Source organism: Adiantum capillus-veneris, chromosome 7 (assembly GCF_014529385.1).
Source record: "Adiantum capillus-veneris isolate H3 chromosome 7, ASM1452938v2, whole genome shotgun sequence".
NCBI lineage: Eukaryota > Viridiplantae > Streptophyta > Polypodiopsida > Polypodiales > Pteridaceae > Adiantum > Adiantum capillus-veneris.
Genome location: NC_140937.1, coordinates 116,464,055 through 116,536,143, shown reverse-complemented (window position 1 = coordinate 116,536,143; position 72,089 = coordinate 116,464,055). Strand labels below are relative to the sequence as shown.

Here is a 72,089-nt window from a genome sequence, read left to right as displayed (position 1 = left end):
ATTTAGAAGAGAAGGACTAGAGTCAACTTTCTAAATATAGTAGGGCTTATCTAACTTTAGTCCTTTTCTTTTCTCTTTTATTAATTAAAACTATAGATTTACATTTGATTTAACTTGCTCATGTGCAAGAAATTTGCACTATCCTTAGGAGGATTTATGAAGCTAGCTCGGGCTAGAGACTACTTGCTAATTTAGAACTTGCTAAATTAGAAAGGACTTTGATAAATTCAAACTTTTCCTTGGGCTTCAAAGCTTTACCTCCTATGCACAACCTTAACACAATCCTTGTCTCAAAACTTGCTAAATTTAGATTTTCTTTAGTAAGTTTATAATTTATCCTAAGGCTTTCCAAACTTCATACTTGGAGTTTAATGAGTAAATTTGCTTACTTAAAATATACAAAATTAGTTTTTCTTTTTAGACTCCTATAATTGCTTTAATTGACCCCTTTGTTTTGTATCTCTGGTCAAGGTTGCTCAATATAGTTTTATCTTTCCTTGATCTGTACCTTTGACCAGAGATAATTAAATAGCAATTATTCTTGCTCTTTTATAAGCTTCTTTTTTTTTGTCCCAAGCCTTTGACCTAAATAAGTTTATAAGCACTTTAATCAATTCCTCTCGTTCATTTTTATTTTCCCCAAACTTAAGAGGCAATTTACAATGAAAATTACTTAAAAACGGCTAGAAATTAATTTTCATGGCAACTAAATTTCTGACTTGTTCAATATCGTGCATATACATTGCTGGCTGTGCCACCCTAGCCACTCGAGATCGCCAACCTCACCGTGCTTGTCTGCCCCAACATCCGTTCTCTCGCTCACTTCTTGCCACCCTCATCCTCATTTATAACTCCCTTCTTGGAGCCTGCCTTTGAGTGTGCAATGCGTGAGTATGTGGTGCAAGAAGGGGAAGAGGAGAGATGGCATGGTGTGTGCAGTGGACCAATCTCTTAGCAAAAGTGTGGAGGGAGAGGGCTCCCTTATTGTTTGTATATGTACAAGCCAAAAGGATAAAGTGTGGACGGTCGGATCTAGTGTATGGCTCGGGGTAAGGCACACGACCTTTACCCCAACAACCTCTCACTTAAAGGTGAATATGCCGACAAGTAGGTCCTACTAGCTAAAGTACTAGTATGTACAAGAAAATAGGTGAGAGACTCCCTCAAGCTATGCCCATTAGCTCGCTCACTCCATCTACATGCAACCATATCATCTCTAGTAATAGGCGATCATGCGTATCCACTCTAGAGCCTGCATGCAAATCTCGCAAACATCTCTATATGGTCTAGATAGTTTCACGATGCATTATGCTAGTGTCAGTCATTGTATGACTAAAAATTCCTGATGCAAATGCTCCCACTGCATCTGCTAGGTCGGGCCCCGACACTAGTAGGTCATACATGAGACACCTAATTGCCGAAGAAATCTGCACAAACATAATTTTACTAACCTCCTGCGCTCTATCTACATATGCTGCATCATTAGGACTACTCATCACATATGGATGTGTCATTGTCGACACTAGGATGGTTACGTCTCTCTCACCCATAGGTGGAACTATGTGTCCTGGCATCAACTTAGTAGCCTCTAGCATGAGCATATCAAAGAACTCCATGTCCGTCATCTCTGCATGTGTCTCTAGGGAGCATACGTGCTCTACCTCTGTCAGACTCTAACAACACCTGTTGTGTCTCACTAGAGCAATCTTGCTCAAAATTTGCATCTGCAAAGTCCATTGAAATGTCCTTCATGGCTACATGCTCTATCTCATGAGCATGTGGAGCTCACTCATGAAAGAGACACGTCTTGTTTCTCGCTCATAACATGGCAATAACAAAATCAAGACTATGTTGTCTCGTACCTCAGATACATGCATAGGATATACTAAGCCACTCCGTGCTCCCCTAGCAATCATTAATGATGTGCAATGCATCTAGAAATACTGTTATCTAAGCAATATCTGACACTCATTACTTGCTAATTGTCTTACTGAGATCAAACTCTGTTTCAACTCAGGAACATATTGCACATGTCCTAACATACATGATGCACCACCAGTAGTAGATAATGACAAGCAAACATCTAGTAGTGCACCACTAGTAGTAAAGAAAACATCTCTTGCCAAACGCCGAATCATCGGCCAAGTGCAAACGACCAAAGTTCCCACTAGAGAAAGTTCTAAACCACTCACAATGTGGTGTGCACAGCTTAGAAAACTGGAGTCTCATTTAGCAACCAGAGGGGAGAAGTGCCACCTCTCGAAGACATGTAAGCAAGAGGAATGTTAGAGGTAAGCATGACATCACCATCAATGGCATGTGAAGCCAGAGCTCTAGCATGTGTCAAAACCACATCTGAATCTCCCATACATCTCTAATGTTGCCTCATACGTAAAAAGCAAAGACATGTATTATGCCTTGTGTGACCACAATGGCAACAATGCATGTACTGGTCATGTGTGTAGACTCTGAAACGTCACACAAATCTGTTGTATGAATGCCAAGAAACCAAAAAATTTGGCGAGAAATATGGGGGAGTCTCGCTTGAAAGCTAAGAAAAATATCACCATAAACCATGCCAAAATGGCAACAAAATTGGAAATCACTCAACCACTACATCAATCCGATGCTTGCATATGCTCAATGTAGCTCTACCAATGGGATGTACAACAACAATATCCAACCTCTGCTCTAAATCAAGCAAAGTCAGTGCATAAAAAATCTAAAGATAAACAAATCTCAAAACAGTATAAAACGCATAGCCATATGCATAAATGAAGAGAAAACACGATGCTCAATATGCATCCCACAAAATTGCATATAAAATTTGACAACTGCATGTAACCTGTAGAACCAAATGAGCTAGCTACTTGTAACATATAGCCACAAGAGCATATGCAAATCTCACTCCTGCGAGAGTGGGACAAAATATCAATTTGTGTCCAAACTGACAAACATTGTCAAGAGTAAGAGCCAAAAACGCCATCACTATCCAAGTGGGAGTAAACCTTGACCACTAAAGCATCAGAGAGTAAGCCGCAGATACGTAGAATTCATGAAAGGAATCTGGGTAAAAAATGAACAAAGTTTCTCATAAAATTTGAGCAAAATCTCAAAAATCTCCCCAAAACCACATAGACCATAAACAGACAATTGGTATCTCAAAAGCAAATCCACATATGGCATACATAAACTGCCCAAAATTCTTGCAATCTAGCTCACCCTTGATCGAGCGGCTCTATGAATAATTGTACCCATCCAAAATGTTGTTGTGAATCTACCACTTGCGACCTGTAACTAGCTCACTCGGTATCGGCATATGCATACATAGCAAAAATCGTGCTGAAAAACTCTATGAATAACCCACATAGTCATACATGATCACATAATCTGTGCATAATAATCCACATAGGAAAACACGACCTATGAGCACAAAACCTCCATCAAAACTGTGATCCTTGGTCGGAACTCCAATGCTCTCCACTTGTGATGTCGACACCGACTCTTCGGCTCTGAGCAAGGTGCTTAGGAAAACCGTCTCTCAAGAGACGCGAGAAGAGCTATGGATGTGCTCTCCTCAATCACTCCCAGTGCACTCAATGTGGGACAATCTGGAGCTATCAATGATGAATGTGGTCAAAGGTAAGCCTGGATAGGGCAGTCAATTGTGAAGCTACGCCGAGAAATTTGCTCTCTCCCTCGCTCGAGGCCAAAGCAAACCCGATGGTAGACAAGATGCCAAAACTAAGAGCAAGGTTGTGCTAGAGAGCTAGATGTCAGGATGCCTGTAACACTTTGATGCCGATGGCCGGATGTTGAAATTTTGTTGGGTGGGGCCGTCAATGCTAAGGAGGTTGAGGATGGGCTCGCCGATATCAAGAGCTGAGTGGAGAGCCAATGCCGCTCTCTATCTCTCTTTGTCAAATTCAAGAGACTGCCACGTGAGAACATGGCAAAGTTGAGGACATGTTGAAGGAGAGCCAAAATGCTCTCTCTCTCTCTCTCTCTCTCTCTCTCTCTCTCTCTCTCTCTCTCTCTCTCTCTCTCTCTCTCTCTCTCTCTCTCTCTCTCTCTCTCTCATTATATATATATACATACATATAGAAGATGTCGATGTCGTCGTCCATCACCAGACGCAAAGCTCTCCAAGAAGCCAAAAAAATTGACTCTATGTCAGAGCTGCTCTCTTTTGCTCTTTGTCGACTCACTTGTGAATGGGGCCGTGGGTATGTGTATCATGCACACAAACACACCCCTTTTTGCTCTATCTCTGGCTACCTCTGACTATGTGTGTGTGTGTGTGTATCACATACACAACCGGTGCGCAATGTGCACATGTGTGGTGTAGGATGGGGAAGATGAGAGACGAGACAATGTGTGGGGTGGAGCGACCTCTCAATAGAAGTGTGAAGTGAGAGTACTCCCTAATTGTTTATATATGGTAAGGCACACTGCCTTTACCCCAACATTTCCTAGCAACATCTCCAAGTCCTCCCCCCTCTATACCCTCTTGCTTTCCACCAACACTCTATGGCCCCATCCTATCTAATCTCTCCCACCTCCTCTGTGTCGACCTATTCTCTGATGCCACCCTCGCCTACTCAAATTTCTTGTGGTCTCGCATGGCGTTCATCCTCCACTTCCTCAAACTCAGCTAGTAAACCTTCTTCGGCCCCTCTTCTTCTTGAATTTCCTCTCAAACCAAGAATTATGTGGTCCATCTTGTTCTTGATTACCATGACTATGCAGTAGGAAATGGACTATGGAGTAGGCATAAGTGGCTCAATTGTAGGATTACTCAAAAGAAAGAATAGATTTTATCAGGCTAGCAACTCAAGATGGATATGGAGCTTGTGCAAAAGTCAGAGGCCTGATGTTGCAACAACACAAGAAATTAAATTGAGACGAAAATGGAGACAATCATAGTAACGACAATGGGTTGATGAAGCTTTGAGGTGATGAGGATGCCAATCCATACAGCTTGTAGTGGAGAAATTTGTCACGGGAGCAAGGAGCAACCAAAGTGCTATTCGACCCTTGCTCACATCAAGTGCCTTTGTCTATCTATGGTGTACGACCAAGACCATGAATTCACACCCTGTGGGAAGTAGCTACTTTCCACACCAATTGGTGTGGCTATTGCCATCCTCATCAACAGGTTACAGAAAAATCAACATTGTTATCCTTGAAAGAAATAGACCACAAGAAAGAGAACAAATGCATGACGTCGTGCTAATTCAGAGTCCAGGCTCTTAGAGCTAGACAACAATCAATATACACTCACCCAATTAACAAGAAACAAGCAGAGAGTAAATGGGAGCATAGTGGCCATCTAGAACTAGATCAGGATGGCACAAGACTCCCCTTGCAAGCCTCACACATTGAAAATAGTAACTCGATAAGTTTGACAGATTATTAACTTATCCACCTCATCATGGTTGAGAAAGGTATTTTTAATACGGAAAAAAATGTTATGTCATATTTTTCATTAACAATGAAGTTGAATAGACTACAAGAAAGAGAACAAGTGCATGACGTCCTGCTAATTCAGAGTCCAGGCTCTTAGATCTAGACAACAATCAATATACACTCACCCCTTGAACAAGAGACAAGCAGAGAGTAAATGGGAGCATAGTGGCCATCTGGAACAAGACCGGATGACACAAGACTCCCCTTGCAAAGCCTCAAAAATTGAAAATAGTAACTCGATAAGTTTGATAGATTATTAACTTATCCACCTCATCATGGTTGAGAAAGGTATTTTTATACGACTTGTGACATAAAGAAAGGTATAAAAGCAATTATGAAAAGGTAATAGAGTGGAGGTTTAAGAACGATCTTTGTAGCATGCTTTCCTTCATACTAATTTACGCAATGAAGCAACTTTGCTAGTGTTGGCCATTGTGCAACCCATCTGATTCAATGCCTACATTTTGTTAGCCACTTGTCCAAGCCATAACAAGGCTAGAATTAACATGTAGTGCGTTGTTATTTGTAGTTTGCAATGATCTCTCCAAGTAATAGATACTTTGTCAAAATATTTTTGGTATTATGATTAGATGGAGTGTCATTTCTCATTCGACTTGTGTCCACATCAAATACATAAGTACCCCAATAACATTGCTCAATTGGTTGAGCCTTTGTGACGTAACCCAAGGTAGAGGCTCACGGGTTGTATTTGATGGGTGTTACCCACTTCCCCACTGGTGAGGTTGTCCTCGTGGTAGGGCCCCTTGTGGGTGTGATGTACAACAATATGGATATGTAAAAGTTCTCCCAACTTCCTCCCCCCATGCTTATGGTAAGAAAAAAAGAAGTAGCAATATAATCATTCTAAATATACAGCTTGGCTAATCGGTAAATGGTTGCTTATAGTTGGGCCACGAGATGTGTCAAGAAATGACAAGTCTTTGTTCGAAGTTGTGGGGGGGGTGGGGAATTCAAGATATCATAAGAAAAATCGCCATTGGCACAATAGAAGCAATAGGAGAGAGGAACGCCCTTGGTTGTGGTAGTGCTAAGTTTCTACATAGAAGTCATCAAAGCCTCTTCACCACCTTAGCTTCCATCAAGCTTTTGAACCGACCATCAAGCTTTACTTCACCATGTATGAACACAATAACCACCCCCTTGATTAAGCATGTTTAGCATTGGCATTTGTGTTGTGCCTTGCTTAGCACTTGCACCGCATACGTCTCTCTAGTTCATCTAATCAATACATGCCCACTAGACATATATTATCTCATGTCATTTTAATGTAGCATACTCACCCCCCCCCCCCCCCCCCCCCCCCCCCCCCCCCCCCCCCCCCCCTCTCTGTGTGTGTGTGTGTGTGTGTGTGTGTGTGTGTCTCACGCACACACACACACTCACTAGTAGCACTCTTTTGATAGAAGCTTAAGGCAACATAATATATACTCACTATTTGTAACATACAAATTAAGCTTACATGTGTTACCAATGCATTACATAATAGACTTGCCTTCAAAATATGATACGAATGGAAATTTGGTAGAGCTTCAAAGTAAGAAACTCTAATGTTCTACAATAGCCTGTAAATAGGATAGTTTCTAGAGAGCTCTACAACAACACTTTACACGCTGAAGATAAATTTTGAGTGCTCGCCTTCACTCCTTATATGCTCAATCCCCACTGCTATTTCCCCACCTTCAAAGCAAGAACATTACTACTCCATATCCCACACATGCTCAATGATCTCTACATATTTGCAAAGGAAATATGTCTATTCAAAGTTAACCTCCTACTCTTATGTATATAAACCACCTTGGCACATTTACCTACTTTGTGCTTATTACCCCTTGATATAGAAAGCCTTGTTAAAATGCACCCTAATTATTATCTACATGCTAATCAAACAAGCCTCTATTCTAATGCATCTATGTGCCACCTGCATAATCAATAAGTCTACTACCTTTTTGCACGAGCTCTTTCTTAATTTCTGCACTGACTTTTGGCCGATGGTTCTATAAATACTCACAAAAATAGCATTACATCTAATAAGTCTTAACGCAAGAAACTAGTTAAGGAATGTATCAATCTTTGGCTAATTATATACTCTATGTAGACTCATAAATGCTAAAAAAGTGATAAGTTTCCATTACTTATCCAAAGCACCTCAACTACTGCTGTGATAAAATCTAATATCTAGCTTAGCCAAATGATTTTCTCATATTAAACTTATCATTTAATGTGGGAGAATAAACGGGAACAAGAGTTAGAATTGAGACATGCGCTTCTAGACCTATCTCAGTAGGGGACCAAAAGGAGAGATGGTTGCATCTCAATACGGGTCCAAAAGGAGATGGTCTACCAAAGAGCAATGTGCAATAAGTGCTTCTAGATTTGTTTCAGCAGGGGACCAAGAGGAGAGATGGTTATATCTCAATACGGGGTCCAAAAGGAGGTAGTCTATCAAAGAGAAACGTGCATCTAATGGAGCTTAAAAGACCTTAGGGTTAGCTTCATTAAAGACCTCCAATAGTTAGGGTTAAAAGTCCTTTGACCTTAGCAAGCTAGAGCTGAGCTTGAGGTGGTAACCTAACCTAATCTTGAGGTGCTTGTCGTGCTTGCTGATTAAGGTGCTTGAGGGCTTGATGACTAAGGTGCTTGTCGTGCTTGATGACTAAGGTGCTTGAGATGCTTGTCATGCTTGACAACTAAGGTGCTTGAGGTCCTTGTCGTGCTTGATGAGGAAGGTGCTTGAGAAGCTTCCTATGCATGGGGGGTAAGGTGCTTGAGTCAAAAAGAGACCCTACAAATGAGGGAGAAAGCCCCAAAGTTAGGGGAATCTTTGACTTAACGTGCCACTCATCCAAAGGGTACCCCTTTTCCCAAGGGGCACATGGGACACATGTCAGACTCTCCCTATGCTTAACCACATGGTATGCTTGAATGCTATTGGTTGGGCTAAAGAGGGGTCCAATGAGCTTCTAGTTCCATCCAACAAATATCTAGATATTTTCAAGCTCTCTCTCTCTCTCTCTAAGGGGTAGGAGGACACTTGTCCAAAGTCTACCCATGTACTTGAATGCATGTTGCATGTGATTGACCAGGGGGAGAGGGGTCCAATGAGCTTGAAGCATGTCAAAAGGTTAGAACTCGCCCCAAGCAAGCAAGGGGTGTGCTGGGGGGGGTATACACCACACACACACACACACACACACACACACACACACACACTCATTTTGTGGATTCATTCTCACTTGGTGAAAGTTGAGGAACTCCACCTCCTTCTCCAAGCTTGTGAGAAGTGAGAGCCTACACCAACACTCTTGGCTATGGAATGCAAATATAACCAAGAGCCATGCTTTCAATGCTTAAGCTTGCCATCTTCTCCATCTTCATTACTATGCTATTATGTATGATAGCAAGAAGAGTGATGATAAGTTAGGAACTATTTCTTTTTCCTATGGAATGTTTCTTTTTCCTCTTCCCTACCCTCGTTCCCCGTTAGCTCTCTCCACCTTCGAAGGTGTTTGAGGCCTTGAGATTGAGGCTTGGGATAGTTAATGCTTTCTACAAAGTTTATGTTATGTTTGTGATGCATGAAGCTTTCCATCTTCATTGCATCGCCTAGGTCACAAGGAACACAAAGATTGTATTGTACCAAGTCTCTCTTGATGGGAGAAACTATTACAAATTCCTATTGGAGGGGGGACCGGCTCCATATGAATATGGTCCTCAACTATTGTCATGTTCTCTAAACTCTCTCTGTCTTGCAAAACTATTGTTCATGCCAAGTTAACTAAGTACCATGTTTATGTTGCTACCATCAATTAAGTTCACCCGCTATGCTCACAAAGTAATCTCACAAAAGTGCTTCACCTAATTTCCTAATTCCGCTACTGTCAAAGTTCATAGGCCATTTCCATTACAACTGCTACATAAAATGAGTCAATGAGCTAACATTTAGTTTTTAACTGGCTTATAATATGGGTATAGGCAGCAACAAATCGTGCCCGCTACTCACTAACAAAGTGATCCCTTGTCCGAGATATTTAACTTTACGAATCAGACAAAAGGGCGCCCTTTTGCATATTGCAAAGTGCAATTGAAGTATGCTATAGCTCCCATCGTTGCTAATGGCATTGCAAGCATTAATCATAACAAGGGTATGGTCACAAATAGTAATAGTGAACACAACTCACCTCATGTCACAGACTAGCATTGCAAGCTCATGATGATTACTCCACATCGTTGCTAAATGCATTGCATGCATTAATCATAAACTGGTATGGTCACAAATAATAATAGTGAGCACAAATCACCTCATGTCACATATGAGCATTGCAAGCTTGTGATGATTACTCCATATGCTTGCTTGAGGATATAGTCCAATTTGCTACATATGACAATATTAATCATGCCTTAGCTAGTCTTGACCTTGCTGACCATCAACCTCGGCTCCCCGAACCCTAGTATAAAAATTATTCCGGTAGCTACATCAATAATGATCACAATATTATTAATGTTGCTGGCAACATTGTCAATAATTTGATGGCGAATACCAACTCCAGCTCCTTGTTTGATCAACAATGTCACAAAAATTTAGCCTCCTGCATTAATGGATCATTAAGGAGTCCTATCTTCTTATAGCTACCCTCTTTGATTAATGTGGACACCAATGTTTCTCACGAAGGGGAAATATAGAGCCAATGTTGTATGCATCAAAGTCAACAACGAGCTAACTAGTCTCAGTGTATCAAATGCTTTGGGGTAGATTCACCAGCACAAAAGAGTAGAAACTTGCAACACTGGGAAGATTATGTTGATGATCCCGGGGAGATGATGTGCCCATTTGATGATATGGTAAATCCAATGGATTGACTGATATACAAAGGTGTTATATATCAAGGTAACCGGCTAGAGAGGCATCAATATTGGACCCCACTCAGGATCAATGGAGAATCATCACGTGTAGGAAAATTCAAAGAGTCGGGTCATCGACTTTGTAGAAATATTATGCATGAATGTGAGCTTGCCATTTTGTCAGAATTTTGCTCCAGCTTGTGATCAAGCTTCAATAGTATTAAAGCTGATGTAAGGTTGCTTAGAGAAGAAGGCATTAAGCAATTCCCAACTTCAGATGGACACCTCCACACCCCTTTTTGGTGAACCGTTGTCGCCTATGTGCAACATAATCCTCAATTTCCTACCTAAGCACCTGCCACCCAATTCCCTCCTTACCTGCTACCTCCGCCTTGACTGTTTGGCTACCCCAACGTCCTTCACTTCCCTCTGAGCATCTCCATGACCTGTGCCCTTACTTCTCAGCAACCTCTGTAGTCTTTGGACCACACATTGCTCATGCCCTACTTTGACACTTGGAAAACTCACTCGTAGCAAAGTGGGTGGTTGTAAAGAAGGGTAGGTGGCCCATGTTGCAGGAGGGAGCGAGCGATGGTAGATGCATGAGCTCCTTGCACAAAACAAGAGAAACATGAGGAACTAGCTATGTGGATTGGACGACTGGGCCCTGGGAGTGAAAATAACGTCTTCGGTTGGCATTGATGTACAAAGAAAGCTTGCCGATAAGGAAGAAATGTGGTGCTGTTTGTAGCAGGCTTAGCATTGAGAAAAACAAAAAATATTATTCTCTCTTTACACCCTTGTCTCCTCATAAGTGTACAATATCTCATGGAGACAATTACAAATTTTCAAAATCTACTTTTTTAATCCTATGTTTAGCCAAGGAAAAGGAGAAGGTATCTCTATGGCCTTTGCAAACCCTTTGGGCATGCCAAAAACCTATCAAGCAATTTACCCAGAGTTTCGTATCCACACATTAATAACTGCTATAACTTTTGTTTACACATATACACCAATTCTCACATTAAATTCTATTGGATCTTTCTAAAAGAAAATCGATATTGCTGATCTTTTCTCTCTCTCTCTCTCTCTCTCTCCCCCCCCCCCCCCCCCCCCCCCCCCCCAAAAAAAAAAAAAGGAACCCCTTAAAGTCTCGTCTCCCTAAGCTTCATCTACTGCACCCTCTCCACGAGAACCTCCTTTCCATCTCCTACATTGCACATTTTCCACCATCTCTAGGGTCATCCCACACAGAAACTCGCCAGACAAGATTGCATATCGGAGAGAGAGAGAGAGAGAGAGAGAGAGAGAGAGAGAGAGAGAGAGAGAGAGAGAGAGAGAGAGAGAGAGAGAGAGTTTTGTGCTAAGCCTAATTGAGCCCAATTCGGTGCAAGCCAACCGTCGGCCTATTGTGTGCGATTGAGAGATTGTATATTGGATGGGGGGGGGGGGGAGAGAGAGAGAGAGAGAGAGAGAGAGAGAGAGAGAGAGAGAGAGAATCTCAAAAGATTCTTCTTAATTCTGCTTTTCCAAAATCGAGTACCCAGTTGAGAGAGATTGATCCTACGACTTTAAAAGTTTTTCTTCTCTCTCTCTCTCTCTCTCTCTCAGATTCTTCTTAATTCTGCTTTTCCAAAATCGAGTACCCAGTTGAGAGGGATTGATCCTACGACTTTAAAAGTTTTTCTTCTCTCTCTCTCTCTCTCTCTCTCTCTATTCTTTTGGTAGGTTCTCCAATTTATTGGTTAGAATCTGCCTAGATGCCATTTGGTGCAAGCTCTCTCTTCAGAATTATCCATCAAAACTGAGAAGCATAGATTTGAACCCTCAACAGATCGTACAATAACGCTATGGGTTTTGGCCTAAGCCATCCGAATGCATGCCCATGTTGCAACAAACGATTTCATTTACTTTAAAAAATATATATTCCCCTCCTCGTGACCTGACACAGCTCGCTCCGCCTGTGTAGCTCCTGTGGCTTCCCTCCGTGTCCCAAGCCCCCACGCGTTCTACTCCCTCCGCCTTGCTGGTGAGGATGACTCTGTCGCCAATGCATCCCAATTGTTTCCTGAGCGTTCTCAAAAACCTTTCTCTACCGTTTTAATTGTTGAGGGCATCGCCTCATATTCGTGCTATTAACGCTTTTTTTAAAAATCATTGGCACATACTCTCTCTCTATTCTTCTTAATTCTGCTTTTCCAAAATCGAGTACCTAGTTGAGAGGGATTGATCCTACGTTTTTCTTCTCTCTCTCTCTCTCTCTCTCTCACACAGATTCTTCTTAATTCTGCTTTTTCAAAATCGAGTACCCAGTTGAGAGGGATTATTCCTACGACTTTAGAAATTTTCTCTGTCTCTCTCTCTCTCTCTCTCTCTCTCTATCTCTCTCTCTGTGTATGAACTTTGAGGTCTCTTCGCATTGATTTTAAATCTCTCTCTTTCTCTCTCTCACCATTTTGCTTCGTGAGCAAATTTAGGTTGGCCATGGCGGAGTCCGGATCTGCAAGCAACAGCGGCACCCCACCTCCTTCCTTGTCTTCGTCTGCTGCAGTGCCACCTGACTGGGAGGTGCTCACTATGTCCATGTCCGCTTCGGCTGTGGGAAAACCTGGCGACAGCGTGTCTGAGATTTTTAACCCTCAGTTGGAGAATTCTTCCAACCCTAGTCTGGCTGAGGGTGATTTTTCTTCTGGTATGTGGACGGACCCAAGTGCAAGTAGAGACGAGTCTTTCACAGCTGGCTGGAAACCCCACCTTTCTGCTTCTTCAGATCTGTATGGATATGTTGCAGAACAAAAGCACCAAGAAGATCCGTCCTTGCCCAGTGAAGGTGCAGAGACTTATTTTGACAGCAATGCATCCATAAATATGGCAGAGGGCTTGCTTGTGTCAGAGATTGTCGATGGAGATTTGGAAGAGAGAGTTCTTGCTCATGACCTTTCTATGGATGGAGTCAAGACTAGTGATGAAGCCTTGAAAGATAAGGTCAAGCGCAAAGGGCCCAAACGCCCCAATAGGTCTTCTACAGTTGTCTGGTCCGTTGCAGTAATAGCTAGTGTGGTGGGAATTGTTTTCTTAGGAAATCGCTTGCGTCTTGCATATTATCAAAATCAAGAGCTTCAAATCCAGCTTTCAGTAAAGGACGAGGTCAGTTTTACCTTGTATTCTTGAACATTGTTTGCATTTCTAGGGAATTTCGGAGGTTTTGAATGATTCCACGATCTATACTTATGCTATCCATGCAAGATGATCGATCCACTCTATATGCTTACAATGTCCACAAAATTTTGTCCTTGGTACTTGTGGGGAATATTGCATTGACCATACACTTAGTCTTGTAAGATGGAAGAGGAAGCGATGAGGGTGGGAAGGAGAGAGAAACAAGATCTATCTTACATATCTATCTCTTTCTCTTTGTCTTTGCACACACATACACACACGAATAAATATATAAATATGTATATGTATCTCTCTCTCTCTCTTTATATATATAGATGTGTGTATGTTTATCTATCTGTATATGTATGTATATCTTTATATGTATATGTATATGTCTATTGTTTTGTGGGGTGGCATGGATGGCTCTACTGACATTTGACCACGAGTCCATTGGGACACAATTATTTTGCCTAAAGAGGAGGGAGGCTTGGAGATATTGATACAGAGCTGCAGAGCAAGGCATTGTTTATAGTACGCGGATTGTTTCTACCGTACACTCCAAGGACTTGCCAAGCTTTCAAGAAATTTTTTGCCCGAAGTTACATGCCTTCAGACATCTTCCTTCGGATTGTAGCTCCTGGCAGAGTGGAGTATCTTAAAATGCTTGCCATGGAAACCCTAGCAGATTATAACTTTAACTTTCTCGACATCTCTCAGTAGGTGTCTCTTCTCGAGTTGGTAACCTTGGAGGTTCGGTGTGATTGTTATGTCTTGGGATTACCATCGTCGCCAGAGAAACACTGTCTGTCCAAGGGCTGATGGTCCATGCTGTGGTCGGCTACGACGTGATGGAAGGAATCTGACCCTAATTTTTGGTGCAGGTTTCAGGATGGAAAGTAAGTCGACTTTTCGAGCTCAGCTGATGTCGAGATTGCTTTTTAAGTTTGAATTTTGTGTGAGAACTTGTTTGGTGATGCTGTTTGGAATCTATTTGAAATGGATAGTATCTGTTTTGAACCTGTCTAGATGTCAATTTGAAGTGTTTGACTCTGGTTTGAATATTGGTTTCAATGCTTGGTGATTTACTCCCGGGTGAAGTAGTGAGAAATGATGTTTTTTTATATTGCTTGAACCTAGTACAACGTCGGTACTCCAATCCTTGCACCTTCACCCAGAAGCGTGCCAGAGATTGAGTTCTCTACATATATTTAAAGCTCTTGGGCTATGAAAAGCAATTACATGAAAAGCATTTGTCACAAGACAGGTACCACACCACATGCCAATAGAAAAGAACAGGCTTTTAGCATTTCAATAACAACTGAAACTGAAAGAGAGAGAGCACACGCGACACGGAGTGGCGGAATTCCACCCCAGAGAGTATTGGTTTGGGGCCCCTTCCGTGTTTCTTTGTATTACTTGAACTCAGTACAATGTTGGTACTCGCGCTCTGCACCTTCACCCAGAAGAAACTCAAAAGCAATTGGCCCAAAAGCTGATGTTGCTCAAAGTTGGTGTTGAAAACTGTCCAACGTAAATCACAAAAATCCTTACAGGCTGCCATGTCAGCACAGTCAGCGTGAAACGTGGAATTTCGTATAGACATCAAGTTAGCGCAAAATGCGGGCGTCTGTACAGTTGCCATGTCAACGCTTTGTTTGTGTAGGCGTGTAGAGGTTCTGCTTTATTTGATTTCTTTAGGTCGCTTGGCACGAGGTTCCATAAGTTGACATGAACTCCTCTTTAGAAATAGGCCACTCGACAAGACTTTGCAAGTTGGTAAAACTTCTTCCCTTCTTCTAGGGTTTAGGCTCCTCGGTCCAAATCCGCAGGTTGGTTTCGCTTTTCAGTGGCTTGACACGTCAGCAATTGTCAAAAAATTGCTGACGTGTCAAGCCACTGAAGAATGGAGTCAACTTGCAGATCTCGGCTGAGGGGCCTAAACCCTAGGTGAAGAAGCCATCGAACGGGGTCTCATAAGTTGGTGGGAACTCTTCTTTAAAAATAGGCCCACAACTGACTACAACTGATGAGTGGCTGCAAATGTACGGAATTCCGTAATTCATGCTGATATATTGACGCGGTAGACAATACGGAATTCCACAATTCACGTTGACATGTTGATGTGGCAAGTAGTGGTAGTGCCACGTGACACTTGTACGGATTTCCACGTTTTGCGGGCTGTTAGCTTTTGGACAAGATGCTTTTGGGCTAGTTGCTTTTGAGTTTACTGCTTTTCATGTAATTGCTTTTGAGGCCAAGGGCCTTTAAATATGTGTAGAGGGCTCATTCTCTGGCACGCTTTAGTGAGAAGGTGCATAGCGCGATGATTGACATTGTACTGAGTTCAAGGAATATAAAGAAATACCGAAAGAGGCACCAAGGTTTGGGGCCAATACTCTCTGGGGTGGAATTTCACTACTCAGTGTCGCGTGTGCTCTCTCTCTTCCAGTTTCAGTTGTTATTGAAGTGCTAAAATTCTGTTCAATCTGTTCTTTTCTATTGGCACGTGGTGCTCGTCTCGTTACAGCAGTTTGTGACACCCACCTTCAAGATGACGAATATCTCAAATCGTGTGTCGATTGGGATGTGGCTAATGCGAAGGCTATGTCAGCCATTGCGGAATCTCTTATCAAGGACCTTTCTCTTGCCATTCAGACTTTGAAGGCTGCCAACAATATGTGGTGTCGTTACAGCAGTTTGTGACACCCGCCTTCAAGCTGACGAATATCTCAAATCGTGTGTCGGTTGGGATGCGGCTAATGCGAAGGCTATGTCAGCCATTGTAGAATCTCTTATCAAGGACCTTTCTCCTGCCATTTAGACTTTGAAGACTGCCAACAATATGTGGTTCAAGCTCGTTGGAATGTTTGATCGGGATTCTACGATGCGAGCTATCACCCTTCTTGGACAATTATTTGCTATCCAGCTTCCACGAGGCAATCATTTCTTATGAAGACTAAAGCTATTCATGATCAACATTGAGGAGGAAGCCGTGTTGATAGTCAAGGCAAAATTTAGATTTCTGAGACGGGTGGGGAAGCACATGTTGCTTTGGATTCCAGAAGGAGGACCAAGAACCGTTGTTACAATTGTGGAAAGTGTGGTCATTTGGCTAAGGATTGCAGATCCAAAAGCAGAGATAGAGATTTTATAAAGGACAAAGGTAAAAACAAGCATCAGGAGGAAAGCAATGATAGTGACTCAGGGAAGGACAACAAAGCGGTTGTTGGTGTAGTGGAGTCTACATTGGCAAGGATTCCTGCCTTCGAGTCACATGGAGATTGGTGCCGTCATCAACTTCAGCCAGAGAGAGGCTTGTGAGTGGCAGAGAGGGGCAAGAAGTGCTCTGTATAATAAATTTGGACCCTTGTGTTGGAGTTCAAGTTATCGGTGTTTGAACCTGTAGGTCGGAGTTCAAGGCACATGCATCTGGCGAGGAACCAATCAAACGTATCTAAAACACTATAGATGATGCACCAATCCATTGTTGTTGGTCGGATCATGGATAGCATGTGTTCCATAGTTCATTATCTTGGAGTATTATATTTTGGACATGATGTGTTCACAGTTCACGAAATGGGGATTCTTGGACGTAGTGTGGTCTACAATTCAATTTTCTTAAAAGGCAACCGATGTACGAAGGGTGGGAGTGGCTAATAAGTTCGGGGTCGGGGCACAAAGATTTAAAAAAAAAAAACCTGCGTGTGTTGCAAAAGGATGGGATCCTCTCTAGAATCAAAATCTTTTTGAGCTCTGATACCACTGTAAGGGGCTTGGACACTCCAAGTGAGAATGAATAGCAACACGAACAAAAACTTCAAATCAATGAACTGAGAGAGAGAGAGAGAGAGAGAGAGAGAGAGAGAGAGAAGATTATTTTAACGTCGTAGGAAACTATCCCAAGAGACCTTAAAGATCTATCCGACGAGAGAGAGAGAGAGAGAGAGAGAGAGAGAGAGAGAGATGACATGGCCCGACAGAGTTTTGTGCCCAGAGGTATTGGCCCCAGAGTCTGACGCCCCTTTCAGTATTTCTTTATCATTAATCATTACAAAGTACAACTCGCGAGGAACCTCTGCTCTCAGACTCTGCGTCCATATGCTTTGTAGAGAGGCCCCAAGGATCTTTTTATTCTTACAAGGGATGCCCCAAAAGCAGTCAAATCCCAGAAGCATCTGGTCCAAAAATTGCCAAAAAAGTAGCGATCGCAATTGGTGGAAATCCGTACGACTTGCCACATGGCATAGCTAACGCAAAACACGGAATTTCCGTACAGTATGCCATGTCAGCTGTCAGTGCAATTCGCGGGTAGTCCGTATAGCTTTGCCACGTTAGCATGTGATTTCCTTCTCTTGTGTCCCTTGAGCCCCGTCAAAAAGGACCCATAAGTTGGGACAACCTATAAAATCATTTTCATCTGCTTGTCTTGGCAGTGGGTGGTCATGCCACGTCATCACTTTGTGACACCCAATGGGGTCCTAACCAACCCTCTCAAGGGCGGCAGGCCCCCCACACAGTTGCTGATGTTGTATTTGCTTTTGATTGCGTAAATGGAATTTACACACATGCAATACCTCAAGTGTATATTCTATTGACTTGAATGGTGAATGTCACTGTGCTAACTCTTCGAGACGAAGCACTCGGGGGCTGATTTGATGCACCATTGGATCCTTCTCGATGTGGGATTAGCCACTAAGGGGTAGATATAGGGTTGAATTGCGCTTTCGATGTAAGAGGAATGAAGGGCTGAAAACGCAGATCTTGATGATGTCAATGATGGACAGTAATGGGAGCACTTGATGCTGGCGAGGGAACGACCGAGGAGAGATGCAATGGGGTGCGGAAGTACCAGACTGCAACGGAGAGACCTTGAAAGGAGATCAAAGCCGCTTTTTAGCGACAGATAGGGCTGAAATCTGAAAACGCTGAGGTTGCTAGGGCTCTGTCGCCAAGCAAAAAGGCTAGGGCTGTTGACTAGCTGAAAAAGGCCAAGGCTGATCTGAGCAAAAATGCTGGGCTGAATTGCTTCTTCTGCTAGTGCTTCTCATCTGATGCAAAATGCTAGCTCCTTTGCCTCTTTTATAGGATCAAACTGCAGGTTATAAATTCCTTAAGGGGTAGGTAGGGCAAAACCTCTGTCAAATTTTAAAAAATAAATCCATAAAATGATTTATTAATAAGTTTGACGAGAGCTAAGTTTTTGGGTGAAATTGTTGCACATCTGCCCACCCGGGAATCCAATTGAGACTCATTGGATTTCGCTAACAATAAACTACATGCACGTCATCACCATAGTGTAATAACATTTGTCGACACGCTTGTACAATCCGTTTATGCAAGAGGGTTTCAACTTGGAAAATTGGCTCTAGAAGTCGATGAAGCATGTCCATGTGGCACATATAGCCATGTACACTTGACAATTGTCTGGTGAAGATGGTCATGGACATGGTTTTGTAATTGAAATGTGAAAAGAAAGGATATGGATCTGATAGTAACAAGATCAAGACATTTGTGAAAAGATCAGATGGTTACAATGATCGTGATTTATATTTGAGACCCTTGATAGAAATGTGATTGATCAGTGACTAATGTCTTTGTAGAAGTATTGGATTAGTGGAGTTTTGTGCATGAGTACGTAGAGTTAGTGTCTACGGAAGAAAGTTTCTTTCCTTTGTTGTTTGTTTTTTTTTGCGGGCGTAATCAAGGGCAATTACAATTCTTTCAAGAGGGGGAAATGTCATAAAGTGATGACGTGGTGCACTCAACTGGAAAGGAACGGTCGAGAGGACAAGAGAAACGAAATTGAGAAGATGGTCGATGGGGTTCAAGGGGTTAGAGTTTCAAAAACTTAACCCCTTGCAACTTAAAGAACTTAATACTGGTTTGGTAACGCAACAGGACATAAAAGTGTCCTTTCAGGGTTTTGGAAAAAAATCAAAACTCCTTATATATGTGTGAAGTTTCAAGCGTCCTTACATGAGCTTGAATCCATTCTACATGGGAAAAATAAGTATCATGTATTTTCTTGATTCCTTGGTCATGATAAGCTTCCAAAGCCAATATAGAGCTACATTTGACTAAAAATAGCATATTTTCACGATTAACCTCATGCATGCTACACCACATAGAGAATTTTTCACGCAACCAATCTATTTTTCTCATTAATTTCAATGGGTTTCGAATGTAAGTATAAGGTTTTTATAGCCCCATATTTTTTTGATTGTGTAGACAATCAAAAAGTACTTAAAAGTTTTATTTTTCGTATTTTGTATACCTATCCATTGGTGTTTGCATGACTACATCCATATTTACTCGTATATATGCTTTATATCAATACACCTTGGTAATTCACCTCATACTAACACCCATAAAGCATCAAAAACATCTAAACATGTTTTCTTATGACAATTCTAGACATAACTAGTAAGCACAAACAAAAAAAACTAGCTTCCACATTGTGGCCATTGCAATCTCTTTAACAAGTATGTATTGATAGCCAAATTGGTATTTGCGTTCTTAGGTTTGGACCTAAGCTACAAATTGACCACGTTCATTGAAGGAATTCAACAATATTGGACATAATATATTTCTAACTCCAAATGAGTCTGATTTTTGTAAATGGAATTTGTTTTTTCAACTTTGTGCTGTTAGGTATTGGGTGTATTAGGTGCTTCAAAACTCAAGAAAGATGAAATACATAGTGACGAGTCAATATGCACAATCAAATTTACTTTCTATTGCATAAACATTGCCAAAAAAATGATCTGTAGGGTGCAGTGGAATGAATGTTTGAACTTTGCTCAAGATGAGTGCTCTGAACTGTGCTCAAGGTTCCTTTTGTTATGATGGAAGGGAGAGCCTTTCGTTCTTAATGAGAGAGTGCAATGATCACAAACAAAGTGAATGGACACTGTGCGTGAAAGTGTATGAGACTGAGAGATAGAGATAGAAGAGATACGACACCAGAGACGTTGTAAAACCCTCCTCCGAAGGCCCCACTCTCTATGGCGAGAGCGGTCTACGTATGATTGCACAAATCTCTACAATGCTTGGACTTGTCGACGACGATGACGAGACGGGCTAAAATCTGAAAACTCTAATGGTTGAAATCTGCAAATCTTCTACCTGCTGAATTTTGACTCTATGTCGGTGACGATGTCGATGACGACGCGCTGAAAACGCAGATGTTGAAATCTGTGTTTTCCGGGCTGAAATTGTAAACCTTGATGGATTTCACCGTGCGGCGAGGATCTGCTGCGAGAAGGTGAGATCTGCGAGGTTCGGGACTCGATCTGCGGTGTCTAAACGCTGAAAACTGAAAACGCTAGTGGTTCTTGAGGTTCCGTCGCGGTAAATCTGCAAAACGCTGGGGCTGATCCGCAAATAAAAAACGCTAGGGCTGAAAATGGTTCTGCTGTCACCGGATGGCCTGCAACTGCAAAACCTAGGCTGATCTGCTGTGTCTTGACGACACCGGGGTTGATCTGCTGTGCACAAATCGCCAAGGCTGATCTGATGCAAAAACGCTAGGTCTTCTGTGGAGAAAACGCCAGAGTAGTCGCCGGGGTTGGTCTTGCTGAGAAGTTGCTTGTTGAGCCAGGTGCTCCTGGTGCCTCTTCTGCCAATTAGTGCTAGTCTAGGTTTGCTTATATACAAACTTACTCAATTTGCCCTACCTACTCTCCAACAAAAGTCACTTAAAAATAATAAGTGAAAAATGTCAAAAATAGGATAAATGCAGTGGAAAATTCCCATGAAGGATTCTGATGGGAATCTGATGGTCATGCTGTGTGCTACCAGAGGATATGCATCTACACTAAGTGACTGGTCATGCATGGTCTGTGAACAGACTCACAAAAGTGCCCGATCACTTGCTAATCTAGATTGATTAGACTGACTGAACCCTTGTCATGCTGTAGCTTGTCCACGGACACATAGGGTTGGATGTGTCACGTGACATCCCCTCCTTTCAAAGTGAGGTACTGGTACCGAACTGTATGGCGTCGAGGGAGATCGCCAATAACATCCGGAATCCTGGAAGAGACTCTTCGCCGGCCCACTTTGATGTGTGGGTCGTGCGGTACTTGAACTTCATAAAGGTTTGCAACGCTTGCTTCTTTTGGCAACGCCGAAAGCGACACAAAGTCTTGTGTGGCTCCTTCAATATTTAACTTCGTTGAGAGTCATGCTTCTTTCTTCTTCAAGAATCTCCATGGCTGAAAATTCTTGAAACCATTTCTAACACAAGAACATGAACATACCTATTCTATGTAAAGTGAGTGGAAAAAATCTTGTCTTCCTAATAGACTGTGCACGCAATGTAGATGAACAAAGAGACGGAGTGCCAAACCGTTCACCACACACACGCAAACAATGAGATCGAATCTTTCTCTTATGATCTAAAGCAATCAACTGTGGCAATTCACAATGGAAATGCCCATGCTTGGTGCTCATACTTTCATGTGCTCTTTCTACAATTGTGTCATGACAAGGAAGAGACATGGAATGTGACTTCCTTGAATGCATACTTTTCAGCTTTTCATGAACAATCCGCATACATTTGTGCTCATTCATGAGTGATACGTGCTCAATGTACAATATGTCATGCCTAGGAAAAGGGATCACATAAAGACGCTGACAAAAATACAGGAAACGATCACGAATGAAACACTCGTACAATGCGTGTTGACCAATCATGCGAACATATAGTACTTTCTGTAAGGGTTCTTTGGACCTAGGCTCGATAGCCAAGATCGGTTCTTCGGAATCTATCGAATCTTTCTGTGGGGGTTCTGTGGACCTCGACTCGAAAGTCAAGATCGATTCTTCATGATTGATTGAATCTACAACGAGGTTAGCTTCGCTAGAAAAAGCATCCACTAACTCATCATCCTTGTGAACAATCACGTCATCTTTATGCAAATCATCATGCACGTGAGAAATCACATCTTGATCATGCAAATCATCATGCTCATCATTATCATTTAAATCATCATGCTCATCATCATCATTCAAATCATCATGCAAATCTTGTGTTTCATGCTTGGGAGAAGAAAAGACTGAGAGAGTCTCCTTTTCTCGAATCTCTTGCATCTGTGCCTGAACTTGAGAAAAGAGTCGCAACAACTCTTGCTCACGCTCTATGGTTGCCTTTCTTTCTGCTTCTCTTTCTGCTTTTCTTTCTGCGTGTCTACGATCCATTTCTGCTTTTCTTTCTGCGTTTCTGCGATCCATTTCTGCTTTTCTTTCTTTGCATTCATGATCAAATTCTGCCATTCTTTCTGCTTGTCTTGCTTCGCGTTCTAACTTCCTTTCTATAAACATTTGGTCCAAAGTCTCCATTGGAGTTAGTGCAATCCTTGGCGTAGCTGGGGAGGGGGGAGGGTCGGAAAAACCTTCTGGTGGAGAAAATTCTTTTTCGCCTCTCTCATGCTCATCACCTCCAAGCGAAGTAGCCATTCCGCTTCGAGTGATGACTATCCACTGAAGTCGTGGGTTCTTGTGGGCTTGGGTTCTTAAGTTCATGAGGAACTTGGGTTCTTGTGGCTCTTGGCTCTTGGGGTTCTTGAGTTCTTGGGGTCTTGAGGTTCTTGAGGGTCTTCTTTTGCTTGCAATCTGTGTTTGAGAAGGATCTTCTCTTCACTCGAGTTCTGCTCTTTTCCGCGGGCGCACCCCTTGGCGGCTTTGCGCTCACACCAAGGTTGCTTTTCCCACCTCACGTTGATTGGCCGGCCGCTAAGTGCACGGTCCACTCTCAATGAGTGAAAAGAGGCACAAGGGGAGGTTGGACAAGCCCTTCTTTTCTGGGATTCTTGTCACTCTTCAAAAACACGATAAGGAATCGACACGCCTAAGCGAACTTGGGTTCGCGCAACCTCAACAAGCAAAAAAATTTCTTGTGATTCTTGTGGTTCTTTCCTTGAGTGATACAAACCACTGCCAAAGCTTTGATACCAATGTTAGGTGCAACGGAATGAATGTTTGAACTTTGCTCAAGTTGAGTGCTCCGAACTGTGCTCAAGCTTCCTTTTGTTCTGATGGAAGGGAGAGCCTTCCGTTCTTAATGAGAGAGTGCAATGATCACAAACAAAGTGAATGGACACTGTGCGTGAAAGTGTATGAGACTGAGAGATAGAGAGAGAAGAGATACGACACCAGAGACGTTGTAAAACCCTCCTCCGAAGGCCCCACTCTCTATGGCGAGAGCGGTCTACTTATGATTGTACAAATCTCTACAATGCTTGGACTTGCCGACGATGTCGACAACGATGAGGACAACGGCGAGACGGGCTAAAATCTGAAAACTCTAATGGCTGAAATCTGCAAATCTTCTACCTGATGAATTTTGACTCATTGTTGGTGACGATGTCGATGATGACGATGGGACGACGACGCGCTGAAAACGCATATGCTGAAATCTGCGTTTTCCGGGCTGAAATTGTAAACCTTGATGGATTTCATTGTGCGGCGAGGATCTGCAGCGGGAAGGCGAGATCTGCGAGGTTCGGGACTTGATCTGCGGTGTCTAAATGCTGAAAACTGAAAACGCTGGTGGTTCTTAAGGTTCCATCGCGGTAAATCTACAATACGCTGGGGCTGATTTGCAAATAAAAAACGCTAGGGCTGAAAATGGTTCTGCTGTCGCCAGATGTCCTGCAATTGCAAAACGCTAGGCGGATCCACTGTGTCTTGACGATGCCGGGGCTGATCTGCTGTGCACAAATCGCCAAGGCTGATCTGATGCAAAAACGCTAGGTCTTCTGTGGAGAAAACGCTAGAGTAGTTGCGGGGGTTGGTTTTGCTGAGAAGTTGCCTGTTGAGCCAGGTGCTCTTGCTGCCTCTTCTGCCAATTAGTGCTAGTATAGGTTTGCTAATATATAAACTTCTGCCAATTAGTGCTAGTCTAGGTTTGCTAATATATAAACGCCAGAGTAGTTGCGGGGGTTGGTTTTGCTGAGAAGTTGCTTGTTGAGCCAGGTGCTCTTGCTGCCTCTTCTGCCAATTAGTGCTAGTATAGGTTTGCTAATATATAAACTTCTGCCAATTAGTGCTAGTCTAGGTTTGCTAATATATAAACTTACTCAATTTGCCCTATCTACTTTCCAACAAAAGTCACTTAAAAATAATAAGTGAAAAATGTCAAAAATAGGGAAAATAGGCTAAATGCATTGGAAAATTCCCCTGAAGGATTCTGATGGGAATCTGATGGTCATGCTGTGTGCAACCAGAGGATATGCATCTACACTAAGTGATTGGTCATGCACGGTCTATGAACAGACTCACAAAAGTGCGAGATCACTTGCTAATCTAGACTGACTAGACTGATTGAATCCTTGTCGTGCTGTAGTTTGTCCACGGACACATAGGGTTGGATGTGTCACGTGACATGAGCAAAGTGTAAAATTCATCCATAAATCTGCATGACATGATTTTTATAAATAGGCTATAACTTTGTTGGCTTAAAGGCCCTAAATAACCCCTTATGTACACTTTATGTACATTTTTATACTTTGTCCAAATGTGAACCTGCAGACATTTTTTTAAAGAAACTTATAATAAAAGTGAAAAACCAACAACTCAACTTAAGTGAGTTTTCCCAAAAACGTACGAGCCTCTCTCTCTGCACTTTCAATCCCTAGCGCTAACCCCTTTCTGCATGTGTGACTGGCTCTACTCGACCCAATCCTGCACTCCTTCATGGTGCGCATCTCCCGGTAGCATCTGCTTCGTGCTTTCAATTGGTATCAGAGCTCTAGGGTTCAAAATAGGACCTACGCAGTGTGTTGGACTGCTAGCAAGTTAAATTTGCTCTCCCACTACCAATTTCACTTCCATCGTGAAGCCCCTTGCTTCCGGGGTCAAGAAGGTCACCAAAACAGTCCAAAACAGACTGTTTTTAGGTCAAAACAGGTGATTTACAGGTTATTACATGTTAAAACAGCAATATGCATGTGTATCAAATTTGTGGGATTACATGTATTGATGTTTTGTGTGAGGATTTGAGTGAAAAGCTGAGTATAGGTGATTTAAATCTCATATTCAGCTGAAAATTCAGATTTGGACAGTTTCATGTAAAGAAATTGTGGTCTATCGTATGCAAAGTCTTGTGGTTGCTCCTATTTGCTGAAATTTTCAGCCTATTGCATCGCTTCTGTATAAACACTTATGGTTGAGTTAAGATGGTTTCTACCTCTTCCGCATCTGACACAAAGTGTGATGGAAATCAAACGGTTCGATGGTCAAGGCTTCGATCTCTGGTAAGAACGCATGCAAGGTATCCTTTTCTTAAAGGATTGTGAAGATGAAGATGCATTGGAAGAGAATAAGCCAGAAGGTTTGCCTGACGAAGAGTGGGCCAAGTTGAATAAGAAGGCTATGGCTTACATCAAAATGGCTATCAATGATGACATTTTGACGGACATCAAGCGTTTAGACTCTGCTTATGCAATATGGCAAAAGCTAAAGTCCAATTATGAGAACACCACGCCTGTGAACCAAGTGCATTTGACGCGAAAGTTAAAGCTAAAGTCCAATTATGAAAACACCACGCTTGTGAACCAGGTGCATTTGACGCGAAAGTTGGTGAATATGCAGCTTGATGACTCGAAGTCAGCTTCTGATTATTTGAGTGCTTTTACAGGTGTGTTGAGTCAGTTACAGGACAATGGGCTTCAACAATTTGATGATAAGCTGAAAGCTATTTTCTTGCTTATGACATTGCCAGATACTTGGGAAACATTGGTTGTCTCCTTTAGTAACAGTCCCACCCTCACGTATGATTGTGTGAGACGGTCTATTCTCAATGAAGAGATTAGACGCAAGTCTAGTGGGGAAGGTGACAATTTTGCCTACAATGCAAGAGATAGATATCAAAAGCGTGATGCAGACAATTGGACTCAAAATAGAAGTAAGAGCAAGGGATCCTCGTGCTTCAGCAGGATTGATCTGAAGAGTGGATATCATCAGATCAGGATCGCGTCGGGAGACGTCTACAAGACAGCTTTTCGGACGACTTTTGGGTTATTTGAGTTTTTGGTGATGCCTTTTGACTTAACCAATGCTCCTGCGACATTTAACCGGATGATGGACATGATTTTTCGAGAGTACAGGCTATCTGTTGGCACTTTCTTTGACGACATCATTGTTTTCTCTAAGAATGAGGCAAAACACAGAGATCATCTGCTTCAGGTCTTTTAGGCATTACAAGATCACAAGTTAGTGATTAATGCAAAGAAAAGTGATTTTTTCCTACCAGAGATATACTTTTTGGGACACATTGTCTCAGCAGCAGGAGTGCAAATGGATCCGGCCAAGATAGAGACTATACGTGATTGGCCCGATTTGAAGAATATCCATGAAGTTAGAAGCTTCTTGGGACTGTGTTTGTACTACAGGCGGTTCATTCAAAAGTTTGCAGAGGTTGCTTCTCCTTTGCACATCTTGACACAGAAAGGAGTCCCTTTCTCGTGGGGATCCACAGAGGTGGACAGTGGCATTCAGTCATAACCTTTTCCCTCAACGGCTGTGTAATGCACAACATGGTTTTTCTCATGAAGTAGCCATCCCGAATGGAATATCCCGCTACTGTCTCCCCATCCCGCATCCATGTGAAAACGTCTGCAAAATCTGTATCTGTGGCATACTGGTTGACCATATCCTCGAAGCTCCTATGATGTATCGCGGAAATAGCCAGAACCAACGGCTGCCGAGACAAAGCATCTGCCACCACATTCTTCTGTCCCTACACATGGACAATCTGGAAGTGAAACTGTGACAAGATGTTCGCCCACCGCATCTGCTTTTCCGAAAGCTGCTTCTGTGACAAGAAGTAGCGCAAACTCTGATGGTCTGTAAAGACAGTAAAATCCGCTCCGAGTAGGTAATGCCGCCACTGAGTAAGAGCATGGATAACCGCCAAAAGCTCTCTCTCATAAATCTGTGCTGTCATCTCCGGCCTTGAGAACAATCGGCTCTCCTAAGCAATGACATGGCCTTCTTGCATTAAGACCGCACCAGACTACGACCACAAGCATCACAATATACTTCAAATGACTTCTGCAATTCCGGCAAAGTCAAAACTGGTCCCGTAGTCAATTTCTCTTTCAATGTCTGAAAGGCAGTCACCTCTGTGGGTTCCAACGAAAAAGGTACTCCTTTCTGTGTCAAGGTATGCAAAGGGGAAGCAACCTCTGCAAACTTTTGTATGAACCGCCTGTAGTACGAACACAGTCCCAAGAAGCTTCTAACTTCATGGACATTCCTCAAATCGGGCCAATCACGAATAGTCTCTATCTTGGCCGGGTCCATTTGCACTCCTGCTGCTGACACAATGTGTCCCAAAAAGTGTATCTCTGGTAGGAGAAATTCACTTTTCTTTGCATTAATCACTAACGTGTGATCTCGTAATGCGTGAAAGACTTGAAGCAGACGATCTCTGTGTTCTGCCTCATTCTTGGAGAAAACAATGGTGTCGTCAAAGAAAGTGCTAACAAATAGCCTGTACTCTCGAAAACTCCTGTCCATCATCCGGTTAAATGTCGCAGGAGCATTGGTTAAGCCAAAAGGCATCACCAAAAACTCAAATAACCCAAAAGTCGTCCGAAAAGCTGTCTTGTAGACATCTCCTGGCGCTATCCTGATCTGATGATATCCACTCTTCAAGTCAATCCTGCTAAAGCACGAGGATCCCTGTAACTTGTCGAGTATATCATCGATCCTAAGAATCGGAAATCTATTCTTGATGGTGATTTCGTTGAGAGTGCTATAATCGATGCACATTCTCCAAGATCCGTCTTTCTTCAAAAACCAACAACACTGGAGAGCAATACGGTGAAGTACTAGGCTGGACAAGACCCTTTTCCAAGAGGTCTTTCACTGGGTTCATAATCCTTTCATTCTGTACTCGGCTCACACGGTAAGGTGGCCGATTCGGTGGCGTGCTTCCAGATATTAGATCAATGGTATGATCTTCAGGCCCTCTCAAAAGCAATCGGCATGAGCGTGGAGAAAAAATCTTGGCGTTCTTTTCTTCAAGTCAAAACATATTCAACCTTTATCCATCGTTCAGTTCTCCCAAAAGAATGAGTAAGAAAATTGAAGTTTATCAAGTACAATCTCTAAGCCCTTCATTTATCAAAGTCGCTTTCTCGGCTTGGTAGTCAACCACGGCGTAGTTCTTGTGGTACCAAGGGATCCTGAGTAGAACGTCACTCGCGTGCCCTGAACACCCCTGTCATTGCAAACGAAGTTTGCCAATGCTCGGTGTAATGGCAACATCCCATCCGGGTGCCAGTCGAACTACCTCCGCCTGTGGCGTCAGTCTGTCGGGCGTAGTTCCAAATCGAGCCGCGAATTCCAAGCAAAAAGAAGTTGGCCTTGGCTCCTTCAAAAGAGCTTCCTGATCCTTCACTTTGCCCCAAAAGCGGCAAAGTTTGTACTTCCATTCATTAGATTCGGTGCAGGTTCCATGCCATGTTGTCACCTATGTGGGTTCCCACGAGAAAGGGACTCCCTTTTGTGTCAAGATATGCAAAGGGGAAGCAACCTCTGCAAACTTTCGAATGAACCGCCTGTAGTACGAACACAGTCCCAAGAAGCTTCTAACTTCATGGACATTCCTCAAATCGGGCCAATCACGGATAGTCTCTATCTTGGCCGGATCCATTTGCACTCCCGTTGTTGAGACAATGTGTCCCAAAAAGTGTATCTCTGGTAGGAAAAATTCACTTTTCTTTGCATTAATCACTACTTGTGATCTCGCAATGCCTGAAAAACCTGAAGCAATTGATCTCTGTCTTCTGCCTCATTCTTGGAGAAAACAATGATATCGTCAAAGAAAGTGCCAACAAATAGCCTGTACTCTCGAAAAATCCTATCCATTATCTGGTTAAATGTCGCAGGAGCATTGGTTAAGCCAAAAGGCATCACCAAAAACTCAAATAACCTAAAAGTCGTCCGAAAAGCTGTCTTGTAGACGTCTCCCGACGCGATTCTGATATGATGATATCCACTCTGCAAATCAATCCTGCTAAAGCATGAGGATCCGTGTAATCTGTCGAGTATATCATCGATCCTAGGAATCGAAAATCTGTTCTTGATGGTGATTTTGTTGAAAGCTCTATAATCGATGCACATTCTCCAAGATCCGTCTTTCTTCAAAACCAACAACACTGGAGAGCAATACGGTGAACTACTAGGCTGGACAAGACCCTTTTCCAAGAGGTCTTTCACTTGGTTCATAATCTCTTCATTCTATGCTCGGCTCACGCGGTAAGGTGGCCGGTTCGGTGGTGTGCTTCCAGATATCAGATCAATGGTATGATCTTCAGGACAAGCAGGTGGTAACTCGCCTGGTAGGCCCTCTGAGAAGCAATCGGCGTGAGAGTGGAGAAAATCTTGGCCTTCTTTATCAAGCTTAGACATATTTGTCCTATCCTTATCACTCAATTCTTTCATATATATCGAGTAAACAAACAGACTGGATTTCATTAATATAGAAATGGTCGAAGCCGATACGGTAGGGACAGACTCGTCCTTCAGTTTAATGTCAAGTACAATGGTTCTGTCCTTCTCTGTAGTCAATGTCGCTTTCCTCGCCCGATAATTGACCATGGCGTTGTTCTTGTGGTACCAGGGAATCCCCAAGACAACCTTCCAAAGGCATCATGAAAAAGTCCTCATGCCCCACATACCCTTGACAATGCAACCGAAGTTTGCCAATGACAGGTGTAATGGCTACGTCCATGTCGGGTGCCGCTAGAACTGCCTCCGCAAGTGGTCCCATCCGATCGGGAGTGATCTCGAGCCGTGCCGCCAATTCCGGTGAAATGAAGTTTGCCTTGGCTCCTCCATCACAGAAGATCATGGCCTCTTGGTATTTCACTTTGTCCCAAGCTCGGCAAAGTTCTGTACTCTCGTCCATGGTGTTGGGATCGGCACCCACACAATCTAGAACCAATCCTGTTTTCATCTTGCCTTTTCTTCCACGTTTCTCAGTTGCTCTCGAACTCTCAGGCCTTTCGTCGTCGTTGTCATTCTGTTCTTTCTGTGCCTTTTTAGGGCACCTCGCGGAGATATGTCCATGTTCCCCGCATCCAAAGCACTTTTCCTCCCTGATGAAGCGAGCTCTCTCTTGAGGAGTAAGCTTGGGTCGTGCATCCTTCTTTAATGGGTTGCTCTTTCTCTTTCTACTTTCATTCGTTGAAATCTGTTCGGCTCGTTGTGTCATGACCTCATCGGTAGGGTAGGTCAGACTGCCAGAGTGAATGGCAAAACCCCGTTTCGCATGACTCATCAACTCCTGAATAGAAGCCGACTTCTGTTCCAAGCAGTGATCTCGGATCTCTGTAGGTAGACCCAAGGTAAACCGCTCAATCTGTTCTCTGAACGAAATCTTCTTGAATGAAGAGGCGGGTAGAAAAGAGCTCCATAATCTCTCGCAATAAGCATCCACTGTATCTCTCTTGGTCATCCGAAGATGGTTCCAAGCAGCTCGTATATCGCGTTCATACTCTTGAGTCAGCCAAGAAGAAATAAAAAGCTTGCCATTTAACTGGCGCAGTCTTGTTTAACACTAGAACGGTAACAGGACACTTTTATGTCCTTGGACACTTTTGTGTCCTGTTAAGTGACCATTTTGCTTGAATTATTTGAAGAGTATGAAAATGAATTTCTAGGTGCTATATATCCACAAAGTTGCCTTATGAGCTGAAAAAAACTTAGCATTTTTTTTGGAGTATCGATCTCACCATTAACCTTACTCTTGCACAACATTTTTGAACCTAAAATGTGTGAAAAAACGGGGCCTGTTTTTGGCTTTTTTTCAATTTTTGGCAACTATACCACTCTAAACTTTATGTTTGTGAGGTTTAGATGGCTGGAGGTTAGGCCTTCATAGTTCTCAACATGTTTTGATGCTTATAGGGAGAGGTACGTGTTAAAATTGAAAGTTATGACCAATTTACAAGAAATGCATAATCCTGTTTTTTGGCCAAAATTAGTACTTTTATGATATTTTTGGTGGCTTTCTTGATATCCAAATTCAATTTTGATTGTGTAAGTGTAATGTATAACATAAAGCTAATCTTCCTTGAGTTTTGGGGGACCTAATATGCTATATAGCACAGTATATGATGATGGTTGAGTTTTTTGATTACTGAAGAATACGATACATTTTAGAGTAGCAAGTATAACTTTCTAATATTGCTAGTTTCTTAGGCCAATTGTGTGTATTTTGTAGGTAGTAACCATATCTAATCATAGACTACAAACTTGGCTAGATATTGAGTAGTTTCTATGGGTTTCTAGAGGTCATAATGCGAAACCCAGTTTTTTCATGTTTGCTGTATTTAGCACTTTATCATTGCCCCCAAGGTTCCAATTGTAAGAGATCCATTATCCTTTTGACATGCTCCATGGCTCCTTTTGAATCCAAAGGCCCAAAGGGAACTAAGAAAACATGTATATAGTATCTTTATTGAGCGTGACTATAGAAACTTTGATGATAGGTCCGCAGAATGATGAAAATGCAACTTTTTTGTGCCTATTTTTTTTGCCCAAAAAAAAATTAGTGAGGTGTAAGCAACCATATGTTTTGGTCACCAACCCATTGAAGTTAACGAGCCATTTTATCTCAGGTCCTAGAAGAATCCCCACTCTTATTTATATGCAATCAACCGTAAGAAATTGTTGTTTTGGGCAAAATGCACTGGTCCATCAACTTTGGAGGCTTATAGTGACCAAGGGATGAGAAAAATTACAAGTTTCTCATTTTTTCCATATGTAGTAGTTATTGAACTATAAGCTCATGAAAGGATTTTTCAAAATGAGTGGATCTACTATGGTTTTGGAAATTTTTCCCAAAACCCTGAAAGGACACTTTTATGTCCTGTTAGGTTACCATTCTAGTGTTAAAAGAAGCGTGGACCACCAAGTTCGAGCATTCCCCTGAAAATAAGAGGTAGCTCTCCCAATCTTGGAGTGCTCTGAGTAGCGTCCTCCCGCGAAAGTGATGTCAAACTGCTGTATAGAAGACAAAGCCTTCGAAGCATCTTTATATCCTGAAAAAGTGTCAAATTTGATTGAGTGTCCACCTTCCTTAAACTCTCGGACTTTCTTGTTTTTATCTTCCAAAAAGTCGTACTGGTTGGCTTTATAAAAATTCTTCTTGTTCGCATAAAAGTTGCCGTCATCAGAGTTTGAACTGTCTGTAGATGAGTCCTCTATAGAACTGTTACTCATTGGGCGAGATTTAGACTTCTTTGCCTTTTTCTTGCCCTTTCCGAAGCGTTGTTTCTTGCTTCGCTTTTTGCCTTTTCTGTCTTCTTTGCTCGATTTTGAAGAGCTAGAAGAATTGTCAGAAGAAGAAGAAGAAGAAGAAGAAGAAGTGGGTACTCCTTCAAATCGAACACGCTTCTTCTGTTTCTTTGCCTTATCAAATGTCGACTAACGACCCAAATAACCCGGGAAGTCAGTGCCTTTCTTCTACTTTTTGCCATGCTTTTTAGCTTTGTTCTGCGCGTCAAAAAGCTGAGCAGTCCGTGCATCAACCACCTCTTTTAATTCCTTCTCTGAATATTTCTTGTGAGCAGAAGGTTTCTTGAGATGGGGTTTCGGGGGTGGTGTTGTGGTTTTCTGCCATTGCTCGTGCACTTCGTAAAAAGAAGTCTCGCTCATATATTTTGCTAATTTTGGGTCCTTCGCAAAATTGAGCATCATCTTGGTTGCATCGCCGATCATTTGACGATGCTCCATCTCTCGTTGCTCCGCCTGAGTAGGCCGAGGCGGGCCATACTCTCTGTCGGAATCTTCGTTGTGATCCCTTCCCGCATCTCTGGATGCAGAGGGAGTCTACTGATCCTTGCGTGAAGCCATAGGTGCCGCGGGAAAAAAATTGGGAGCGGATTTCTCGTAGAAGAGAAATCGGCCGTGCTCTGATACCACTGTAACAGACTTGGACACTCCAAGTCAAGAATCAATCGCGACAGTACCAAATAACCACTTTAAAACAGTTCACAGTTTACAATAGATTTGCACTGGCCCGGCGGAGTTCGGTGCCTAGAGATATTGGCCCCAAAGACTGGCACCCCTTTCGGTATTTCTTTTTGTATTAATCAAAGTTCGACTCTGCGTCCAGATGCTCTGCAGAGTGGGAGCCCAAACCACATATCTCTTTACAAGGGTTGCCAAAAGTAGAGCCCCAAAAGCTCAAAATCAAAAGCCTAAAAATAAATAAAGTAGAGGCTCTTTCTCTCACAAGCTCTCTGGAGCTTCAAAACTAAAGCAAAAGATTTTCTCTCTCTTTCTTTGAAATTGCGTAGCATAAAAGGAAATTGCCGTAAAAGCATATCTTCGCAATTTTTGGAAATCTGCCATACAGTACGCCGCAAAATCCGGGATGCTGCCGTACGGTGTCACGTCATCATGTGTGCGCATTTTCCAGGATCTCTCCGCTGTCCTTAGGGTTAGGGTTAGGGTTTTTGCAGTTTTAGGGTTTTTGGCAGTTTTAGGGTTTGCAGGTTTTAGGGTTAGGGCTTCCAGAATTAGGGTTTTTGCATTCATGTCATCCAAACCCTAGCAATCCGGCAGCCACGTCATCACTTTGTGACATAAGAGACTTGGTCATATGAGCCAAAAGGGTATTGATGTGCTTTCCTTTTTGAAGAGGGTTGATGTAAAAGGCAAAAACTTGGATTTTTGTAACGATTGTCTTTATGGAAAACAAAAGAAATCTTCTTATTACTCTATTGTCTCTTGCAAAGCTAATCCTCTTGATCTTATTCACTCTGATGTATGCACTATGCCTGTTAAGTCTTTTGGTGGTGCATTATATTTTGTTACTTTCATTGATGACTGTACTAGGAAAGGATAGGTGCATTTGTTGAAAAATAAGAGTGAGACTTTTAATGCTTTTAAGAAGTTTCATGCTTTTGTCACTACCCAAAAGAGTGCTAAGCTTAAATGTCTTCAGGTCGGACAATGGAGGAGAATATGTATTTGCTGATTTTAGTGTTTTTGTGATGATAATGGGATTAAAAGGGAGTTGAGAGCCCCTTATGATCCGTCTTCGAATGGTGTGGCTGAGAGGTACAACCGTACTTTATGTGAGAGAGTGCGTTGCATGTTGTCCACCGCTAATCTTTCTCAAGAGTTTTGGGGAGAGGCATTAAAAACTGCAGTTCATATTTGCAATTGTTCTCCGAATAGTACGCTGAAAAATGACATTCCAGTGGAGGTTTGGTCTGGCAAACTTGCCTCTTATGATTATTCGAGAGTGTTTGGCTGCGAAGCTTTTGTTCATGTACGCAATGACGTGAGAACAAAGCTTGATATGAAGTCCATTAAAGAAGTCTTCCTAGGTTATGGGGAAGAAGGTGAAATGGGCTATAGAGTGTGGTTACCACAATTTAGAAAGTAATTTGCAGCTGAGATGTAGTGTTCAATGAGACAAAATTGCTTAAGGATGCTACAAAATCTGACAAAATCTGATCCTGACAAGAAAACAGTCAGAGCCACCCATTGATGTTGAAAAAGAGCCTCATAATGCATTACTGCAAGCTGAAATTGATAATCAGCCGGTTAACCTTGAGCCAGAAGAGGTAGGACATGATATTGATGCGCCTAATGAGGATGGACAGCCACTTGAATTGGTTGAAAATGATTTTCAGCAGCGTGATAGAGTTGAAAATGAGTTGCCTCATGATGTAGAACCGTTGCCTGAGAATGTAGACCATTGGGTACGCAGGTCAACTCGTTTGAGAAGGCAACCGCAGAGATTTAACCCCTCTTTGGATCATGTAATGTTGACAGATGAGGGTGAACCTCTAATATATAAAGAGGCCAAATCATGTAAGTCAAGCAGTAAGTGGGAGCTTGCAATGCAAGAGGAAATGAAATCCTTGTGTGCAAATGATACTGGGGATCTTGTGCCATTGGCTAAAGGAAGGAAGGCTCTTCCTAACAAATGGGTGTATAAGATTAAGATTGTGGATGAAAAACCCAAGTACAAGGCAAAATTGGTTGCAAAAGGATATGCACAGAAAGAAAGAATTGATTTTCAAGAAATCTTTTCCCCTGTTGTAAAGCTTACAACTTTACGTATCCTTTTTGCTCTCGTTGCGGTGCTTGATTTGTAATTGAATCAAATGGATGTAAAGACAATGTTTTTGCATGGTGACATTGAAGAGGACATATACATGAAACAACTTGAAGGTTTTGTAGTTCCTACACGCGAGGAACTTGTATGCAAACTAAAAAGGGCTCCGTATGGTTTGAGACAATTATCACGGCAGTGGTGTAAGAAGTTTGACACTTTTATGCTATCTCAAGGCTTCAAACGTAGCCATGCAGATCATTGTTTGTATACGAAAAGGGATGAAGATGACAGTTCTATCATACTTGTTCCCTATGTTGATGACATGCTACTTGCCGGGAAACATAAGATTAGTCTTGATGCTCTGAAATGTAAGCTAAATTCAGCATTTGCTACGAAGGATTTGGGTGATGCAGAGCATATTTTGGGCATGCGTATTAAAAGAGATAGAAAGCTGAAATTGCTGTTTTTATCTCAAGAAAGGTTCGTTGCAAAAGTACTTGACATGTTTAATATGGCTGATGCTAAGCCTCTTGGGATACTTTTACCTCCATACACCAAGCTTAGCAAAACAGATTACCCAAAGGATGAGGTGGTATAGAAAGCAATGAAGGGAATTTCTTATGCATCGGCTTGTGGTTCTCTTATGTATGCTATGGTTGCCACTCGTCTCGACATTGCTTATGCAGTGGGAGTTAGTCGATACATGTCGAATCTTGGCAAAGCACATTGAGAAGCTGTCAAATGTATTCTGAGATATTTGAAAGGCACACAATCAAAGTGTATTTGTTATGGTAAAAGTGACTTAAAGTTGCAAGAATATTGTGATGCTGACATGGCAGGTGACATGGATACCAGGAAATCTACCAGTGGATATGTATTTGCCATTGCTGGTGGTGTAGTCTCTTGGTGTCTAGGTTGCAGAAAATTGTACTACAAAGGAAGCCATTTGGTTGGGCAGACTTGCAAAAGAACTTGGCATGCCTGCTCATACTCCAGTGTTGGGTTGTGATAGCGAGAGTGCTGTCTATTTAGCCAAAAATGCCATGTTTCATGCGCGTACCAAACACATAGATGTGTGGTACCACTTCATACGTCAGGTATTGGAGGATGGTGTAGTCACTTTGACTAAGATCCATACACAGGATAGCCCTACAGATTTTCTCACCAAGAGTCTTGCTAAGGCTCAGTACGAGCATTGCATATAGTTGGTGGGAGAGCTTCAAAGGAAGACATTTGGTTGGGCAGACTTGCAAAAGAACTTGGCATACGTGCTCATACTCCAGTGTTGGGTTGTGATAGCGAGACTGTTGTCTATTTAGCCAAAAATGCCATATTTCATGCGCGTACCAAACACATAGATGTGCGGTACTACTTCATACGTCAGGTATTGGAGGATGGTCTAGTCACTTTGACTAAGATCCATACACAGGATAACCCTGCAGATGTTCTCACCAAGAGTCTTGCCAAGGCTCAACACGAGCATGCATACAGCTGGTGGGAGCTGGTTAGCTTAAAGGTGTCATTTATGCTTTTAAGTGGGAGGTTGTTGGGTTAAAGGCCCTAAATAACCCCTTATGTATACTTTATATACATTTTCATACTTTGTCCAGGTTCACATTGAACCTCGACACATTTTTTAAAGTCACTTATAATAAAAGTGGAAAACCAAAACTCCTTAAGTGAGTTTTCCCAAAAACGTACGAGCCTCTCTCTCTCTCTCTCTCTGCACTTTCGATCCCTAGCACTACCCCCTTCCTGCATCTGTGTCTGGCTCTATCCGGCCCAATCCTGCACTCCTTCACCGCGCGCATCTCTTGGTAGTCTCTGCTTCGCGCTTTCAAACTCAAATACATAGAGTATCCATGCATTAGAAGCATTTGAAAACCTTTATAATGATGAAGGATACTTATGTAGCATCCTAGAAATCACTAAGAAGCATTTTAGGATAGTCTATGGCCATTTTTTTTAAAAAATGTGCAAAAACAACACACGTTTTTTTTTTGGGCAAAATTTAGGTCGAAAAGTGCTTATGAAAGACAACTCTAGAGCTGGAATCCATAGCCCAAAAAAATTCCAAGTTTTTTTTCAGCTCCTAAGCTATCTTTGTGGATATCAAACACTCACCTCATTGGCATCCGTTGTAATAATTTTAGGAAATTGCTTGGTTAAGAGGACATAAAAGTGTCCTGTTACCGGTCTAGTGTTTAAAGAGCACTTGTCGAGGCTAAAAACTAAACAACTTGAACTTTGGGGTGAAAGTTCCGCAAATCGTGTTGGTTGATGACGTGGCAAGCCGTACAGATTGATGACGTGACATGATTGTACGGAGCCTGCAAGTTGCGCTGCAATGATGATGTGGCAGTTGTACAGATTTTCGTAATTTGTGCTGGCAGATTTGGTAATTTTTGTGCCTAGCTTTTGAGGCCAGCTGCTTTTGGGGTTTGTGCTTTTGAAATTGAATGCTTTTGGGGCTCTTCTTTTGGGCATCCCTTGTACAAGTGTCCCTAGGGCAAAGTTACCCGGAACAGGAGCAGGGGCCTCTGGAACGTTTTTGCAACGGGGGTTCCCCAAAAAAGCGGAACGAAAACGGGGACCGGAACGGTAAGCTTAAAATATACTTAAATTAGGTTGGATTTAACCTATATGTTAGTAGAGAGCCATACACACCCATTAGTCCAAGTAGAATCCTACTTAGGTATGCTTTGCAACGATTCTTCAGTCTTAAGGCTTACACGCGATTGCGCACTACACACAACACATGAATTGGGATCATCCTTTACCAAAGCATCTTGAATCTTGATTTGTCATAGAAAGAACGTCAACTCAACGTTGAATAGAGTCCAGACTCCACACAAAAGCTTGGATCAAAAAGATGATAGATTATAAAGATGGCTTACAAGGCCAGCCAAGGCGCTACAAAAAGACATGTAGAGGCTAGAGACTAGAGTGCTAAATAACAACCGTAAGAGTCACTAGGTGACATGTCAAGGCTTAAATCACTAATGTGGTAGTGCAATACAAAAAGGGGGCAAAGCCGGCGGCCACAAAGGAAACAAATATCAAAAACCAATGAGCAATAAGTCATGACTCATGCATGATGTTCACCTCTGGGTAGGGGCAGAAGAGCATCCCACCTCCCAATCTGTAGTGAAATCGTGGATGTTGTGAATATCATCCCAATCCTCCTGCATAGGCTCATCCTCATGCGTAGATCCTCTTGCCTCTCCAAGCACCTCTGCCTCTACCTCCATCTCCCATTGTAGAAAAGGATCTGTCACTCTGGATGCTGACTTGCAAAGCATTCTTAAGTTTGCACTGACAAAAACAGGGTCATTTGCTTTCTCCACTCCAAATTGGTCTCTCTTACTAGATGCAATGTGGCTGTATACACTCCACAATTGCTCCAAGCAAGAGGAGCTAACCGCTTGGTTGAGAATGCGGACGGCAAGTCGCTGAAGATTGGGACCATCTAAACCATTTTCTTGCCACCACAGGGTGCAGGAAATCTTGGTGCGATCAATTTGGGCATCGGCTGTCCCAAATGATCCTCACATATCCTTGTGAAATGCAAGTTGATCCTTGATTTTGCGCTGCATCCACATCCTCCTTCCTTTTTGGATCCCGCGTGCGTTGGTGAGATTTGGGAGTGGAGACCGTAGTAGTATTAGGCATTGAAAATGCCGATCGAAATGATGTTGCCGCCGTGACGGTCCGTCTCCATTGTTGCCGCATTACTATCACCATCAACCGGTGAAGAAGGTGTAGAAGTGGGAAAAACCAAGTCGTTGGGGTCAATTGCGGGATGCTTCGGCCTTGCCGCACCTTTCTCTTCTTTGTTGGCTTTGATGGCGGCATCCTTGGCTTCAAATGCCTTCAACAATTGCTCGTTGATCGCCTTGCATATTGCTACTTGTTGTCTCTCTAGCTTAAGGAGGTGAGCACGGACTTTGGTTGTGCCGGATTGTCGTTCGAAGACACACAGTTTGCACTTTCATGTACGTGCACCACCGGCCTTTCCTAACACTCGGGAATGCACTTCGTCCCACCATGAAGCTTCATCCTTCTTCTTCGTGGCCAGGGACACACGTTCACTTGATGCGGAAGCTTGGGCCATGAGACTCGTCACGAGAGAGAGAGAGAGAGAGAGAGAGAGAGAGAGAGAGAGAGAGAGAGAGAGAGAGGTTGCGGCGTGAAGCTTGAAACTTGAGCCTTGAGGCTTGAGCAAAAGAGGGAGAGACTTGAAGCTTGAGGGCTTGACTCTTGAGCCTTGAGGCCCAAGTGGCAAGAGAGAGGGGGAGAGATCGTAGACGAGACTCGAGAGAGGGAGAATGAATGGAGAGAGCTCCGAGCTTCAAGCTTGAGGCCCAAGGGATGCAGAGAGACTCGAGAGAGGCTTGAGGGAGAGGCTAGAGCATGTGAGGCTTGAGGCTTTAGCGACGTCACGGCGAGCCTTGAGGCTTGAGGTTGAGTCTTGAGAGCTTGAAGGCTTGAGGGATGGATGAGCCATTAAATAGAAAAGCCTCCCCCCCCTCCCCAAAACGTTCAATAATGTTGCCATGAACGGCTCTTTTTTTTAAAAAAAGGATAAAAAGATTCAAACTGCCGTTTCGGACAGTCCACCGTTCCGAAGCCGTTCCGATTACGCATTTGGACAGGACACTGTTCCGTGTCCGTTCTCGTTTCGGGTGGGAACGCGTTCTGGGAACGATAAGGGCCCATTCAGACGGTTCCTTGTTACCGTGCCCTAGGATCACTCTTTGGGAGCATCTGGACACAGAGTCGCGAGAGAGTTGGACCCTCTAGAGTTGTACTTTGCGAGCATAACAATAAGGAAATAGCGAAATGGGCGCCAATACGTCTTGGCTCGTAACTCTATCGTGCCGTGTTGACTCTCCTTTTCTCTCTCTTTCTCTCTCTCTCTCGTCAAGTTCAATGATTTTGCAATCTCTGTTCGTGTGTTGCTATTGATTTCTCGCTTGGAGTGTCCAAGCCTGCAACTTAGGCCGTTGGTTAGATGCCTCCTTGGTTGGTGTACAAGTTATTGGAGCTACCTATGGGGTCCGGAGAGGGGTTGCTACCCATACGAGAGAGATTGATGAGGCTATTCCACCTGACTAGCATGGCTACATTGGGTACATGCTCTTTTACCTTGTCATCAAGGTTGGTGGGTTTACTTCTACTTGATCAACAATTAACTGCCCATTGGCAACGTGTTAGTGGTAGGCTCTTTTCAGAGGAGACCATGTGTTGACATAGGCACCACTTTGGAGATTGTGGATTTGGCAAGGAAAGCCCCTCGTTTAGTTGGACTAGTATCTGGTGAGTGGCAGTGGCCTTCATGGTGCGATGATAGATCCCCGGGAGGAGGCTTCTTTTGCGGACCCGGCACCGACCTCACTGCTCACGCTAGTTAGAGGTATGGCAGGATCAAGGCATCCTCCCAACTTTCCAGCGATTGTTTTGGTCATGCATGTAGACCCTCAACATCTGTCACGGAGATGGGCACCACACGAAACGAACACACTGAAGACTAAAAGCACTTCAAATAACACCAAACTGAAAGAGAGAGAGAGAGAGAGAGAGAGAGAGAGAGAGAGAGAGAGAGAGAGAGAGAGAGAGAGAGAGAGAGAGAGAGAGAGAGAGAGAGAGACACGAGACAGGGAGTGGCGGAGTTTCACCCCGAGAGAGCATTGGCCCTAAACCTTGGCGCCCCTTTCGGTATTTCTTTATATTGCTTCAACTGAGTACAATGTCAATACTCCTATCCCTGTCTGTGCTAGAGAATGAGCCCTCTGCACATATTTAAAGCCCTTGGCCTTGAAAAGCAGTCAAACTTAAAAGCAACTGGTCAAAAGCTAATTACGGAAATCCGTACTTTTGCCACGTCAGCACCTGCAACGTAAAATGCAGACTTCTGTAATGTCTGCCACGTTAGCATGTCAACGCAAAATCCAGGATGTTCGTACAGCTGCCACGTCATCAGTTTTCCACACTAGTTGAGTGTGTGTGTGTGTGGGGGCTCCGCTTTATTTAATCTCTTAGGTCACTTGGGCCCCATCAGATGAGGTTCTGTAAGTAGGTGGAAACTCTTCTTTAAAAATAGGCCACTCAGCAAGACTTTGCAAGTTGGTAAAACTTCTTCTAGTGCTTATGTTTCTTCGCTTAGGGTTTAGGCCCCTCGACCAAGATCTGAAGGTTGGCTCCGTTCTTTAGTGACTTGACACGTCAACAGTTTGTGACAATATCAACCGCAGGACATGTTTTTTCATGTGAATGATAGCACACAGAGGATTTCTTGTTGGCACTTGAGTTGCAGTCATTGGTCATGATCCGACTTGTTAGAGACGTTCTTTGGAGTTGTTGTCACGTGCACATCTAACCCTATGTGTACGTGGACAAGCTACTTCATGACAAGGGTTCAGTTCAGTTCAATCAGCCTAGCTCAGGAAGTATTCTGGCGTTGTTGTGAGTCTGTTCTCAGGCCGTGCATGTCTAGGCACTTAGAGTAGATGCATATCCTCTGGTTGCACACAACATGATCATCAGATTACAGTTAGAACCCATCAGGAGAATTTTTACAGTGCATAGACCTATTTCCCCTATGTTAGCCAATTTTCACTTATTATTTTTAAGTGACTTTTGTTGGGAAACTGGGTAGGACAAATTGGCTATGAATATATATAAGAAAAGCTAGCGCTAGCATTCTCTGGCAGAAGAGGCAGGAGACCACCGTCAGAATGCACCTTCTCAGCAAGACCAGCAAGAAGACTCGGCGTTTTCAGCCATCCAAGACCAGCCAACGTTTTTCATCTACAACAGAAGGAACCTACCGTTTTTCAGCAGTAACAGACAACCTGGCGACAACAGTTCTAGTAGAGTTTTTGCAACAGATACAGTTTCAGCCATAGCGTTTTTGGACCAGATTTTCAGCCTAGCGTTTTTGCAGATCTCCGGAGTAAAACCCTTCCGTGCATTAGCGTTTTCAGTTTTCAGCGTCTAGACTCCGCACCACAGCCCCAGAACTTCGCAGATCTCACCTTCCCGCAGCAAATCCTCGCCGCACGGTTAGATCAGCCACCGTTTGCAGATTCAGCCCGGAAAACGCAGATTTCAGCATCTGCGTTTTCAGCGCGTCGTCGTCGCATCGTCGTCACCGACATAGAGTCAGAATTCAGCAGATAAAGATTTGCAGATTTCAGCCATTAGTGTTTTCAGATTTCAGCCCGTCTCATCGTCATCCTCATCGTCGTCGACATAGTCGGCAAGTCCAAGCATTGTAGAGATTTTTGCAATCAATAAAAGACCGCTCTCGTGCTAGAGAGTGGGGCCTTCGGAGGTGGGTTTGACAACATTCTGGTGTCGTATTCTTCTCTCTCTATCTCTTAGTCTCAACACCTTCATTCATAGTGTTTATCCACTTTGTTTGTGATCATTTGCACTCTCTCACTAAGAAACGGAAGGCTCTCCCTTCCGTAAGTAAAAGGAACCTTGAGCACAGTTTGGAGCACTCATCTTGAGCAAAGTCCAACATTCTCTTCCGTTGCACCTTACATTGGTATCAGAGCTTTGGCAGTGTTCTGTATCACTCAAGGGAAGAACCACAAAGTTTTTTTTTTTGCTTGTTGCGGTCGCACGTAACCCAAGTCCTCTTGGGTGTGTCGATTCCTAGTCGTGTTTTGGAAGAGTGACAGGAAACCCAAGAAAGAAGGGCTTGTCCAGCCTCTCCTTGTTTCTCTTTTTACTCATTGAGAGCGGACCGTGCACTTAGCGGCCGACCAATCGACATGAGGTGGGAAAAAGCAACCTTGGTGTCAGCGCAAGGCTGCCAAGGGGTGCGCCCGCGGAAAAGAGAAGAGCCGGGTGAAGAGAAGATCCTTCTCTAACACAGATTGCAAGCTAAAGAAGAATCTCAAGGACTCAAGATCCCAAGCACCCAAGTTCCTCGTGAACTTAAGAACCCAAGACTTCAGTGTATGGTCATCACCCGAAGCGGAATGAATACTTCGCATGGAGGTGATGAGCATGGAAGTGGCGGAGAAGAATTTTCCCCACCAGGAGGTTTCTCCGACCCTCCCCCTTGCCCATCCACGCTAAGGATTTCACTAACTCCTGTGGAGGCTTTCGGCAAGATGATGATGGACAACAAGTTAGAACATGAAGCAAGGAAAGCACAAAGAAGGGCAGAATTAGATCGTGCACACAACCAAAGAGTGGTAGCCATAAAGCGTGAGCACCAAGAAAGAAAAGCAGAAATGGATCGCGAGCACCAAGAAAGAAAAGCAAAATTGGCTCGCGAGTGCGAAGAAAGCGGGTTAGCCTTTGAGCGTGAGCGTGAGCAAGCGCGCTTGGCGGCCGAACAGAGAGTCCAACACATGCAAGAGTTGTTCCGACTCTTTTCTAATGTGCATGCATAGATTGCAAAGGATCAGGAGAAGGAGACTCTCTCAGTGTCTTCTTTTCCGTAGCACGACACACGTGATTTGCATGATAATGATAAGCATGATGATTTGCATGATCAAGATGTGATTATTCACGAGCATGATGATTTGCAGGATAACGATGTGATTGTTCACAAGGATGATGGTTTAGTTGATACTTTTTCTAGTGAAGCTAACCTCATTGTAGATTGGATTAATCACGAAGAACCGATCTTGGTTCTCGAGTCGAGGTCCAAAGAACCCCCACAGGAAGTATTATGTGTGCGCATGATTAGTCGACACGCATTGTTCGAGTGTTTCATTCGTTACGGTTTCCTGTATTTTAGTCACCGTCCTTATGTGATTCCTTTTCATAGGCATGCCATATTGTATGATGAACACGATTCACTCATGAATGAGCATGGATGTATACGGATTACTCATGAAAAGATGAAATGTTTGCATTCAAGGAATTCACATTCCATGTCTCTTTCTTGGCATGACACAACTTTCGAAAGAGCACAAGAAGGATTGAACATCACGCATCGGCATTTCCATTGTGATTTGCCACAGTTGATAGATTTAGATCAGAAAGACAAGTTTCGATTCCATTGTTTGCTTGTGTTTGATGAATGGTTTGGCACTCAGTCTATATGTTCATCTACATTGCACGCACAGTTTTTTTGAAGGAATAGAATTTTTCGAGTCATTTTACATGGAATGGGTATGTTCATGTTTTTGTGTTGGAAGTGGGTTCAGGAATTTTCATTAAAGGAGCCATAGATGACTTTGTGTCGCTTTCGGCGCGGCCCAAAGAAGCAAGTGTTGCAGACCTTTATGAAGTTCAAGTATGCACAACCCACGCATCAGAGTGGGCCAGGGAAGAGTCCTTCCCAAGATTTATCCAGACGTTGTTGGCGATCTCCTTCGACGCCATACAATTCGGTACCAGTACCTCACTTGAAAAGGAGGGGATGTCACGTGCACATCTAACCCTATGTGTACGTGGACAAGCTACTTCATGACACGGGTTCAATTCAGTTCAGTCAGCCTAGCTTAGGAAGTGTTCTGGCACTTTTGTGAGTCTGTTCGCAGACCGTGCATGTCCAGGCACTTAGAGTAGATGCATATCCTCTGGTTGCACACAACATGATCATCAGATTACAGTCAAAAACCATCAGGAGCATTTTTACAGTGCATTGACCTATTTTCCCTATTTTAGCCAATTTTCACTTATTATTTTTAAGTGGCTTTTGTTGGGAAACTGGGTAGGGCAAATTGGCTATGAATATATATAAGAAAAGCTAGCGCTAGCATTCTCTGGCAGAAGAGGCAAGAGATCACCGTCAGAGTGCACCTTCTCAGCAAGAATGAACACCTTCATTCACAGTGTTTATCTACTTTGTTTGTGATCATTTGCACTCTCTCACTAAAGGAACAGAAGGCTCTCCCTTCCGTAAGTAAAAGGAACCTTGAGCACGGTTCGGAGCACTCATCTTGAGCAAAGTCCAACATTCACTTCCGTTGCACCTTACAGTTGTCATGAAAACTAAAGTGTGTACTTAAATACTTTGGAGATTATTCAATTAAAAAGCCTCACGGAACAATGCTTAGAAAATATTGCAAAAAGAGAGCACGATACTAGGGGCCTGAAGATGGGCTGGTCCCCTTTCTTTTTGAGGAGATTTTGTTATCAATACTGAACTTTTACAAACACATGAACCTTTGAACGCAAATGGGGAGCTAGTAACGGAACCAGAGAGGCAATTACAAGTATTGGAGGGTCACTACTCAGGTATTCGCCGATACGGACGGTACCAGCAAGGATCCGCTTGCATGGTATGATAAACACGTGCGCATTTGGCCTAGTATGCCTGAGGTATGTGACCCGTTGAATTGATATGAAGTACGGGAGGCTTGTCGGCGGTTGAAGAGACACAAGGTAGCGGGTGGCGATGGTTTACCACCCGAATTCTATAAGCTGTGAAAGATAAGGGGCTTAGGTCGGATCCGTGTAAGCCACGATCGGAGATGGGCAAGGCATACTTGCACATGATTGAGGGCATTTACGACATTGCAGACATCCCGGCCGGCGCTAGCAACGTAGTGATTGTGTCAATCCCCAAGAAGGGCGATTTGACCAATACTGATAACTATCACGGGATTGCGTTAATCTCCGTTGCCATAAAAGTCCTCACTACGGTCGTGATTAGACGGATCATTAAGATACTTGAAAAGAGGAACTTCTTCAATCCCGGCCAAGCAGGATTCCGTACTAATGAGGAATGCATAGGGCAAGTTGCATGTCTGAAGGAGATCGTGAAACTCTGTCATAAGGATGGGAAACCAACCTATGCGGCCTACATTGATTTCAAGAAGGCGTACAACACAGTACCGCACAAGGCGTTGTTCCTAAAGCTCGTTGCGGCTTGCCTGCAAGGTCGAGCACTTAGATTTTTCCAAGCTCTCTACAGGTCCACCTCTGTTAAAGTCTGACATATGGAACAACTGTCAGATTCGATTCCGGTGCACCGGGGAGTCCGCCAAGGATGCCCGGATCGCCTTGTCTATTCAATATATACATTAACGATATTTTAGACGCAGATGGGGAAACATGGGGCCTTGGAAGTACCTAACCTCCTCAAGAGAATAAAAGGACTCCTTTTTGTTGACGACCTGGTTCTACTTGCTGACTCTCCTGAAAGTCTAGAAACGAGCCTTGACAAGGTAAGTGAATGGGCAAAGACCTTTGGAATCGATAAATGCATGGTCACGGTGTTCCACGGAGACCTTTAGGATCTCTCTATGAGGATCTTTATAGTGGGTGGTGAGATGGTTGTAGTAGGTAAAACGTACAAGTATCTTGGCATCGACGTAGACTCTACCTTTTCCATTGAACGCATCGTCAAGGAGCGAGCGGACAAGGGGAGGAAAAGCCTATTCTCATGTCAGCACCTATTGGCAAACCGAGCCATCCCTATATGGTCTCGACTGACTGTTTTTAAGGCGTGCGTATATCCAGTGATTTGTTATGGCGTGGAAATTATGGGGGCCCACGATCAGCGTGTCCTTCACGTCTTGTCGCCACCGGGATGCGAATGTTACTCAGAAAGGGAGCAAGGTCAACCTCTGTAGGGATGGCAACTCTCCCTCACGAGTTTAACATACCACCCGTACCTGCCTTTTGTGGGGGACAACGAGCAAGGGCTTTTGACAAGTACCGCTCGGTTTCATCTACCTGGATAGGCTCCTTGGTAAACAAGAAGCCTAAGAACCAACCGTTCAAGAAGTGGACTTGGACGACGAGAACCCAGAATTGGATGAATAAGTATATCCCAGCGGCTGACTTTAGCTCAGTCCGCTACCACGCATGGGACAAGTGGGACGAGAGGCATTCGTGCCTGGCGTTGGAGCCCTATAAGGAGGCCGGCTTTGAACCATAGTTACACGGAACGAGAACGGGGGGCTCTGGGACGTTTCCGAAACGGGGGGCCCTTGGGGTGGCGGAACGGGAACGGAGGCCGGAACAATAGCCTTGAGGGGAAGGGAGAGGGAGAGGGAGAGAGAGCCTTGAGGGAGAGGGTGAGGTAGAGAGCTTGAGAGAGAGAGGGTTTAAAGCCCTTATTTATATAGGAGAGGATGGAAATAACACCCCCCTCCCAAAAGTTCAAAAAACCTGCCTCAAACTCTGATTTTTTAATACTTTGGTGTTCCGGATTTGCCGTTCCGCGTTCCGGATGCCATTCCGGTTATGCCTGGGAAGGGAACGGCGTTCCGATCCCGTTCCCGTTTCGAGGAGGCGTCGGGCTTGGGAACCCGTTCCGGGAACGGGAGGGCACCGTTCCGCCCGTTCCCTGTTACTGTGCTTTGAACAAACACGTGGATACCTGCTGTAGCTCAATAGGAGCACTATAGTGAATAGGAAGGAGGAGAGAATGCTGGCTCTCGCCAGAGTAGGTGGGCTCAAACTGGCGGATAGTTACATGCGCGGACACAGCATTTGCACGCTGTGCTCCCAGTTAGAGGGTCGTTCGCTTTCGCATTTGCTGATGAACTGTTCGACGGTTGATGAATCTAGGGGGAGATGGCTAGATCGATTCAACTCCACCTTCAATGCAATCGACCCTTCGTTGGACCTTGAAGAAAGGACCGTTATCCTCCTTGGTGGGGAGGCTTGCGGGAAGCGGATGCCCTTCTGGGTATGCCGTGATCCGCACTCGAGGGACGGAACTGCAGGGCATGTGCCTGTGGCGAAGTTCCTCGGTGAAGTTGTATCCCGGTACTTGGGTGCTCTGCATAGGCGGATGGGGAGATAATACTCCCCTTCCTATGCTGTTATTTTGAATCCGATCCCTTCCGAGGGAAAAACGTAATTCTCCCTAAGCGAAGCCAGATGAGCTACAAGAGCGCTCAAGTGCCATTCCCCCTCGGGGGGGTCAACTTCACCTAAAAGGGGTGGGGAGGTGCAAAAGGGAGACACCACCAACCTCAGCGCCACCTGTGAGCCGACGCCCTTCCAAGCCGGTATGGCATTTCCTAGGGGAAAACTGTCGGGTTTCAAAGGCAGTTTAGTGAGGTGAACGATAAGTTACCTGGAGGAGGCAACTCCAAAGGGAAGACCGAAGCAAGTCTTGTAGTACCTGGGCCTCTGAACAGAGGTACTTGGTCGCTGTCACGCCCAAATCAAGTTAGCGAAATGGGTCTCTCAAGGAATAGTCATGGCCCTAAGAGTGTAGATAATTCTGGACTCTCGTAGTTTAGAGGAAACTAGTGACAAAAGCGTTTGCCTTCGGTTTCTGGGTGCATAGTCCTGGTCATTCTTCTTGTATACTTTTTTGGTGTATGAGGGGAGCGGCCGGGCGTGCCCTACCCGACTCCGAAAACAAAACAAAAAATGAACCAAAACAACTTGCACTGTTCTCTGTATGAAGCGCGCGACGAAGTTGAAGGATAGCCATTGGAGCTTGTGTGCGTCCTTGTGGGAAATAGCCGCACTCAGACAAGTGTAGTACGGGCTGTCCACACAAATTTTCAGCATTCTGACGAGTTCTAGAAGCAATTGCTAGCCAAGGTGTACTCGCTTGGGCATGCTATAAGGGAGCAGCCAACAATAGTGACTGCTCCTGCGTAGAAGATTGCAGAACGAAGCAGATATAGCCGTTTTCGGCTGTAGGTATATAAATTTTCAGCCAATAGGCTCATGATTTACATGCATTAGAATAGCCTCTGGGACTACACGCTGTTTTGGTCCATGTGTTTGTAAAAGTTCAGTATGAATAGAAAAATCTCCGGGGGGGGGGGGGGGGGGGGACCAACCAATCTTCTGGTCCCTAGTGCAATGTTCTCTTTCTGTAGTATTTTTTAAGTATTGTTCCGTGAGGATTCCTACACTATTTTAGTTGAATAATCTCCAAAAAATTTAAGTGCGCGCTTTCGTTTTCGAGATAGGAGCCTCAATCTTAAGGCATTATTTCTGCGTTTGTCCATATGCGCAACCAATGTGAATGACAATTTGTTGTTGTTTGATTAGAGCGGGCATCCATGAGGGATTCGTGATGTGGGGGTAAGTTGCATGGCTTTTGCAATTTCCAGGGTCACACACCTTTTTCAGGAATTGTCGACAAATTCGGTCTTCATGCTTAATCCCTTAGGATATAGACCGTCGGACACTCTACAAATGATTCTAGATGCAGGTCACCAGTTGGATTTTTACGAGTGCGTCATAATTTTTACCACGATATATAGCATCACGCTTTGGACCATGCATTCTGGGCTTACAGTCTTCCCCTACATCCACCACTTAGAGAGCCATTTGGGCTGAGCTGCTGTGTACTCTTCGCAGTCAGTGGGACTCTTCAGTTGGCTCCTCTAGGGCTGTGGAGTAGCATCGTTGCGTCTTTCTTCACACAAGGGCGAGATCGTCAGTTCTTTTTAGTTGGGATCATGCCCACATCACATGGCATTATGCACCCCTCATGTGGTTCATTTTACACACACCATACCAACCTCCTTGATGTTTACAACCTACACGTTTTTACCTTGCTTTTGTACTTGTTAGGTGCAATGGAATTTAAATGGTGAAGATTTAGGTTTTACACTTCCACAAATCCTTTTCCTTCTTTCCTTGCGTTATTGATTCCTTTTAGCTTGAATGATGGTTCCTTTTACCTTTCCCTGAAGAGAGGGAATGAGAGAGTGGTAGAGATGTGTAGAGAGAGAGAGAGAGAGAGAGAGAGAGAGAGAGAGAGAGAGAGAGAGAGGAGAATGACACCTGATGGGGTCCCAACCAACCCTCTTAAGGGCCCCCCACACCGTAGCCGGTGTGATATTTGCTTTAGATTGCGTAAATGAAATGTACACACACGCAAAAGCTCAAGTGCAGACTCTACTCACTCGAATGATGACTATCGCTTGGTAACTCCTCAAGATGAGGCACCTTCGGGGCTGATTTGATGCACCTCTGGATCCTTCTCGATGTGGGATTGCAGATGGCCTCCAAGTGGTAGATCTGGGGCTGAAAACTAGCCCAAAAACGCAGATCTTAAGCGTAAAACACAGCAGATCTATTGCGTAAAGCAGGGCTGAAAACTCAGTTCTTGATGATGCAGATGATGGACAGTGATGGAGCACTCAATGCCGGCGAGGGTATGGTCGAGAGGAGGCTTGATGGGCAGCCGAAGTACTGGACCGCATATGGGGAGAAGATAGCCTTCGCGGATCTCGCGCACCTGGCGACGGCATGAGCTGAAAACTGAAAACGCTGGCTGATCTGCTGGGCTTTGGCTAGCGCTAGAAAGTAAACTGCGAAAGGCTAGGGCTGAGGGCTACTTGAAGGAAATGGTGGCTGAATTTGTAGAAAACGCTGAGGTTGCTATGCTTTGCTAGCACTGGCAAATCTGAGATCTCTTGCTGTTCCTTTTATAGGGCTGAAAATTGGGTTATAAACTTATTTTGGGCTTAGGCGGGGCAAACTGTCCACCACATGATTTATTAATATGTTTGGCCAGGGGGTAAGTTTCTGGGTGAAACTGTCGCACATCGGCTCACCCGAGAATCCGATCGACGTGGGGAATGGCTTGTTGGATTCCTCTAACCTAGAACTACATGCTTGTCACCATAGTGTAATCAAAACACGTGTGCAAACCATTTATGCAATAGGGTTCCAAAATTGGAAAACCTAATCTAATGGATCCGGACATGCCGGTCTTACGAACAGGCTCAGAACATTGCCGGTACTAATGCTCCTAGGATTCTAGACACTCCTATCTAGGAAGAAGAGGAAAATTGGCTCTGGAAGTCGATGAAGCATTTCCACGTGCACATAGAGCCATTGGCACGTGACAATACTTCCTTTGTGTGATAGGCCTTTGAGCATCTCGAGAGGTCCCTTGTGTATACTGAAGATAGTCTCTTTCCTTAAAAAAAGAAAGAGAGAGAGAAGAGAGTTTTAACGTCATAGGAAACTATCCCAAGAGACCTTAAAGGTCTAGCCGACGAGGAGTTGAGAGAGAGAGAGAGAGAGAGAGAGAGAGAGAGAGAGAGAGAGAGAGAGAGAGAGAGAGAGTTATATAATTATATAAATTCTTTCAAGCAAGAGAAATCAGTTTTCGAAGAGAGTAACTCTCAGCTTTAGAGAGAGAAAACTCTGCAGAGCTTAGAGAGGGAAAATCTTTGCAAAGTTTAGAGAGAAAATTCTGCAGATTCTAGATAGAGAATATGCTAAGAGAGAATATTTGAAATTTGGGATTAGGGAGAGAAAACTAGAATGTTAATGCCTGGCTTGGGAGTATTCTGACCTTGACTAAGAGGTAGGATTGTACCACCTTTCTAGCATAGGAACAAGAAACACCGTTTTTTCCCTAGAGAAATGTTTCCCATTTTGCATATGCCTTTTATAAAAACATTTATAAGTTATTAATGTTTTGTTTAATCTAGTTTTGTTTAGTAGCAAATAAAGTGATTCAATTTTTTTTTTTCGTTTTCTTGTGTTGCTTGCTTTTGTAGTTTTTTATGAGTGTTTTATCCCCTCTTTTAATTCGTGAGTTTAGACTAATCTGAATTCAAGAAGGTATATAAACATTTTCCATTGTTCGGCTTTGGGAGAAACGTCTTTTTTGATCTTTTTTTAAAGACTAAAAAATCAGCATGTCACTTTTTATTCTCAATCAATTATCTTTTAGCCTCAGTATCATTTTTATCACTTGCATGTCTTTGTAGGCAGACTTTGCATTTTGTGCACACTGCTCTCTCTCTCTCTCTCTCTCTCTCTCTCTCTCTCTCATAATAGGTCTTGAGTTCAACTCTCGTCGGATAGATCTTTGAGGTCTGTTTGGGATAGTTTCCTAAGACGTTAAAATCCTCTTCTTCTTCTTCTCTCTCTCACCAAGGTTTGACATGTACTTGAGGGTGACTCTTGTGGCTTCTCTTTACACACTTATTGTTAGGTGCAGCGGAATGAATGTTTGCGCTTTGCTCAAGATGAGTGCTTCGAACTGTGCTCAAGGTATGAGACTGAGGGATAGAGAGAGAAGAGAGATACGACACCAGAGACCTTGTAAAACCCTCCTCCGAAGGCCCCACTCTCGTCGGCGAGAGTGGTCTACTTATGATTGCACAAACTGGTACAATGGGAATGCATGTGACTGATACAAGTCTAGGCTATGTCGGCGATGACGACGGGGACGACAAGACCGACCTAAGGGCTGAAATCTGCAATCTTTTATTTGCTGTCCAAAAACACTATGGGCTGAAATCTGCGGCAAGTCCAAAAACGCTGATTTTGGGGCTGTTTCTGTAGGTCTTTGACGCTGAAAATCAACAGGTTTAGGGCTAAAAACTGAGGTTCTTAAGGGCTGAAACTGATGGTCTTCCGGGCTGAATCTGCTACTCTTTTAGGGGCTGAACTTGCAGGTTCTTCATGGTTGAAAAACGTTGCATGCTGAGATTATATCTGCTGAGATCGCCAGGCTGAAGCCTCCAAAAACGCTAGGTTGCTGAGCTTCAAAAACTCTAGGTGCTATGGTATGCTTGCGGGAAGATCTGATGCAAAAACGCCAAGCTGATGCAAAACGCTAGGGCAAGGGTCTGATGGTGATGGCTAATGGTTGGAGAAAACGCCAATGGGGGAAGGTTCTTCTTTGCTTGGAGGAAAATCCACCAAGGTCTTGCTTGAGAAGTTGCCTGCCGAGCTTGGCTCTTGTTGCCTCTTTTGCCATTTAGTGCTAGTCTAGATTTGCTTATATACAAACTTACTCAATTTGCCCTACCTACTTTCCAACAAAAGTCACTTAAAGATAATAAGTGAAAAATATCAAAAATAGGGAAAATAGGCTAAATGCACTGGAGAATTCCCCTAAGTGATTCTAAATGGGAATGCTTATGATCATGCTGTGTGCAACCAGAGGATATGCTTCTATACTAAGTGACTGGGCATGCACGGTCTACGAATAGACTCACAAAAGTGCCAGATCACTTTTAATCTAGACTGACTGGATTGACTGAACCCTGATCATGCTGTAGCTTGTCCACGGACACACAGGGTTGGATGTGTCACGTGACATGCCCTCCTTTTCAAAGTGAGGTACTGGTACCGAACTGTATGGCGTCGAGGGAGATCGCCAATAGCATCCGGAATCTTGGAAGGGACTCTTCGCCGGCCCACTCTGAAGTGTGGGTCATACGGTACTTGAACTTCATAAAGGTCTGCAACGCTTGCTTCTTTGGGCCGTGCCGAAAGCGACACAAAGTCTTTTGTGGCTCCTTCGATGCTTCAACTTCGTCGAGTGTCATGCTTCTTTCGTCTTTAAGAATCTCCATGGCTGAAAATTCCTGAAACCATTTTCAACACAAAACCATGAACATACCTATTCCATGTGAAGTGACTAGAAAAAATCTTGTCTTCTCTAAAGACTGTGTATGCAATGTAGATGAACATAGAGACGGAGTGACAAACCGTTCACCAAACATATGCAAACAATGAGATTGAATCTTTCTCTTTTGATCTAAAGCAATCAACTGTGGCAATTCACAACGGAAATGCGCATGCTTGGTGCTCATACTTTCATGTGCTCTTTCGGGTACTGTGTCATGCCAAGGAAGAGACATACAATGGGACTTCCTAACATGTATACTTTTCAGCTTTTCATGAAAAATCCGCATACATTCGTGCTCATCTATGAGTGAAACGTGCTCAACGTACAATATGTCATGCCTAGGAAAGGGATCACATAAAGTCGCTGACTAATATACAGGAAACGATCACGAATGAAACACTCGTACAATGCATGGGTACTAATTATGCGAACACATAATACTTCCTTTGAGGGTTCTTTGGACTTAGGCTCGAGAGCTAAGATCGGTTCTTTCTGAATGATCGAATCGTCCTGTGGGGGTTCTTTGGACCTCGACTCAAAAGCCAAGATCGGTTCTTCGTGATTGATCGAATCTACAACAAGGTTAGCTTCGCTAGAAAAAGCATCCACTAACACATCATCCTTGTGAATAATCACATCATCTTCATGCAACTCATCATGCTTGTGAGAAATCACATCTTGATCATGCAAATCATCATGCTTGTCATTGACATCCAAATCATCATGCTCATCATTATCATTCAAATCATCATGCTTCTCACAATCATTCAAATCATCATCATGCAAATTCTGTGTATCATGTTGTGGAGAAGAAGAGACTGAGAGAGTCTCGTTTCCCCAAATCTCTTGCATCTGTGCCTGAACTTGAGAAAAGAGTCGCAAGAACTCTTTCATGTGTTGGTCGCTCTTTTCTTTGAGGGCTTTGTTCTCGCGATCAAATTCTGCTTGTCTTGCTTTGTTCTCTCGATCAAATTCTGTTTGTCTTGCTTTGTTCTCTCGATCAAATTTGGCTTCACTTTCTTTTTCTTCCAAGTCGTACTTACGCTCTATGGCTGCCACTTCTTCTTTGTAATCATGATCTATGGCTGCCATTTCTTCTTCGTAGGCCTTTCTGTCTGCTTCTCTTTCTTGGTCCAACTCCTCCATAGGAGTTAGCGCAATCCTTGACGTAGATGGGGAAGGGGGAGGGTCGGAAAAACCTCCTGGTGGGGAAAATTCTTCGTCGCCTCTCTCATGCTCATCACGTCCAAGCGAAGTATCCATTTCGCTTCGAGTGATGACCATCTACTGAAGTCGTGGGTTCTTGTGGGTTCTTGTGGTTTTGGGTTCTTAAGTTCACGAGGAACTTGGGTTCTTGTGGTCTTGGGTTCTTAAGTTCACGAGGAACTTGGGTTCTTGGGGGTCTTGAGGTTCTTGAGGTTTTCTTTCACTTGCAATCTGTGTTTGAGAAGGATCTTCTCTTCACCCGAGTTCTACTCTTTTCTGCGGGTGCACCCCTTCGCGGCCTTGCGCTCACACCAAGGTTGCTTTTTCCCACCTCACGTCGATTGGCCTGCCGCTAGGTGCACGGTCCAGTCTCAATGAGTGAAAAGATACACAAGGGGAGGTTGGACAAGCCCTTCTTTCCTGGGATTCCTATCACTCTTCAAAAACACGATTAGGAATCGACACGCCCAAGCGAACTTGGGTTCGTGCGACCGCAACAAGCAAAAAAAATTCTTGTGATTCTTGTGGTTCTTTCCTTGAGTGATACAGAACACTGCCAAAGCTCTGATACCAATGTTAGGTGCAGTGGAATGAATGTTTGCGCTTTGCTCAAGATGAGTGCTCCGAACTGTGCTCAAGGTTCCTTTTGTTCTTATGGAAGGTAGAGCCTTCCGTTCTTAGTCAGAGAATGCTATGATCACAAACAAGTGAATGGACACTGTGCGTGCAAGTGTATGAGACTGAGAGATAGAGAGAGAAGAGAGATACGACACTAGAGACGTTGTAAAACCCTCCTCCGAAGGCCCCACTCTCATCGGCGAGAGTGGTTACTTATGATTGCACAAACTGGTATGATGGGAATGCATGTGACTGATGCAAGTCTAGGCTATGTCGGCGATGACGAGACCGACCTAAGGGCTGCAATCTGCAATCTTTTATTTGCTGTCCAAAAACACTATGGGCTGAAATCTGCTGCAAGTCCAAAAACATTGATTTTGGGGCTGTTTCTGTATGTCTTTGACATTGAAAATCAGCAGGTTTAGGGCTGAAAACTGGGGTTCTTAAGGGCTGAAACTGATGGTCTTCCGGGCTGAATCTGCTACTCTTTTAGGGGCTGAACTTGCATGTTCTTCATGGCTGAAAAACGCTGCATGCTGAGATTGGATCTGCTGAGATCGCCAGGCTGAACCCTCCAAAAACGCTAGGTTGCTGAGCTTCCAAAGCCGCTAGGTGCTGTGGTATGCTTGCGAGAAGATCCGATGCAAAAACGCCAAGCTGATGCAAAACTCTAGGGCAAGGGTCTGATGACGATGGCTAATGGCTGGAGAAAACGCCAATGGGGGAAGGTTCTTCTTTGCTTGGAGGAAAATCCACCAAGGTCTTGCTTGAGAAGTTGCCTGCTGAGCTTGGCTCTTGTTGCCTCTTTTGCCATTTAGTGCTAGTCTAGGTTTGCTTATATACAAACTTACTCAATTTGCCCTACCTACTTTCCAACAAAAGTCACTTAAAAATAATAAGTGAAAAATGTCAAAAATAGGGAAAATAGGCTAAATGCACTGGAGAATTCCCCTAAGTGATTCTAATGGGAATGCTTATGATCATTCACTTCTAATCTAGATTGACTAGATTGACTGGACTGACTGATCATGCTGTAGCTTGTCCACGGACACATAGGGTTGGATGTGTCACGTGACACTTATCGTGGCTTGTGGGCATTTTGGGTGGCTCTGTGTATTTTCAAGTCTTGTAATAGTTTGTACACTAAGTTAATTTTTGGATTAGAAAAACGACGTTTCTTTATTGTTTCAACCTCGATCGAAACTTGGAAGCTCTGTTTTTTTTGTTTCCCTTTGTGCCGTTTTCGTTTCGTGGCGACTATGCTCACTAGGGAGAGAGTGTGTGAGTGCGCGCGATGCCACATGGGCACAATGTACACTTGAATCTTTGACCTCGACACAAACACCCTAACCCTAAAACCCGCCACACCTATTGATTGGTTGCACCTATGCTGTGTGTTTTATCTGAAGAGGTTGACCACTTTCTTGTTTTGGCCTGGCTTCACACAGTGCCGGACCTTGAAGGGCAATTTAGCGTCACTGAGCTGTAGAATTCTCAAGGTTTTTTTAAATAAATCAAACATGAACCAAGTAGGTTGATCAAACCCTACAAAGAGTATTGGTCCTAAAGTGACCCAGTGCTAGTTCTTCATCAATCGTCAAACAATGCATCCTCTCGGGAACTGTTTACTTGGGCTAGCCAGTTCGAGAGAGAGTTCTGCGAAGGTTAGAGAGGAGAAAGGATCTAGAGGGAGAAATTCAGTGTGGAGCTCTTGTGTAGTTTGAAAATGTGCTACATCACGTTGAGGCTTGAGCGATTCTTTTTTTGTCTTCTGTGATTATACTTGAGCAGTTTATGGCTATGCTTGCTTACGGTTAACATGAGGCTTGGTATTTTCTGTTATTCCATTTGTGCTGTTATTGTATACATGGACGCCCATTTTGTAAGCTTTTAGTGTTCCGTTGGTAGCTTGGCACACATGACTTGGCTATTGAAATTGATGGATTTATTGTGTATGTGTGATACAAAGGGGATGCTAGATGGGTGTCAGTGTTCAGGAAAAGTGTCTCCTCTTACAATATTGCCGCTTCAAGATTCAAAAAGGCCAGTTGATAGCAAGAGGTTTAGTCACAAGGGACGCGTCCCCAGAGTAGGGACGGGGGACGGAGCTCAAATGGATTTTTTAGTGTAAAAGGAGGGCGGGACGGCAAGTGGGGACGTTAAGCCCAAAAATGGGCGTCCCCTGTGACTATGGCAAGAGGAGAAGAAAAATTCCCATCGCTCGAATCTTCAAATTTTTATTTTTGGAAAAATGGTAAAGTAGGGATTATGTAGGGTCAAATATTGGTGGGTGGTTGATAATTTTTCTCTTTTTGCAGAAGTTGAATGAGATGTTGCTCCAGGTGAATCGCTTGAAGGAAGTGCTAGGTGATCACCATAAAGTGCCTGTCTCAGGGAACTAGGCTTTTGGGCATGATCTATGTGTGTAGGTGACCTTTGGTCCATGGGGAACTAGCTCACCCTGAAGCATTGTGGTGCAGCCGATCAGAAGGCTACTAGAGGGTTTGGATATGGTCAAAACTGAAGATATTGTACATGGTCTCTTTAAGCTGTGTCAAGTAATCTGCACATTAGTTTGAAGAATATTTAGAGTATGTGCAGTTTGACAATGGCAGCGCACAAAGTGGCATTTGTTCATATATACAGCCGGCATTTGCCGGAATAACGCAGGTTACATGTGCTGAAAAATCAGCATGAACCTATACAATCTTTACTGGCCTTGTAATTATTCTGCTACTCAAGTTGCTTGTTAACTTGACTTTTTACCAACCAGGGGGGTTTGCCTGAACTTTTCAGTGGATTCTCAAGCATGGGGGTCTGCTCTGGTTGTGGTTTCTTGGGCATATAGTTTTTGACGCTCCAGGTTTTTCTGTCCAGAACTAAGTGTTAATAAGTAAGTGTCATGTTTTTTGGTCTTGGTGGTAAGGTGTTTCCTTTAATTGCTCTTAGTCATAGGAGTTATGCACCTGCTCTATTTTTGTACTCTTGTTTAAATCTGTCATAGTCTTGTGGACGAATATATTTCAGATTCCGACGTCTTTATGTGGTGGTGTTAGCTATTTCTATCTTTTGAATGCTCTTATCAACCGCACCTGTATCAATACTTCCTATGTAGGCGTTATTATGGCGGAGTCTGCCCTGCATCTTGAGGCATGTGTGCTTCAATGTTTACTAAAACGAGAAGGGAGAAAGATATACAACTGTTTATGTGCATTCATTTGTTAGTGAATGGTTCCCTTCATTGAAAGAATGCCTACATGAACCTTCACCTTGTTTTGTTAGTAGTGTAGGTGGACAGAGTCACAGACTAGGTTTCAATGTTTCACATGTTGATTAAAACGTTCTATGCATGCGTGTTGTGTTTTCCCTTGTTTATTCATACCAGAAGACCATTGACAGGAAAGTGTGGACAGGGGTAGCTACTAGTGAGAGCATGTAGTCATTTGATGAGTGTCGAATTCAAAGATGGAATCTCATTCACACCTTGTGGAAACGGCATAAGGGAATACATATTTAGCCATATCATGTAGCAGAACCATTGGCATGCAACTAGATTTGATATGGGTTACATTAGAATTGTATGGCTTTGAAAATTAATTCAAATTGCATGTTTCAAACTTACTACTCAACATACTGCTTGGTTTTGGATGTTTCTTAGAGAGCTTCTAATTTTTGAAGGGGTCCCAGTGGAAGCATCCACTCGGATAGCAAGGGAAGGTCAGATAATTGCAACATCCTAGCTTGTAATTGTTTAGAATGCCTGTAACCACGTCATTCTACCTAGTCGAATTAAAACTGTTAATTCGTATAATTGCCTTTATCCGTAATGGCGTTCCCGCAAATTGCAATCTTTAGTCTTAACTACTACCAAAGTTCCTTGGCGTTTTCTTTTAATTCCCACCATTGCTTGCTTTTTGCAATTTTCCATAATGTGCGCCAGGATTTGATTGTCTATGGCTGGATTGCTTTACAAAAGTGGCTCCCATATTCCAAACTTAATTGCTTTATATTACCCATTTGTGTGCATTGGTCGATTGGATGCTTCTCTTGAAAGGTTTTGTGTCTAGTCTTCAAATGGCTTCTTTGTTTGAAGGTTTGCTTAGGACAACTGGATGTGCTCTCTACTATACATGCTTGCAATGGTTGAGACCCTCTTGCTTTACGAGGTTGAAGGATGAAGTGATAGCACTTTTAACATGACCTGGGAAGACTTTGAAAATGTTCCAAGGCGTTTTCTCAAAAATTTTCTTCAAGGGAAGATACAGAATCATACAATCTTGTTCTTCTCGAGTGATGACTTCTTCCTATTTTAGGTTTTGGAAGGTGGGGAAAGAGGGGCGGGCATAAATAACTTTGGCCCAGCCAATCAATAGAGATGAGCAGGTCAACTCACAAAGGCCCAAAACTATCTCAGTGGTCATTTATCACACGATGGTCGCCTCGATGATTCACTTTCAGTAAGGGAATAAGAAGAGCCCCAAGATACACTGTGAAGAGATCAATCAATGATCATCAATACTCATAGAGTGATTTGGCATTAGCTATGTCATACCCCTTCAAATACAACTCTTATAGCCACAATCTGTGCAATATAATAATTATGAGATCCTCTCAAATTGGAATCTTATTCACAATTGGATTAAGTTAAACAACAGATCTCTCAAGGTGGAATTGTATTCACATTGGAAAGTGGTCCATCATTCTAAGGATATTTGTAACACTCCAAAGGTTTGGTTTGAAAACGGTTCTTATTTTGTTCAGAACACGTACTATATTTTCATGTTTTCGATAACAACATTGACACACGACTTGACAACACCGACCATTTGACCAAAGGCTTAGGGAACGTGTTAAGATACTTCTCTACAAGTTTGGTGAAAAATAGGTTTCAAACATGGATTGCGATCCATGACCTTTAGGTACAGAGTGTATGAAAATCATCAAGTGATGAAATAAATTGTGCAAAATTGTGCAGCATCCAAGAGATTTGTAACTTCAGTGTTAAGAGTGCTAAAGTTAGGATTTTGAAAAACAAAGACCATAAGTAATGAACTTGGAAGGTTGTACGCAGAAAGTGTCAAAGTGTAACCAAGGAATGCCTAGAAAAAGTGTGATACTTGTTAGAAAAGGACATTGAGAAGCTGGGCAAAGAGGAGAAATCTAACCCAAAGATAATGGAATTAAAGGAGTTGTTACAACATGAACGTGAATTTGAGAAGTAGATGAACAAAGTCTCTTTGGTCAAGGAAGATGCAATTCAAGAAGTGAACCTTGGGACAAAGGATAAACCTAAACTTGTGAAGATATGTGTAGACCTGGAAGAGCCTTTTTGGTCATACATTTTAAAGCTATTGACATAATTCATGGATGTGTTCATATTCGATTATTTTGACATGAAGTGTTTGGACCCTATATTTTACCAACATCATATCAATTTAAAGAAGGTGCACTACACACCAAGAAAGCCAAGTATCATATGAATCCAATTTTTGTCAAATAAGTAAAAGAGGAGTTGGATAGATTGCTGAAGGCAAGATTCATTGCTCCAATTGACAACCTAGAGTGGATTTCACCCATTGTTGTGATCCCTAAAAAGAATAAGAAACTACAAATTTGTGTCGATTACCAAAATGTGAACGTTGCTACAGTTTTGAATCTCTTTTTGCTCCCATTTCTTGAAGCTACATTGGATGAGGCTACAAGCCAACCAATATACTCTTATGCAGATGGATACAATGGTTATAATCAAGTACGGATGGCAATTGCAGATCAACCAAACAAAACATTCATAATTGCATGGGGAGTGTTTTCTTGTATAGTGATGTGGTTTGGTCTGAAAAATTCATCAAGCACCTTCGAAAGGCATGTCAATAGATATTTGGTCCATATTTGACATACTTTATGTGGATTTTTCTAAATTATTTCTCTATTTTTGGAGAATAGTCAAAGCACCTGCATCACCTTCGGCTCTGATTCTAGAAGGGTCGAGAAAGCAAGTTAAGTCTTAATTCGATAAAGTGTGTGTTCGTTGTGGAGAGTGTGATGTTATTGGGATACATCATTTCCAAGGAAGGTATTGCGGTGGATCTAAGTAAAATCGTGGCTATCAAGCTAGGAATCCATGATTTTGACAGAGGGGATGTCGTGAAGATAGATGGAGATTTCAAAGGGCAAGAGGCCTCAGTCACTCTGTTGATTGGGAAGCTAGGGCTCAATGTGCAAAGCTATGTAGACAAAAAAGATTTCTTTATTTCCCCATTCAAACATGATGATGTTATCCTAGAGGCACCATGGTTTGATCGCATGGCTGAAACTATGAAGTTTCCTAAAAGAAAAGTTTTCTTTTCTTATATGACAAGGATGTTGCACTTGATGTAGATAGTGTGGGTAACACTATACCACTTGTACATACTCAAGCCTTAGACAAACTAATGAAAATTTCCGTTTCTTCTACATGGTTTTTGTTAAAGAGTCTAAGGAAGATGCATGTGTTCTTAAAGAGAGTAGTCGGGATTTTCTAACTTTTTGAATGAGTTTCAAGATGTGTTTATGGATGACATCTCGAGGGAGTCATGTATTTTTAGCCTTTGGTGAAATTGTTTAGCCGTATGTGCATCCCATATAAACCACCTTGCAAGTTTGATGGTTGACAACCGTCAATAGTAAGGAAAGTCTATACTTGACAATTTTGAAGGGGTTCGAAGCAAACAAATTTTTAGATGGGTAAGTGGATATACATACACGAGCTAAAAACAAAAATGTATAATAAGAATATGTAGCTAAACTAGCAAATAACTAGAGATGCAACTTTACAAACGAGTAGGAAGAAAAACATATAGACATGGTTGGTAAAAATGATGGCAAATAATTATCCAATCACGGTTCAAACAGGTAGATACTAAAGGTATACATATTGGACAAGAAAGATACCAAAAACATGGAACCAAGAGTAGATTTGTGGATGCTTGAACTATTACATAGGCAATTGGCAATGGCCATGAATAGAAAAGAATGTTACGATATGACTTTAGAAGATTTACACCACTCTCAAATGTATATGTGGGAGTCTTCGGTGAAAAGTGAAGGTTAGTACCTCTCTCCTTTCTCAAATCTCCATGCAAAAGAAACTTGATTGTCCTCACCATATATGACATGTCAACCCCCCCCCCCCCCCCCCCCACCCACACACACCTATCTGTAGGTTTTGTGAAGATGGTCACTACTCTCTTTGCTCCTCTCCTTCATCTTAGTCTTGGCGAAGGTGCGACATTGCCAAGCATGAGACTACATTTGGATCACACATTCTGGATGGCTAGCAAGGTATGCTTCTTAGGGGGTTTCTCGGGGAAAAATGGTGTGCTACACCAATAAGCATGGTGTCCTTATGAAAGGGGAAAAAAATTCTCGATGATCTTTGTATTCAAAATTGAGTAGCTTCTCTTTTCTTGGTAGCACTTCCATTAGAGGGGGCAGGAGTCCCACTCGTGTCTAATATAAGCAAAAGAATACCCCGAATGACTATTAAAATCCTTTGCATAAGCAATGTATAAGGTGCTTAAAACTAGAGTATAGAGGTAGAGTAGAAAAAGAAAAAAAAAACTAGAATGGGAAGAGCATTACAGTTGGCTTGAGAAGGGAAGGACTCTCTATGTGTCGACAGTGCTCGAGATAGATCAGATTTTCCATACATAAATCCTAATTAACATTTCTCCAAAAGTTAAATTTGAAAATTTGAGGTACTTTGTCCTATTTTACACCATTTTCCTCAAAATCTAGATGCGAATTTTTCTTTTCCTCTTTCTCTCAACGAAAACTTTTGAACGTCAAAGATACATGATTGCAAGGTGATACACACTTTTCTCAGACACCGTGTTGGGGAGGGGGTTTACTTTTCCTTAAGTCTCAAATGACGATGAGTTTGTGACATGACCTATTTTTTCTTTGTGAGTTTTCACTTGTTAAACAAACATAATGGGATCCCTTTTAGATTTGATGTTTATTTTCTTTTAGCAAGAAACGAGGGTTAGAATAAGTTGGCTTTATATGAATAAAGGATAAGAAGGAAGAATTTGGAGTTGCCGACGTCTCTCTGAGCAGCTTGCAAAGTTGCAAAGCCGGATGATAAGGGTGCCGTACAACATAAGGCGCTTAGGTTGCACGTAGGGCATCTTCAGTTGGACTGCCACTCTGATTTGGCTTCTCCACCCTCAGGTTGAGAACATTCCAAGCATCTTCTATTGTTTATTTGTGTACGCATCAGGGTGGGCCATGATGGGGCGCTAATACGGAGTGTACAAGAGAGGGAAGCATGCAAGAGAGGGGAGAAGAGAATTGGGGAAGGGGATGAAGCATAGTCTGTTTGGGTTAGTGGAGAGGAAAGTGAGAGAGTCAACTCTCTCACTTTCTCTCCCTATATTGATTAGAGAAAGTAAGGGTAAGGGTGGTTTCCCACGGCCACCTGGCCTACATCCCAACAACCTCCCACTTGAAGGTCATGGTGGCCAATAGTGGCATCAGTATAGTTAGTCTATACAAAGTTGATGACGCATCGCCTAGGCTTCATCCTATACCCATAAGTTCTATTCAATGTGTAAATCACTCCGAGGTTAGGCTCTTCATGAGAGCATTTGCGGGGTTGTCATCAGTGTGAACCTTGACAAGTTCCGCTTGCCAGCCAATGCATCTCGTATGACATCGTATTTGACCTCTATGTGTTTTGATTTTAAGTGAAACACCGGATTCTTTGCCAAAGCAATGGCACTCTGACTATCACAATGCAGTATTGGAACCTCGTGAATGCCCAAATCTCCCACTAGACGAGCTAACCATATGGCTTCCTTGCTTTGCGTCAGACGCAACAAGATATTCTGCCTGAGTGGTAGATGAAGACGTGCAGTCTTGGAAACACGATCTCCAAGAGATAGCTGCTCCAGCAAACATGAACACATAGCCAGATGTGGATCTTCTATGATCCACACAACCCGCATAATCCACATCCGTGTAACCTACAATAGATGCATCACTGTTTTCGAAGCGTAAACACATACTAGCTGTACCCTTTAAGTATCTTAGGATTTTCTTCACTGCTTCCCAATGCTTCTTGCCAGGATTTTCCATGTACCTATTAGCCACTCCCAGTGCATGTGCATGTCTGGTCTTGTGGCTACCATAGCATACATCAAACTACCTATTGCTAAAGAATATGGCACTTTCGCCATTTCCTCTTTCTCAGCAATTGTCTTGGGAGAATCTTCCTTGGTAAGTTTGGAGTATACTTCCATTGGGGTACTCAGTGACATCCCCCCCGTACTAAAACGTTGCAAGACTTTGTGGATGTACTTTTCTTGAGATAATTCAAGAATTCCACATTGTCTGTCTCTCTTGATGCGTATACCAAGAAAGTGATTGGCATTTTCCAAATCTTTCATGGAAAACTAAGTGCTTAGCATCTTTTCAACTGATTGATCTCATCAATTGATTTGCCTACAAATATCATCTACATACAAGATCAAGATGATTAAAGAACCATCGTTCAACCTCTTTGTGTATAAGTAGTGATCCTTTTGACTTTTTATGTAACCCCGAGTGCATGAATTTGTCGAATTTTTGATACCATTGCCTTGAACCTTGCTTGAAGCCATATAGTGCCTTTTCAAGTCTACAAACCAATTCTGCCCTCGTTGGCTTTTGGGTTTCACATAGCAAGCCCTCTAGTTGTTTTATGTAGACATCTTCATCTAGATCCCTGTGAAGAAATGCTGTGTTCACGTCCATTTGGACAAGTTCCAGGTCCTGGATAGCAACCAAGCCAAGCACAACGCGAAGTGTAGTCATCTTGACTACTGGAGAGAAAATCTTATCGAAATCCACACCTTTTTGTTGCTTGAAACCCTTGGCAACTAGACGAGCCTTATACCTAGGCTCGGGATCTTCCTCTGTATACTTCTTCTTGTATACCCAATTGCAAGGTAAAGCATTTTTGTCTTTTGGTAATTCAACCAAATCCCATGTCTAATAAGCCACAATCAAATTGTATTCTGAGTGCATAGCCTGCTTTTTTCCTGATTGGTTCTCAACCATGGCGAGGAATTTCTGGAACGTAGAAAAGACCTCTTCCTTACTCTTAAGGAGATACACCCACACCTTTTTGGTAGAATTATCTATGAAGGTGAGAAAGTAGTTTGCCCCCCATAGAGTTTTATGTGGCATTGGACCACACAAATCACTGTGCACTAAGTCTAGGGGTTCGGCTAGTTTCTTGTTCAGTGGCGAAAATGTCAACCTAGTCTGTTTGCCGTATAGACAATGCTCACACAATGCAAAGTCCATGTAATCTAACACAGGTACGTAGCCAAAACTTGTGTTTTCATTCCATTTTGGCTAATATGCCCTAGCCGGCTATGCCACAACTCAGTAGAGACGCCATCTCGACAACATACATAGAGCGTTCGTCGACACTCGAAAAAAACATAGAGTATAGACATCCGTTTTTACGACCTTTTATCATGACAAGGTTGTTCTTGCGGATCAGGCAAGAATGATTACCAAAAACTGTAATGTAGCCAAGATCATCCAATTGCTCTATAGAAAGCAAGCTCTTTGTAAGCTTGGGCACATGTCTGACATTCTGCAACACAAAAGTAGTGCCATTATGCATTTGAAGTTTCACATCACCAATGCCAATAATGTCAAGCTCATACGAATCACCAAGCTTGACATGCATGGATGCATAAGAGGAAAACCACTCTCTATGTGGTGTGACATAAAAAATTGCACCAGAATCAAGAATCCAATTATGTGCATAACCCTCATCCTATGCAACCACAACATTTGGAGTGAGATCTGAAGTGAAAATGAGAACATCTGAGGGATCTGCTGTCACCTCTGCATTAATCTCCGTTGGTATAATGTTCATCACTGAAGAAGGAGCATCCTCTAATGCAACGGTAGGTATGGGAGACTCAACCACATTGACCTCCTCAATCTTTACCGAACTTTTACCTTTGCCAGAATTATGTTTTTGCATGTTTTTCTGATCTCTTAGGAAACCGCGACAATCCTTTTTGTAATGGCCCTTCTTATGGTAATAGTAACACTCGATATTTCTAGCACTGCGCTCTCTACTTGAGTTCCTGTGTCTGCTAGGACTATGAGTATTTCGCTCTCTACTTTTGCTTTTGCATTTGTTCCTGTCACAACCTCTTGCCTTCGTTGAACTGCCAGCTGAAGGGGATCGGGGAGCACCACAGACGGAGAGTGAGAGAGAGAGAGAGAAGGAGACACACACGATGTGGGTGGGGAGACTCAAAGAGTGAGCAGCCCCCTATACACTTATGCTATGTATAAGGTATACAAGTCAGTGGGCGCCCAGACTCTGGGCGGCCGGGCAAGGCACAGACGCCTATACCCCAACAACCTCCCACTTAAAGGCGACTGTGCCTTTAAGCAAGAGAACCTAGTCTAAAGACAACAAAAGGCGAGAGAAAACTGCTCTCAACCGATGCCCACTGGCTGGCTGTGATCGTGTGCATCCGGCTGTCCTGCTCTCGTGTAAGTCCATACACCACCAGACGTACCGCACACGTACTGCAAGTATGTACGCAATATTTGCATATCTCCCTCGTGCACTATGCCATCATCAGTCAACAAACTACTGACAACCCCAACTGTAAATGCTCCCACTGCAGCTGCGATATCCGGTCTCAAGATCAACATCTCATACATGAGACCACCGAATGCCGATGCAATGCTAGCAGACCCTGCTAGCTCTACGGAGCATGCATCAACATATATATCCCTGGCAATAGGCATCTCTGACTGACAAGGCGTGTCAGCCACATGCATCTCCTGACTGTCCACAAAAGACGCATCAACCTGTCGTGCAACCTCAGAGCAAACCAGCTGCTCTAGGTGTCTGCTGGAAGACATATCCTGCACAACTATATCCCCATGCTCACTGTCGAGCATAGAAAGGAATGACTGCATAATCGCTGACATCTCAGCCTCCTCTGCAATCATCCACTGCAAACATGACCACTCAATCTGCTGTGACTCAGTAGAGCTCTCATGCTCTAACTCCGTATGCATAGACTCTTGCACAACGTCCTCCTGTCGTGACTCACTAGAGCAAGACCGCTCTACCTGTCTATCCTGCATAGAAGTATCTCGCACAAGTGACTCTCTGCTTTGCTCAGTCACTAGCAAAGCATGCATGTCTGACTCTGTCACCTCTCTGTGTGACTGCTCAAGTCGTGCCCCAACTGTGTGCACAACGAGCTCACTACTCTGCACTCCATGCAAAGCATCCTGCAACCCACAAGCAAAAGAGACTCGCCTGCTCTCTTGCTCTCTACCTGGCTGCGTGATCACAGAGACAACACCGTCTCTCTCGTGATCCACATGCAATGGGTAACTTGTACCACTCCTGGCACCTCTCGCAATCACTAGCGAACCCAAATGCATCACAAAATCTCGCTCTCGTAGCGAAATATGACATCCACTATCCTGTAACTGTCTGACTGATATCAAATCCCGTCTCAGATCTGGCACATAACGCACATGACGCAGGGTAAATCTCATACCATTGGGCAAGGACAAACATACGTCTCTTGCACCTTCAATGTCATACACAACATCATCAGCCATGTGCACACAACCAAGTCTCCCACTAGAAAACATGCTAAACCACTCACGATGCGACGTGACATGGAAAGTAGCATCTGAATCTAGTAACCAATGTGCAATCCGATATGCAATCCGTAGACATAAGATCGTCTGAAGACAAGCTAGATGTAAATGTGACATCGCCGTCACAAGCATACTCAGTAACTACCGTACTGATCTCACTAGCATCTGTCATGCCCAAATCTGCATCACGCATCTGTCGCCTCCGTTGTCTCAAACGCCTGAAACATCGACGCCTAATGTGCCCTCTATGTCCACAATGCCAACATGTCAAGTCTCTATGCCGTCGAGACTTGCGTGTGGGACCAATCTCTCCCATGGACATAGAAGTGGGACTAGACTCCCCTGTAGACATGGATGTCGCGTACATAGCATGTAAACTCTGCCATAAAGCATGAGTTGTAGTCTCTCTCGAGACCTGCTAGTCAACAGACTCAACCAGATGCAAACGAATCGTAGACATTGCCAACTCATCAAGATCCTGCCAATCATCATCACGCATAGACTTGGGCTTCGCCGATAAACCACGCAAGGGTTTATCCTGCCCCAAATCCGCCAATGCAACAAGCATATGTTCCTTCCAAGCAACAAAATCTGCACCATCAAACTGTGTCAGACCATAACGCTGGAAGTCAAATGAAAAATCAGCCATAATGCTCTCAAAAGAGCAACCAACAATGAGTAGCAAATGTTAACCAAATCAGCCCTAAACTGGCTCGAATCGCATCAACAAAAGTTTGCAAATATGGTTGTAAAATCTGATGCAAAGTTGCACCAATAACCGTGCAAAGCCTTGCACAAAATCACAAGTCAATATGACTCAATCGCGCATAAATATCTGACAAAATTTTGGCAGAGTCTCCTTTGTAACTGGAGCAAAATCTCAACAGTAAACCTCAAAGAGACAATAATATATGCCACAATGGCCAATCCGGGAATAAACTCGACTGGAATCACCTCACAAAGTCATACATATGAGCATACCCGCTCTTGCCGGAGTACCACTCAACGGCACCTCAAATGACATACATGTGAGTGATGATTGCTGCCAAAATACCTTTCAATCGATGAGCAAATGTCTGCCAGATAACTATAGCAACATTTCGCAAAACCTTGCAAGATCTGTTGCTATGCGCAATACGAAATACGGCACACAAGGGCATACACAAGTGACTCCAAACTCCAACCAAATGATGACTGAAAATCACCTGTCAAAGTGGGAGTAACCTCAACCACTAAACTGTCAAAGAGCAACCTATGGATACGTAGAAGCTATGGCGAGAACCTGGATAAAATCCAACAGAGTTTCTTCTATAAATTGAGCCAAATCTCAAATAATCTCAGCCACAAACAAATACACAAATCCATATATGGCATACATAAACCGCCAAGACCATGGCAACATAGCTCACTCTCGCATGAGTAGCTCTCTGGACACATGCATATCCAAAAACCTGTGTACACCTATGAATTTGCTGGTTGCTGCAGAAAATACTCTGTGTGTGTGAGATATACCAAAAACAGTGTTTTTGGGACCCGAAAGTGCACAAATAAACCTGCTGCTGTACCTACTGTAATTCAAAGCAGAATTTCAGCAAATAGACATCACCATTGCGTCCAGAGCGTGCCAAAACCCTGACCTAGACTCATGGATCATGTAGATCTGACTCTGTATGACGGAGCTACGCAAAAAACTACGTTTTAGAGCCCGAAAATGGCAAAAACGAGCTGCACACAGTCTTGAACCTGGTCCTGCTCCACTCTGCGTGATGCAATGTCCTCTCAATGCAAGCTCCAACGCAAGAGCTCTGCCACAACAACATCCAAGCACTCGAATGTCAAGCTCTCCTCCGTCGAGCACTTCTCTAACGAGCTCCACCGAGCTCAAAAGCTCCTCTCACCAAGGAAGCCGCAACCGCCTCCTCGACCAAGCTTGACCACACCAAGCTCCTAAGCTCCAAAGACAATGCTCCTCAAGCTAAAATCGCTCTCCGTGAAACTCCGCGATCGAACTCCACCGTCGAGAGCGAGCGAGCTATCGCCTCGAACCTCTCAAAGCCGTCGTGCTCTCCGCGGTCACCATAGCTCTGATACCAATTGAAGGGGATCGGGGAGCACCACAAACGGAGAGTGAGAGAGAGAGAGAAGAAGACACACACGATGTGGGTGGGGAAACTCAAAGAGTGAGCAGCCCCCTATACACTTATGCTATGTATAAGGTGTACAAGTCAGTGGGCGCCCAGACTCTGGGCGGCCGGGCAAGGCACAGACGCCTATACCCCAACACCAGCCATATATGCGTCTCCATGACTAGCACCGTCAAGAGATTTACATCAAATTTCTTCAGTGAGAAATGAATTTGTGACGTCATTGAACACTAACTTGCCATTTGGAGCTGAATTGCTAATGGATGTACAAAAGATGTCCCGTGAACTAGGTAGAGAGCGTAACAAGAATATAGATTTGAGTTTGTCATCAAACTCCTTAAAGCCCTAAGATGTCAACTGATTGAACAAGGAGTTGAACTCATTTAAGTGACCCGAAATTGTGCTACCTTCTTTCATGTTGAGCTTCATAAGCTTTTTCATAAGAAAAACTTTGTTGGATGCACTTTTGCTCTTCCATGTCGTAGCCATGGCTCTCGCATCCAAAAGCTCCCACTGAGGTTGTGTATAGTTATCATCCTCTGCACGCTCTTTCAACGGTTCTGATAGGCCTTTCTTTGTCAAAACATCTTTCATGCGCTCTTTCCACATGGCAAAGCTGCTGCTATAGAACTTGCGAATGAAATACTCCTCTTTTTCTGAAGAAGAAGCTATCGCTTACAAGAGGGTTTGAGAGATGCCAAACTATGGCAAGAAGCTCCAGAAATTTGGACAGAGTAACCTTTGTATCGGGAGTAAAATCTCAACCGAAATAGGCTCAAAGGCGCCAACACTGAAAGTCATGACTCGCGGGAAGGAAATCCTGTAGAGTCTCCTTTGTATGAGGAGTCAAAACTCAACTCAAAATGTACATAGCACTAACTGGGCATAAAAAACTAATACTTTCACTGTCAATGTGATCGCCAAATCGGCATCAAAAGCATATGAAACCGTTTAGATACATTTCCTACGGTGAGGGTATCGAAAGTGGGGAACTCCATCTACTTGTATCACCGAAGGTGTCTCAACATTCAAACACACCCCAGCTCAAAGAAAACCTCACGCTATCAACCCTCCAAAAGCTAATGCAGACACAAATGCACTAGCCACAGTCTCAGAAAGGGCTTTTCCGGTCAGAGTCTCAGAAATGATCGGGAAAAACTACTAAAATAGACAAAAATGACCCCACGTAGTACAATGGGCAGTGTCTACAACTCAATGTACATGAGTAAACTGCGCTCAAACAGGCACCAAGAATTGCTGCATGTAGTAAAAGTGATCCCTGTGGGGATATCTGCTTCAAAAGAGCTCAGTAGCGCTAGAAGTGCTCACACAAAAATGCATCTATCAATGCATCTATCCGCAAAGAAACTGCTACCAAAAAGACTGCTAAATCGCGTGTGAAAGCGTTGTTTCTAGAAACCTAGAGAATCTGTGTGTAATTCGGCTCAAAAGCCCCCTCGGCACATAGCGAGACCGACACACAGGTTACTGTTACATTTCCGCCGCCCGATAAAAATATTCTAGTCGAATAGCCGCCAAAGGTGTCGTAGTCAAAAATCATGCC

General features: G+C 43.3%; 1 protein-coding gene across 1 annotated transcript; it reads left to right on the top strand.

Moving 5' to 3' along the window:
- Positions 1-12,670: 12,670 nt before the first annotated feature.
- Positions 12,671-58,611, top strand: LOC147454484 (uncharacterized). Its single transcript, XM_086516422.1, has 2 exons — positions 12,671-13,476; positions 58,013-58,611. The coding sequence occupies exons 1-2, from the start codon at positions 12,814-12,816 to the stop codon at positions 58,094-58,096; spliced, it is 747 nt and encodes a 248-aa protein (XP_086372548.1). The 5' UTR covers positions 12,671-12,813; the 3' UTR covers positions 58,097-58,611.
- The last annotated feature ends 13,478 nt before the right edge of the window (positions 58,612-72,089 follow it).

Coding starts and splice junctions, on each gene's coding strand:
- LOC147454484 (XM_086516422.1), top strand. CDS start 12,814: ATGGCGGAGTCCGGATCTGCAAGCAACAGCGGCACCCCACCTCCTTCC. Junction 13,477..58,012: donor AGCTTTCAGTAAAGGACGAG/GTCAGTTTTACC, acceptor CTCTTTTTGCAG/AAGTTGAATGAGATGTTGCT.